At 39.1% G+C, this 72,089-nt stretch overlaps 5 protein-coding genes across 5 annotated transcripts; 2 read left to right on the forward strand and 3 right to left on the reverse strand.

Moving 5' to 3' along the window:
* Positions 1-27,146: 27,146 nt before the first annotated feature.
* Positions 27,147-28,244, reverse strand: LOC149716525 (uncharacterized). The gene has a single exon (XM_089844888.1). It carries the CDS (start codon positions 28,242-28,244, stop codon positions 27,147-27,149), a length of 1,098 nt encoding a protein of 365 aa, XP_089701014.1.
* Positions 28,245-28,287: 43 nt separating this feature from the next.
* On the reverse strand, positions 28,288-32,417 carry LOC149716526 (uncharacterized). Its single transcript, XM_089844890.1, has 2 exons — positions 28,362-32,417; positions 28,288-28,314 (listed from the first exon to the last, which is right to left on the reverse strand). Exons 1-2 carry the CDS (start codon positions 32,415-32,417, stop codon positions 28,288-28,290), a joined length of 4,083 nt encoding a protein of 1,360 aa, XP_089701016.1.
* Positions 32,418-32,862: 445 nt separating this feature from the next.
* LOC149716527 (uncharacterized) lies at positions 32,863-33,820 on the forward strand. Its single transcript, XM_089844891.1, has 2 exons — positions 32,863-33,220; positions 33,300-33,820. The coding sequence occupies exons 1-2, from the start codon at positions 32,863-32,865 to the stop codon at positions 33,818-33,820; spliced, it is 879 nt and encodes a 292-aa protein (XP_089701017.1).
* Positions 33,821-42,597: 8,777 nt separating this feature from the next.
* Positions 42,598-47,684, forward strand: LOC149716528 (uncharacterized). Its single transcript, XM_089849316.1, has 4 exons — positions 42,598-44,583; positions 44,767-46,463; positions 46,533-46,822; positions 46,915-47,684. The coding sequence occupies exons 1-4, from the start codon at positions 42,889-42,891 to the stop codon at positions 47,376-47,378; spliced, it is 4,146 nt and encodes a 1,381-aa protein (XP_089705442.1). The 5' UTR covers positions 42,598-42,888; the 3' UTR covers positions 47,379-47,684.
* Positions 47,685-47,946: 262 nt separating this feature from the next.
* LOC149716529 (uncharacterized protein F54H12.2-like) lies at positions 47,947-49,704 on the reverse strand. Its single transcript, XM_089843948.1, has 2 exons — positions 48,212-49,704; positions 47,947-48,125 (listed from the first exon to the last, which is right to left on the reverse strand). Exon 1 carries the CDS (start codon positions 49,616-49,618, stop codon positions 48,314-48,316), a length of 1,305 nt encoding a protein of 434 aa, XP_089700074.1. The 5' UTR covers positions 49,619-49,704; the 3' UTR covers positions 47,947-48,125; positions 48,212-48,313.
* Between the last annotated feature and the right edge of the window lie 22,385 nt (positions 49,705-72,089).

Consider the following 72,089-nt stretch of genomic DNA (forward strand, 5'->3'; position numbering starts at 1 on the left):
GGCGGAAGTTCTTTTGGTACGTTTATAATTAAACATTGTACCATGGCAAGTCTAAAAAAAGTTTCGATAAAAGATTTATCACGAGTGTGCTCCATTGGAAAGAGGTAATCAATCGTTTTTGGAAGACACTTTATAATTAATATTTCATTATATTACTGTGGAAAAAACAAAAACTAACCTTAGCATGACGCTCCAAGTTGGTAGCCGAGGTATGACAAGTACTTATTACTTGGGAACCAAGATTACATCGTGCCCTCACTTTCTTCGACCTCGAACCGTTCTCCAAAGGTATATGACCAATGTATTTAAAATGTTCTTGTATATTGCAAGAACCATAGTCGCCGTTAATAAATGTTAGGGAAAATGTCCCCTCAACAATTAAATCACGAGTCAGGGGCTGGGTTCCGAGTGAAGCCATTCGAAAGTAATTGGACGCGCAATCAAAAATTGAAAATTACCACGAAACACGAATAAAAATAAAATGCACACAAAATCAACAAAAATACGAAAAATACAAAAAAAAAATTAGAAAGTTCAAACTTTAAGTGAGCACCAAATGAAAAAATTCCAAAAAACCGCACGAAATGAAAATATCCAATTAATAAAACAAAACTGCGCACAAAATGATTAAAATCAACAAAAATCCGAGTGAAGCCATTTGAAAATTAATTTTAAAAAATATGACTCGTTATAAGAACAAAATTCGTGTGTGACGGTATAACGACAAAGAGAGAATAAACTCAGTTTGAAAATAATTTGAAAATGCTTTGGTTTTCCTCTTTTTACCTACGTGATGATATCGGCGCTATGTGTGTGGGTTAGTGGGTGTGTATGTGCGAGCAACTGGTATTCAGTCACCTCTTATACTACCACCCAAACACACTCAGCTAGTACGCAATTATCTTCGTTACTTGTTTTCCTATGAATAATAATAATACACGGAAGGGGTTTTTTCAACACAGAAATGGTTAGACAAAAACGTATCGGAAGAATTCCCCAAAGGTTTACCGGGATTTTAGTTTATGTTCCTTCGTATAAAATTTTCCAATATAAGCTTACAATTGTTAAAGAATAAGATAATAATTTACGGGCCATCTAGAAGTTAGGTATAATTTGTTATCTTTATATATATCTTAAGCTTATTTTAATTTCAAATCTAAAAGTGTTTAATATCTATTTATTTGCTGGTAAAATTTTTTTTATAATTAATTTAGAATTAATCTTTAAACTTGTAATTATTTAAGATGCATTAACTAGGAAATATCAATGTTAACATTTAAAATTTGAGACGAAAAAACGCGGCATACATCGAACGAAATTAAGTCTCAAGGTCAACGCTGCCACGCTACGATTGAAGACTTCCAAGTTTAGAGATTGGGTTTAAAGGTTACTTTGAATCGAGGGGCTACTCATTAAATCCGCTTTCGGGTGAAGCCTAGTTCTGCAGCCATCATTTTTCAGCCAACAGGATCCTAAGCGAGGCCAGGAGATAGCTTCTCAGGAAGCATAGATAACACAATTTAACCGAATAAATAATCACTCCGCACAAAAGGGAAATGTCAGAATAATTAGAACTGCACACAAAAAAATCGACAATTTCTGGGCCCCAGCCGAATTTCGAAAATATTCATAGAAATTATAGAAATTTTTTTCATGAAAATATAGGACGGTTTCCCAGAATTACAGGATTATATAGGACACTAAAATATTAATTTAAATTTTTTTAAAGAACCAGTACTGCAAACAGAGGCCGAGTAATTAAGCAAAATGTTCAAATATATACCCTCCATCCCCATTTTATGATATTTTTTAGACCCGAGTCCTGGTTTAACCGATTGGTTGGTTAAAGTTCGCCCAAATTTCAAAATGATAGGATTTTATAGGACAGTTTTAAAAATATAGGATTTTATAGGAATTATAGGACTTGTGAGGGCCTTGCTGTTTCAATCTCACCACAAAATGAAAATATCCGTCTAATTAAAACTGCGCACAGAATCAATATATTCGATTAACAATCACAACCAAATAAAAATCCCAGTAATTATGGCCGCAACACAAGATGTTCGAATAAAATCGAATCCGAGTAAAAATTAGGTAATGTCCGATCGAATGAAGCAGGATAAAAACAAGAAATGACTCAAATGAGGGAATAAGTATTGTTGTAAGCCTGACGCCTAACGCGTTTCCCCAAAAACTCTAGTATCGTATTCAGATACTATCAGGAGAGCCAAGCCCATGTCGAGAGGTAACTAACCCCGAAAAGATTTCCATAAAGAAGTCGCCTAGTGACCTGGCGACCAAAATCCTACTTCTCCCATTTATACCTAAAAGAAGGGAAACCACCGAAAACGCTTGGCGACGTATCAAATTGAATAGCTACTAAAAAGAACTTTCTTCAGAACGCTTCCAAACTCTAAACCATAGATAATAATCTATAGATTATTATCTATGTCTAAACCGCGCGCTCCAATAGCTCTAGCCTCCCCACCTTTTAGTATTTTCAGGGATAGATTTAATTTTAAAAGTAGGAATGGAGAACGGTTAGTATTCACTTCAGTCCGACTCATAGCCCAGTATAGAGCCCCTCCCTCCAACATGTAACAAACGTTGCTGACGGGGACGGCGAAAAATACGTAATTCCTTTTTACCTCTGTCGCTATAACCCGCCGTCCGGGACTTTGACGTGCGCACAATTTACTCTGTTCTCCATTTCTACTTCTGAAATTAAATTTATACCTGGTATTTTACTCGCTTAGAAGTTCTGGTATTTTACTCGCTTAGAAGTTCTGGTATTTTACTCGCTTAGAAGTTCTGGTATTTTACTCGCTTAGAAGTTCTGGTATTTTACTCGCTTAGAAGTTCTGGTATTTTACTCGCTTAGAAGTTCTGGTATTTTACTCGCTTAGAAGTTCTGGTATTTTACTCGCTTAGAAGTTCTGGTATTTTACTCGCTTAGAAGTTCTGGTATTTTACTCGCCTAGAAGTTCTCCACTTTAAATAAAGTTTTTTAATGTTATCATTGGAGATAATAATTATTTTAGTAAGCTAGTTATACCCAACACAATCGCGATTTGCTTCAGTCCGGATCACGATGGCCACAGCTCTCCCACAAAGAACCTTCCTCTAAAACGACCACTAGGATTAACTTTAATTAACACCCAACTAACCCATTAGTTGAAATTGACCCTACACCTCCGTTTTAGAATTAAAGATGAAACTTTACTGAGCGAGCTCCGCGATAATTTGATCTGAGCAAATGAGATATCACTAATACTGCATTTAAAGCGTCATTCAGCTAGGATTATAAATAATTACATTGTAATCTCAAAAATATATGGAAAAAATTTCGAAAGGGCCCCCAAAAGCAACGGGCCCGCCCGCAGTTGAGGGCTCTACTCCCCTGTAATTACGCCAATGCGCCTTTCCCTATTCATCGTGAATCCATGTAACTCAAAAAATCGCACGAAGAGGTTTTCATCTTTCTATTTAGGTAATTTTCTTACTCTCAATGTTCTTTAAAATAGAAAGTATTCCATAAAGTTTTAGACACTTTTCTATAAAATTTTCATAAACGTGTAAGCCTTCGACCGGATATGATCTGATTTTTAGTTGGTTTGGACTTCTTTTCGGACATCAACATCTCTTGAGTGTGCGGCCATAATTTCTCGGTTTTTATTTAGTTTGAAGCGATAGTTAATCGGATATATTGAATCTGTGCCCAGTTTTAATTCGTTGGATATTTTCATTTTGTGGTGAAGTTTAAATAGTCAAATTTTTATTTTGTGTGGAGTGACATTTTACCTTAAACCTTTGGCTTGGTAAGTCTCACTTCTATTTAATTTAGATATTTTATAATGTGTATGTTTGAAATTAGAAATGTCTTCTAATTCATCGTTGGAAGAGTCAGTGGGAGTTTCACAATCGTGTCCATCAACCCCAACACTTCTTCATCAATAGAAGAAACAACTTCAGACCTGGCCTCAAAGGATTGCAATTTGCAAACAAAAATTGTAAGGAGCTTTGCCGAGAAATTTAGCGAACGAGGCATCGGTATTAGAAATATTCAAGACCACTATGAGTACTTGGGTCACGAATTCACAATTACTGGAGTTAAATCCAAGTATATATCTGTGAAATGTAAGATTTGCCAAAAAATAACTAGAACACAGCAACGTTCAGCTGCAAATTTGGAGCGTCACATCAAAGTATATTAAAATGTTAAAATTTTATGTCTATTCTTTTGTAATCGTTTGAACTTTTCTGATAGAGCGCTCACGGTGACCATGTTCTTCACCGCTAAAAAAGGTGTGTTGTGGTTTTGCAAGAGGCCGAAAGATGATATATATAATATATATGGGTGTTTCTACTTGAAAAGGTTGCCAAGGTGGGTGGGAAATCCGATGAACAACGAACTTTTGAAATAGCACTCATTAACATGTTGGCTAGTATTCCAAGCATAGCGAATATACAGTAAAGCAGACGACATTTACATCCAATAAAGATACGTCTTGGACACATTTAATTAGTAAATGGGAAAAAACAGGAAATGAAATGTATAGATTTTGGAGAGATATAACCTTTATGTGTTTGAAAAGGCCCAATTGTCTACGCCTCAACTGTTAACCCTATATTCTTATAGCTACATTCACAACTGGTTAGCCGTATAAACACTACTGTCTCGTTTCACCTCAACGATTTTCTTAGTTTGCCAACATGAGTGTTAACGTTAAATATCACCAAAGCTGACTTGTGGTTGGACGCACTGAAAGTCAATACGCACCATAATAAGAATGAAAACTTCTAAGCTATAACCCGATAACGATTAGCCCTTTCACTGATCTAATTGCCACCATGATGCATTCCGTAGCTAATACCCGTTTACCATTAGGCTTTTCTCTGGTCTAAATGCCAATATGATCTTTTCTTCTATTATTATATCTAAACCTGATTGTGTGTAAATAACTTTCGGTTCGCTCTGAACCGTTAATGTCCCATCATTACAGACACGAAAATAAAAACCCACAATTTAGTTCACCTCAAGTCTCAATTATTTACTCTTTGGTTCACTAAGCCTATTGCGGATAATACTTGATTTACCCGATTGAGTCCAGGCCTAAGCTTCCTTCTTGAAATCTTTAGAGCAAGGATTATTCTATATACAGATGTAGTATAGCTTAAGGAATATATAAACAGCAATTTCAATTAATAATATTATAAAATATCCTTGGAATATCAAAATGAAACAGAGCTTTAAAGCTAGAAAAGTACTAAATGCATCGTAGTTACGAAACATATTTCCACATATTCACTTTATATTATGGAAAAAGTGAATATTAAGGTTCTGTAGGATTTCTTTACACATTAAAGCAAAGCGAACTGGTAAAGCAGCGCGCTAGTGTAACAACGGACGGACACACACAGACAAAAACATAGACTGCTTTTTAACTCTTTCCGTATTAATTTTGAATTGAGAAACAAGATTATCTTAAATATTAAAATAAATATATAATTAATATTTGATATTTTCTTTGTTAGTTGTTCGCCTTATTGAGCTTTACATCGTTTTAAAAAAGAACAATTAAACATTCTTGAAAGACTTGACTAATATTGACGTTTGAAATGAAGCATACGCCTGTTGCTTCGCCTTACTCAAATAGGTAGTATATAAAGGATTCGAATCGCAGCTGTAGATAAGAACATCGCAATTGCGTGAACCTTTGGAGGAAGACCCCGCCATTGGAAGGCTAGACGCTTCTCGTAACCCTAGCCGATCGCCGCGTACAAATATAAGTACCCTGGTAATGGTAAAACAGTCAACGTGGTCGTCCCCTAGCAAAAACGTTGAACTGACCGGTCCCAGGTGCCTATAAAGGCTTAAAATAGTGTAAACATATTCTTTACACTCATTTGCAAGTTTAGAATCATGTTGATTTTTAATAGAAAACCCCATATTGATGTTTTTACGTTGGTACGCCAAGATAACAAATGATATATTTTGATCGGTTATAATTACTAAACCTCTGATCTAAACTTACAGCTCACAACAATAATGGCCACTGAAACATTTTTGAAGGCAATTTTAGCGTGAGTCAAACCGTTTAATGAGCAACACTTTTCTAAAATTAAAATTCATAACTCAAAATTAAACCCAGTAATATAATAAACCAAACTAATATATAAATACAATTTTATTTATTTACTAAATATGGGCGAAGTTCTAATATGGCTTTTTTGTGAGTAAATTCTGACTTTTGACGTGTCAAGCACCAGCGAATGAATGTACCCGATTCCCAAATTTCTGAACCTTGGCCTCTCGGCATGAGAAGGGGTTAAAACCGATTCACCAAATAAAATATTAATTATTCTTCCTCAGTTGCTCGAGTTAACCACATGACGTCAATATGTTTATATCCTTTACACCTAGAGTAGGTTTTGAACACGTTTAAACCCTGGCGTTTCGGTTTATGCCCACTTTACGATAAGTTTAGATTTTAAACGTGTTTTTAAAGGCTTTCAATGCGCTGTTGTGTTTAGTTTTTATATGTTTAGCTATTACACCCATTGGAACTAGTTGGTGTTTAGTTTTCACACGTCAAGTCTAGGGGTTTAGATTTTCAACATGTTTAAATCAAATGGATGTGCTCAAAACCTAAACGTTGTTTTTTCTGTGTAGATACCAGAAATTTGGGTAAATTCCAAGTCAAACAATTTGTTCCAAGGGACCGAAATAGACCCGTTGATGTAAATAAAGATGTTAATAAAGCATCAATCGAAACGAAAGCTTATACGATACCTCACGGAACGTATGAAAGTATAGATACCGTACTCGAAGCAATGAAAATGGTTTTACCCGAATCGAAACGAAAATATTTCGATTTTGTGTATAATAAAACAGGAACAGTAACAAAAAAATGCGGGGTTGGAATTGTTGAAGAGAATACCCCATGGCATAAAATTACCGTAAATGAGGCTAAATATATGGATTATTTTTCAATTACATTTCCAAAAGATAATCCCGGATTAGGTTACATGTTAGGATTTGATAAGAGTCAAGTAGACACTCCGTTGAGGAACAATACGGAAAGTAAACATCTCGGAGATATAAATAGAGGTGTACAAACCTTATTCATTTATATGAGTCTCATATACCCCTAGGTAATAGGTGACTCTTAGGGTGGGCTTTTACGTACAATTCCAAGACCTGAAAACAGTCGAGATAATAAAATTCACGTGTTAACATTCAATCCAATTAATTATTATCCAGTACGTACACCCAATTTTAATTTAGTTGAGATAGATATAATGACAGATTCGGGAACGAAAATTCCATTTAAACTCGGAAAAACCGTTACGACTTTACATTTTAGAAGGATCCGTAATCACTGATAATGTCTGTACGGAATAGATATTATCATTATTATTTACAACAATCGGGCAAGGGCTATTGTTGGGCCAGTATTTCAAAGAGGAAATGGGTTAGGATCTATATTTAAGTGTTTAGTTCGCTTCATAACACCCATACTCAAACCAGCAGCAAAAGCTGTTGGACGAGAAGCGATAGGTGTCGGAAGTAGATGGTTCGGCGACATATCAACGGTAGCAGATCCTAAAAGCTCTTTCAAAAAGAATATTAAAATTGCGGGGTCTAATTTATTACATAAAGCGGGTGATAAAATAGGGGAAGCGCAATTTCGGAGTGGAAGACGTAAAAGAAGAAGAAGAACCAGTAAGCTAGGAAAGAGAAAAGTGAAAAGAATAAGGAAGAAGACTGATTTTTTAGCTTAAAGAAGAACCCTGAATATCAAAGGGGGGTATAAAAGTAGGGAATTTACACGAGTAATAATTAGTTTACGCTTAAACAGTGACAAATAAAGGTATTCAAAAATGGAAGGAATGATGTCAGAATTAGATTTTTTCGCTAAACCCGTCTCTAATTTGAATATTGTGGCCAGTAACGACATACAACTACAAACTGTTAATGCTATAACGGATGGTGGTCCATTGGAATTTTTTATTCCCGGAACACCTGATAGTTATATAGACACATCAAAAATTAAACTGTACGTTAAGGCTCAAATATTAGGATTTAACACAACTGATAATAAATGGGTAGAAATCGCGGGAAACGATAAACTCGGACCGGTTAATTTAACCTTATGGAGTTTATTTGATCAAATAGAAGTTATGTTTAAAGATACCCAGGTTCAAGTCGTGAATAGTTTAGCCCCATATATCGCTTATTTCGAAACAATGTTAAATTATGGGAAAGAAGCTAAAGACACGCAATTGGCATTAGAAATGTTTTACAAAGATACAAAACTATCAAATACCGATTCACACCATGCCGAGAATAACGGAATGAAATCTAGAAGAACTAGAACCGGAGCATCTAAAATATTTGAAATGATAGGGAGATTACACCTTGATGATGTAAGATGAACAAGTTCTTATTGAACAACGTTGATATAAAGTTTAAATTTATTAGATCAGCGGATACTTTTCCAATAATTTTCCAACCTCCTCCTCCTGCTGCTGCTCCGGCCCAAGGGAATGCTCTTCCTCCTGATCCAATTAGTAATTATAAAATCGTTATTAAATCAGCTTCTTTATTTGTACGGAAAAAATAAAACCAAACTCTGAAATTATGGTAGCGCATGCTATGGTTTTGGTAAAAACACCGTGTGTGTATCCCATTAATCAAACTGTGGCAAAGTATTTTAGTATCGAAACCGGGAACAGTGACACGATTAAAGAAAACTTATTTTTGGGTAGAATTCCTAATCGAATGATTATCGGATTCGTTAAAACATCAGCCTTTAATGGGCATTTATCTCAAAATCCATTTTATTTCGAACACCTAGATTTAAACTTTTTATCAGTTACAGTAGGGAATAAAAATTATCCAGATCAACCTTTCACACCGGATTATACTCTCGATCATTACTGTAGGGAATACGCTACCTTATTTACGGCTCTAGATATGTATGGGAAAAATAAAGGAAACTACATTAGTCTTTTTGATTATCCTAGAGGTAACACTCTATACGCTGTTGACTTTACTCCGGAAGAGCAGGCTAGTGCCGAGCATTGTTCTTTAGAAAAACACGGTAGTTTAAGGTTAACTATACGTTTTAAAAGACCTCTCACTTTTGCGGTAACAGCCATAGTATACGCCGAGTTTGAAAACGAGTTATTAATAACGAGGGATCGTAACGTTTTGTACAAACTAGAGTGAGAGTATGGACGAGTACGTTTATTTTCCAACTCGAAAAGATAATAATCTTCTCGTGACAGTTAGAAATAACAAAAGACACGTAACTATCGTTGGTAATTGTTGGGATTTTAAGGAAATTAGAAAAGTGTTGAAAGAAATATAAAATTAAACGTCTCCAACGAATTAGCGTCAAATGATCGCGTGAAAATCATGAAACAACAACAGTACAATCTCTCCGATAAACAAACTATCGAGATAGCCGAAGCTGGCGATGATCTAATTATTTCCATTTCCGATAATGCGAGAACGGAGTATATGGTTACAATTAGTAACAAAGTATATCAAAACTTATGGTTGCTGGTGGATTATATAAACTTGTTTTTCCAAGACGTCTTACCCCGCTTCCACAGTACCCTACCGGAAAATTTTCAAGTTGAAGGTTACGTATCTGGAACCGGAACAAAGTATATCGACATTCGACAATACGTATGCGAAAATTCGAATATTCATCGCTACGATTTACTGTGGATGGCTACGTGTAAAGGATTTTGTTTAAATAAAACCACGTGGAACCGATTGAAACAAATAAAACCGGAATTGGACCGGCAATTGGAAATAAAAGCCAATACCAAGGAATTATTCAGAACAATGATTTTGCGAGACATTACCGAAAATTTACTGGAAAACACCAACTGCTGCGGTAATCTTAATTGCCAAGGCGAAATCGAGCACCACGTATCCTGCACCTCAAATTCGAATACTGACTTGAATATCCTACAAGCGATATCGATGTTAAATAAGACGAACCTGAAGAATGAGTTTGAAAAACGATTTGGAGAGAAGAACGAAAATTTGGAACAATTATTTCTTATTATTACCGACAATGTAACGGAATTGAAAAGAGATGTTTTTTACAATTACGTTTGATAAATAAAAAGCTTATTCACAGATGGTTTTTTTCTTTATTAACCAATTACCTTCAAAGATGGTTAGTAAACGAATAGCGCGTAAAATCGAAAATATATATTACGATCCGCAACATCCCGGTAGTTTAGGTTCGGTGAGAAAATTACAAAAAGCTCTACCAAATGTATCAAAGGAAGATATCGAGCAATGGTATACGAAACATGAACCCAGAAGAAAAATATATCCTAGAAATCAAACGTACGTCACTAGTATGAAAGAGGTTTTCCAATGCGATTTAATCGATTTACCCCAATTATCCAAATACAATAACAAATATCGTTATATTCTAACCGTCATTGACGTCTTGTCGAGATACGCGTGGGCTTTACCGTTAAAAACAAAGGGGGCGAAAGAAATTATAAAAGCTCTCGGTACAATCTTTAAGCAACGTACACCTTCGAGGTTAAATTCCGACGAAGGAAGCGAGTTTAAAAACAAAATGTGCAAGCCTATCTTAAAAGTAAGGATATCCATTGGTACGCTAGTTATGGTAATTTAAAATGCGCCATGATAGAAAGATGGAATAGAACATTGAAAACGCGAATGTTTCGATTAATGACGAGAAATAAGAATTATAATTACACGAAACATTTACAAAAAATTGTAAATGGATATAACGCCACTGTTCATTCAACAATCGGTATAGCTCCGAAAAACGTAATTATAAATAACGAACATTTAATATGGAAATGATTATACTACAAGAAGAAACGTACAAGCAACAAGCCAAAATTACGAAAGGGTGATTTGGTGAGAATTACGTCCGACAAAGGCGCCTTTGGTAAAGGATACACTGGATATTGGACGAATGAAATTTTTGTCGTACATAAAGTACTACTACGTACTCCAACTGCTTACATAATAAAAGACGAAAACGACGAAATAATAAATAGATCATTCTACGAGCCGGAATTACAAAAAGTTGTTAAATGAACACGGAAGAATTAAACCTTTTTTTAAGCACAGATCCTCGAACGAGACCCTACTTCATAGGAGTGTTCCCGAAAGATATTTTACCCGACCCACCAGAACGGAAACCCTATTGTTTCGTAGTCAATTCGGAACCATCCTCAAACGAAGGATTGCATTGGTTAGGAGTCTATATCGATACTAACGATAACGGTTATTTCTTTTGCTCGTACGGTAAAGACCCTAGTTATTACGGTTTTAATCTATCAAGCTACGCTTCCAATTGGTATTACAATAATTGTCAAATACAACCGAATAGTTCATTTACATGCGGGGGACACGTTATTTTTGTTTTAACAAGTTTGTGTTACGGATATTCCTATAATGAAATAATACGAGAATTGTACGACGTGAAAGATAAACCTTACAACGACGTTATTATTATGTTAAATATGTGTTTACATTTATTGAATAAAGAGAAAAAATTAAATAAAATATTTTTTATTTTAAAAAATTTGGTACATTTTCATTTAGACCATTTTATCGGTGTTTTGACTTTTCGCAATTTCATTCCAGTAAGGAGACGTCTCGGGCGATAAGGATGACCGTCACCATCATCACCATCATCACCCTCCTCCGCTTCCGGTACACCTCTGGTATATCGTCGATGTCTCTTCGTTTTCGGAGTCGACGTGAGTTTAGGCCGTGGGAATGACTTCCTAATCGTCGAGGGCACCCTCGAGGGTGACCTCGGCGTTGACCTTGAGAGGGCCAGGGGGTCCCTTGAGGTGATTGTTGTTGCGAAGGAGGCTGTTGCAATACTGAAAACGGATTAGGTGTTACAAATTGCGGTGGTTGAACGGGTTGTTGTTGTTGTTGAACTTGGAAAACTGGTGGAATATTTGCAACGTTGACGTTAGGAGGTTCTATCAGGCTCTTCATAGTCAAATACTTTTGTAGAGTTATATTTGTACGCGGCGATCGGCTAGGGTTACGAGAAGCGTCTAGCCTTCCAATGGCGGGGTCTTCCTCCAAAGGTTCACGCAATTGCGATGTTCTTATCTACAGCTGCGATTCGAATCCTTTATATACTACCTATTTGAGTAAGGCGAAGCAACAGGCGTATGCTTCATTTCAAACGTCAATATTAGTCTTTCAAGAATGTTTAATTGTTCTTTTTTAAAACGATGTAAAGCTCAATAAGGCGAACAACTAACAAAGAAAATATCAAATATTAATTATATATTTATTTTAATATTTAAGATAATCTTGTTTCTCAATTCAAAATTAATACGGAAAGAGTTAAAAAGCAGTCTATGTTTTTGTCTGTGTGTGTCCGTCCGTTGTTACACTAGCGCGCTGCTTTACCAGTTCGCTTTGCTTTAATGTGTAAAGAAATCCTACAGAACCTTAATATTTACTTTTTCCATGTGGAAATATGTTTCGTAACTACGATGCATTTAGTACTTTTCTAGCTTTAAAGCTCTGTTTCATTTTGATATTCCAAGGATATTTTATAATATTATTAATTGAAATTGCTGTTTATATATTCCTTAAGCTATACTACATCTGTATATAGAATAATCCTTGCTCTAAAGATTTCAAGAAGGAAGCTTAGGCCTGGACTCAATCGGGTAAATCAAGTATTATCCGCAATAGGCTTAGTGAACCAAAGAGTAAATAATTGAGACTTGAGGTGAACTAAATTGTGGGTTTTTATTTTCGTGTCTGTAATGATGGGACATTAACGGTTCAGAGCGAACCGAAAGTTATTTACACACAATCAGGTTTAGATATAATAATAGAAGAAAAGATCATATTGGCATTTAGACCAGAGAAAAGCCTAATGGTAAACGGGTATTAGCTACGGAATGCATCATGGTGGCAATTAGATCAGTGAAAGGGCTAATCGTTATCGGGTTATAGCTTAGAAGTTTTCATTCTTATTATGGTGCGTATTGACTTTCAGTGCGTCCAACCACAAGTCAGCTTTGGTGATATTTAACGTTAACACTCATGTTGGCAAACTAAGAAAATCGTTGAGGTGAAACGAGACAGTAGTGTTTATACGGCTAACCAGTTGTGAATGTAGCTATAAGAATATAGGGTTAACAGTTGAGGCGTAGACAATTGGGCCTTTTCAAACACATAAAGGTTATATCTCTCCAAAATCTATACATTTCATTTCCTGTTTTTTCCCATTTACTAATTAAATGTGTCCAAGACGTATCTTTATTGGATGTAAATTTCGTCTGCTTTACTGTATATTCGCTATGCTTGGAATACTAGCCAACATGTTAATGAGTGCTATTTCAAAAGTTCGTTGTTCATCGGATTTCCCACCCACCTTGGCAACCTTTTCAAGTAGAAACACCCATATATATTATATATATCATCTTTCGGCCTCTTGCAAAACCACAACACACCTTTTTTAGCGGTGAAGAACATGGTCACCGTGAGCGCTCTATCAGAAAAGTTCAAACGATTACAAAAGAATAGACATAAAATTTTAACATTTTAATATACTTTGATGTGACGCTCCAAATTTGCAGCTGAACGTTGCTGTGTTCTAGTTATTTTTTGGCAAATCTTACATTTCACAGATATATACTTGGATTTAACTCCAGTAATTGTGAATTCGTGACCCAAGTACTCATAGTGGTCTTGAATATTTCTAATACCGATGCCTCGTTCGCTAAATTTCTCGGCAAAGCTCCTTACAATTTTTGTTTGCAAATTGCAATCCTTTGAGGCCAGGTCTGAAGTTGTTTCTTCTATTGATGAAGAAGTGTTGGGGTTGATGGACACGATTGTGAAACTCCCACTGACTCTTCCAACGATGAATTAGAAGACATTTCTAATTTCAAACATACACATTATAAAATTATCTAAATTAAATAGAAGTGAGACTTACCAAGCCAAAGGTTTAAGGTAAAATGTCACTCCACACAAAATAAAAATTTGACTATTTAAACTTCACCACAAAATGAAAATATCCAACGAATTAAAACTGGGCACAGATTCAATATATCCGATTAACTATCGCTTCAAACTAAATAAAAACCGAGAAATTATGGCCGCACACTCAAGAGATGTTGATGTCCGAAAAGAAGTCCAAACCAACTAAAAATCAGATCATATCCGGTCGAAGGCTTACACGTTTATGAAAATTTTATAGAAAAGTGTCTAAAACTTTATGGAATACTTTCTATTTTAAAGAACATTGAGAGTAAGAAAATTACCTAAATAGAAAGATGAAAACCTCTTCGTGCGATTTTTTGAGTTACATGGATTCACGATGAATAGGGAAAGGCGCATTGGCGTAATTACAGGGGAGTAGAGCCCTCAACTGCGGGCGGGCCCGTTGCTTTTGGGGGCCCTTTCGAAATTTTTTCCATATATTTTTGAGATTACAATGTAATTATTTATAATCCTAGCTGAATGACGCTTTAAATGCAGTATTAGTGATATCTCATTTGCTCAGATCAAATTATCGCGGAGCTCGCTCAGTAAAGTTTCATCTTTAATTCTAAAACGGAGGTGTAGGGTCAATTTCAACTAATGGGTTAGTTGGGTGTTAATTAAAGTTAATCCAAGTGGTCGTTTTAGAGGAAGGTTCTTTGTGGGAGAGCTGTGGCCATCGTGATCCGGACTGAAGCAAATCGCGATTGTGTTGGGTATAACTAGCTTACTAAAATAATTATTATCTCCAATGATAACATTAAAAAACTTTATTTAAAGTGGAGAACTTCTAGGCGAGTAAAATACCAGAACTTCTAAGCGAGTAAAATACCAGAACTTCTAAGCGAGTAAAATACCAGAACTTCTAAGCGAGTAAAATACCAGAACTTCTAAGCGAGTAAAATACCAGAACTTCTAAGCGAGTAAAATACCAGAACTTCTAAGCGAGTAAAATACCAGAACTTCTAAGCGAGTAAAATACCAGAACTTCTAAGCGAGTAAAATACCAGAACTTCTAAGCGAGTAAAATACCAGGTATAAATTTAATTTCAGAAGTAGAAATGGAGAACAGAGTAAATTGTGCGCACGTCAAAGTCCCGGACGGCGGGTTATAGCGACAGAGGTAAAAAGGAATTACGTATTTTTCGCCGTCCCCGTCAGCAACGTTTGTTACATGTTGGAGGGAGGGGCTCTATACTGGGCTATGAGTCGGACTGAAGTGAATACTAACCGTTCTCCATTCCTACTTTTAAAATTAAATCTATCCCTGAAAATACTAAAAGGTGGGGAGGCTAGAGCTATTGGAGCGCGCGGTTTAGACATAGATAATAATCTATAGATTATTATCTATGGTTTAGAGTTTGGAAGCGTTCTGAAGAAAGTTCTTTTTAGTAGCTATTCAATTTGATACGTCGCCAAGCGTTTTCGGTGGTTTCCCTTCTTTTAGGTATAAATGGGAGAAGTAGGATTTTGGTCGCCAGGTCACTAGGCGACTTCTTTATGGAAATCTTTTCGGGGTTAGTTACCTCTCGACATGGGCTTGGCTCTCCTGATAGTATCTGAATACGATACTAGAGTTTTTGGGGAAACGCGTTAGGCGTCAGGCTTACAACAATACTTATTCCCTCATTTGAGTCATTTCTTGTTTTTATCCTGCTTCATTCGATCGGACATTACCTAATTTTTACTCGGATTCGATTTTATTCGAACATCTTGTGTTGCGGCCATAATTACTGGGATTTTTATTTGGTTGTGATTGTTAATCGAATATATTGATTCTGTGCGCAGTTTTAATTAGACGGATATTTTCATTTTGTGGTGAGATTGAAACAGCAAGGCCCTCACAAGTCCTATAATTCCTATAAAATCCTATATTTTTAAAACTGTCCTATAAAATCCTATCATTTTGAAATTTGGGCGAACTTTAACCAACCAATCGGTTAAACCAGGACTCGGGTCTAAAAAATATCATAAAATGGGGATGGAGGGTATATATTTGAACATTTTGCTTAATTACTCGGCCTCTGTTTGCAGTACTGGTTCTTTAAAAAAATTTAAATTAATATTTTAGTGTCCTATATAATCCTGTAATTCTGGGAAACCGTCCTATATTTTCATGAAAAAAATTTCTATAATTTCTATGAATATTTTCGAAATTCGGCTGGGGCCCTGAAATTGTCGATTTTTTTGTGTGCAGTTCTAATTATTCTGACATTTCCCTTTTGTGCGGAGTGATTATTTATTCGGTTAAATTGTGTTATCTATGCTTCCTGAGAAGCTATCTCCTGGCCTCGCTTAGGATCCTGTTGGCTGAAAAATGATGGCTGCAGAACTAGGCTTCACCCGAAAGCGGATTTAATGAGTAGCCCCTCGATTCAAAGTAACCTTTAAACCCAATCTCTAAACTTGGAAGTCTTCAATCGTAGCGTGGCAGCGTTGACCTTGAGACTTAATTTCGTTCGATGTATGCCGCGTTTTTTCGTCTCAAATTTTAAATGTTAACATTGATATTTCCTAGTTAATGCATCTTAAATAATTACAAGTTTAAAGATTAATTCTAAATTAATTATAAAAAAAATTTTACCAGCAAATAAATAGATATTAAACACTTTTAGATTTGAAATTAAAATAAGCTTAAGATATATATAAAGATAACAAATTATACCTAACTTCTAGATGGCCCGTAAATTATTATCTTATTCTTTAACAATTGTAAGCTTATATTGGAAAATTTTATACGAAGGAACATAAACTAAAATCCCGGTAAACCTTTGGGGAATTCTTCCGATACGTTTTTGTCTAACCATTTCTGTGTTGAAAAAACCCCTTCCGTGTATTATTATTATTCATAGGAAAACAAGTAACGAAGATAATTGCGTACTAGCTGAGTGTGTTTGGGTGGTAGTATAAGAGGTGACTGAATACCAGTTGCTCGCACATACACACCCACTAACCCACACACATAGCGCCGATATCATCACGTAGGTAAAAAGAGGAAAACCAAAGCATTTTCAAATTATTTTCAAACTGAGTTTATTCTCTCTTTGTCGTTATACCGTCACACACGAATTTTGTTCTTATAACGAGTCATATTTTTTAAAATTAATTTTCAAATGGCTTCACTCGGATTTTTGTTGATTTTAATCATTTTGTGCGCAGTTTTGTTTTATTAATTGGATATTTTCATTTCGTGCGGTTTTTTGGAATTTTTTCATTTGGTGCTCACTTAAAGTTTGAACTTTATAATTTTTTTTTTGTATTTTTCGTATTTTTGTTGATTTTGTGTGCATTTTATTTTTATTCGTGTTTCGTGGTAATTTTCAATTTTTGATTGCGCGTCCAATTACTTTCGAATGGCTTCACTCGGAACCCAGCCCCTGACTCGTGATTTAATTGTTGAGGGGACATTTTCCCTAACATTTATTAACGGCGACTATGGTTCTTGCAATATACAAGAACATTTTAAATACATTGGTCATATACCTTTGGAGAACGGTTCGAGGTCGAAGAAAGTGAGGGCACGATGTAATCTTGGTTCCCAAGTAATAAGTACTTGTCATACCTCGGCTACCAACTTGGAGCGTCATGCTAAGGTTAGTTTTTGTTTTTTCCACAGTAATATAATGAAATATTAATTATAAAGTGTCTTCCAAAAACGATTGATTACCTCTTTCCAATGGAGCACACTCGTGATAAATCTTTTATCGAAACTTTTTTTAGACTTGCCATGGTACAATGTTTAATTATAAACGTACCAAAAGAACTTCCGCCCAAGAAAAGAAGGAAAAAGTTACAAACATGGGCGAATCCCCAATGAAACGTTCGTCAAGAACAAATAGAAAGTATCGCATGGGCAAATCCCCAATGAAACGTTCGTCAAGAACAAATAGAAAGTATCGCAAAGCGGTGGTAAAAGTGATTGCAACCGACCACGCTACATTTTTAACTGTCGAAAAGGTTAGTTTTTGTATTTTGCACAGTAATATAATGAAATATTACTGATAAAGTGTCTTCCAAAAACGATTGATTACCTCTTTCCAATGGAGCACACTCGTGATAAATCTTTTATCGAAACTTTTTTTAGACTCGCCATGGTACAATGTTTAATTATAAACGTACCATAAGAACTTCCGCCCAAGAAAAGAAGGAAAAAGTTACAAACATGGGCGAACCCCAAATGAAACGTTCGTCAAGAACAAATTGAAAGTATCGCAAAGGGGTTGTAAAAATGATTGCAAACGACAACGCACCATTTTTAAATGTCGAAAAAGGTGGCTTCAGGGAAGTTTGCGCAACGCTGAGCCCAAAGCATTTCGACATTTCGCGAAGGACATTGGCTCGAGATTTAGACAGGGAGTCCTCGCGTCTGAGACCATTTTCAAATGTAACTTCTTGATTTATGCAAAGTCTCGGGCTTTTCCGAGAAAATGCAATGGAATTTGTAATCACGTGTTATTATTAGTAGAAATTGTTAGGAAGCATCGGTGAAAAACAAATTCACCAAACTCTCGATATCTGCAGTAGTAGGGCTCGGGAATCGGTTCTCGGTGTTAGATGCCAATTCATTGACGAGAGGTGGATGTTCAGAAACGTCTTGGTTGGGTTTTCCCATTTTCCTGGTCAGCATGACGGAGAGGCCATTCGCGAGAAGCTAAATGAAATTATGGAACAGGCGGGAATAGATAGCGTGAAGGTAAGAAATCATTCTCGAAAATTTTACTTCGTTTTATTTTTTGAATCTTTAGATTTACTCCGTCTGTGCTGACAACGCCGGAAACATAACTCGGGTCTTAAATATGGATGCCATATTTGACGATAATTGGCCAAATGACCTGAGTACGGTCTATGCCGAAGATGTGCCTTCGGAAAGCGAAGGCGAGCTTCCTCAACTTCGCGAAGGTCATTATCTTATTATTTCGTATTATAAGTTTGAAAATAAACTGGTGAAATTATAGACTGGAACCAAATGGAGGCAATATTCTTGGATGGAATTCGGAGGAACTAGGCTGACTCCGAGGAGCTGCATGGAGACATTGAGGAAACCAGTACCGTAATGGCCTCATTTAGAAAGAGATGCGTTGCGCATAGCCTCCAGCTGGTGGTGAACGGAGGCATAAAAAAGTGCCCAAGAACTGAAAAAATTCTTAAAAAGATAAACAAATGGATATCGTTCCTTCGTCTATCTCCCAAATGGACAAGCGTTATGAAATATTATTCTCCTGGTCGCAAAGATCTGGTTCAAGCTGATGGAATTAGATGGGATTAGATTTTTATGGTGACCGAACGCCTAACTCAGGTTTTAACCCAATGGGTTTAATACGCTTGTTTGTAGGCCCTACGAAACTTTGCCGACTTTTGATTCGTTTTAATATTTAAATACAGCCTGGAATGATTGAGGCACTAGCAAAAACAATTGAATTAGCGAAGGCGGACAAAAGAACCGGCGCAAGTTTGAAAAAGGTTAAAACGCCTCGAGAAAATGATGTCCACATTTTAAAAGAACTGCTCGAAATCTTGCGCCCCTTCAAAATATCGTCGGAAATGTTCCAACAACAAGCTCCAGTAGCCTCTAAAATGATTCCGACCCTTATGCGGATATTCGAGGAGTTAAGAGGGACCAGAAGCCCATATCTTTCTAAGTTAAGATGTTCCTTAATGGAGCTTATGGCGGAGCTGTTCAAGGAAGAATTAAACGATGAGGATTACGTCATCGCATCTCTTTTGGATCCCACAATCAAGGCTGCTTTATTCGATGGTAAAGAACTTCTTTACATATACTACAAGCACCAAAGCGATCCGGCGGTGCTGTATACTTTTGTAACTTTTCGTCCCGCTTTCATATGATATGACGGCATAAAAACTCAACGACCATTAAAGCAAGTCTCGGCTCCAGCGATGCCCCTTAGATATCTTCCCTGCTTATCAGAAATTTTTTTCTCTGTACAGACGCGAACCTTACGGTTAATGTATGAACTACACCTATCAAAGTCTAATGTTTTAAGTTGAGAAATGAACATTATTATAGTGCTAAACGTTTAAAGAACTATTTTAGAATGATATAAATAATATTTTTTATATTATCATTAAATGAATTTTGTGCAATTTGGAACATATAGATGGCGCTCTAAAAGTAATATTTACTATTGACCTTGAGAAGATACAGGGGTCTTGGGGGTTTTTTTGTTGTGATGAAGGAGGCCTGAATTTACCAAATTTGGGAGAGGAAATTCCTCAAAAACGTCCCGGTATACAATGCAGTAAAAGATATACATTTTGGAAATATTATATCCGAAGGGATGGGCAAAACCTTTTCATGATAATATTTTAGTCGACTTTAGTATGAATTATTAAAATAAACCAAGATTAATTATAATTTTAACGATTTTATATTTTAAACAATTTAATCAACAAGCATTTATGTAAAATCGCTAGCATTATTACATAGTAGTGACTTACACCTCGGAAATAATCCTTTTTCTAAATATCTGTTTTTAATTTCGACAAATCGAGCTTACCCCGCCCTACTGATATTTGTCTGAATGGGCATTTTTGATGTCAGACGGTCGAAACACCAAACGATCGCTTTAGAGCTTTGTCTCTGCCTGTATTTAGACTTCTGTCAGTTTCGGTGAATACCGGCCGAGATAAGTAAATTTTTGAAATTGATTACCAGTAAAATAATTTATTTCAACGGAAAACGGTAATGGAACGTTGATTTTTCTTAGGCATGCATTCAAGTTTCAATTAAAAAGAAAAATAAATATCTGATCCTTCAGACAAGTGACACCCTCAGTCGAATCGATACTTTTTACCTCTCCGAGTGACGATGACGTCACGGAGAGGTATTACACTGGACAAGTGGGTGTGTCTGTCTGTGTGTCTGTCTGTCACACCCCACGTGACCGCGTTCGCAGTTTACAAATGGGAGCAAACAAATACCCGATTTCCGGAACGCGTTCGCGGTTCACGGAAATTTGGCCATTCATCTGCCAACACCAGTCTTTACTAACTGGCTTCTAAGGACCACAATCTGCTAGTCTTTGCCCATCCCACATGGACACTAGCCTGTACTTGCTGGTTCGTAAGCACCACCATCTTCTGTTCTTCGTCAATCCCACATTGACACCAGCTTCTATGCACCACCATCTTCAGGTCTTTGTCCATTCCGGCTTCTTCTCCATCGTTATCGTTTGGTTTTAAGATATACGCGGCGATCGGCTAGGGTTACGAGAAACGTCTAGCCTCCCAATGGCAGGGCTTCCACCATCGGTTCACGCGAATGCGTTTTTATCTATTATTACAATGGAAACGAATCGTATATATACCCCAAAATTTGAAGAAAGCGGGCAAGAGGGGTACCCTTCACTTAAAACGTCAATATTAGCAAAGTTTCGAAAGATAATAGGAACAACTTTATTTTAAACGATTTATCCATTTTTAAAGTTATTTACTGGCGATTAAAATAATTAATATCATTTATATTTAATTAATGTTTTAAGATAAACTTATTTCTCTGTAATGACACAAGTGAGAGTTTATATTGAACGAGTAATGAAGATTGCATCCGAATCGAAACACTACACGCATATCAAAGTTAATATAAAGCGAGTAGGATGATAAGATCTCTTACAAAGCGATAACATTTCCTTTTTGCAGAATATTAAATGGAAATATTTTAAATATTTTTTTGCATTACGATTCTTTAAGTACTTGTGTAGCTATTAAGCTCTGTTTCATCTTAATATTCCAAGAACATCTTTTGATATTAACATTTCAAATTTGGTGTTTACTTTTTAATTCAGCTTTACTACATTTACATATAGCGTAAACGCATTTTTTATATTCATTAGATAATATGGATGGTAATTCTTCATCTATCCACGAGTGTTGAAACGATTGGGTCTGTGAAATAAGATACCCTAGACGTAAACTAGTAATGACCTTGTTTCGCGTCCTCTTATAGGAGGTGTTAACGGTTCAGAGTGAGCCGAAAGTTAAATACACCCTTCAGTGATATATTTTAGGTGCTCATTAGAACTATTGAGGATACAAAGGAAATTGTTAAACGCTTAAGCCTTTGCTAAAGACCTTAGCAATATTTCGCCAATTTGAACTATGTATTTCCGGGTTTTCTCATTGGCTGGTGGACCTGTGTTTAGAAAGTAAACTCGTCTCGGCTCGGAGAGGTTCATATTGGTTTCCCAACTTGTTAGGTCTTGATTCTAATCAAGACATTTTTGATTAATATCTGTTCCTTCAGTCTTCATTTTAATTAAGAATGTAAAGAAACTGTTTTACATTTTCAAACTCTGCACTAAGCAGAAACATATATAAAGGGGAGCATAACTTAGCTCAATCAGACATTTATTTGTAATAATACTTCAAAAAAACGTAAATCAATAAAAGTTTGTATTCTTATTGTAATTAACATAATACAATTTTTACCAATCATTTATTGAAACGCGAGACGCCCCCCTAAAAATTCCAGAAATAGGACCAAATTGACAATTTTACAAAATTTTTAAAAATGCTGATTTATGTCCGTTTAACATTTAGCTCAAAATTGTCATAAGCCCAATATGAAATTCGGATATCCTCAAAACTTCATAAAAACGATCCGAGATTGTCAATTTCAAATTTTTTGTTGCATAAACTAACGTCAGTTTGATATTAAGCTTAAAACCTTAAACAAAATATAGTCAGGGCTACCCTAAAAGTTCACAAAGATGATTCAAGATTGTTAATACGCCTAAAAAGTGCCATCTTCAAAATATGTAGCCGGGGAAAAGAGAGCGTGATAGAGTGGGCTATGCTAGTGGTTGGAAGTCGCGGGGGTTGGGACAGGGATAAGGGAGTTGAGATGGATTGGAAATGATGATGGGCGACCTGCGGCACCGTATCTCTCCCCTTATACCTCGCGCACGCCCCTACCCTTCACTAGGCGATTGCTAAGTGCTGCCACGGAGCGCCATTTTATTTGTATGAGAACTAGCTTCTATATTGAAGATAGAGGGAGCGCCCTTTACAATTTCGTCCAGTACGACCCTACCTAACCGCTGAGAACGCTGAGAGGACTATGTTGCCGTAGGTGGGGGTACACAGGCAACGCTAAAGGTATGGGGGTTTCTACTCCATTCCTCTCTCCTTCAAGGTTGGGACTCCAGGCATAGGGAACTCCATCACGCACTCGACAACGCAAAGCAACTCGCGCCAGCGTGGGAAATAAGGCGGTGACACAGGGCAAATGACCTGTTTAAAAATTGTCTGGTCCAGTTCAAAAATTAAATCGGAGGGGGGGTCAGTGGTCCACGAGACTACTAAGAAAGTTCAAGGGTTATCAGACTCCACACATTAAAATTCCAATATTTTAATTATTCACTTCTTTAGTTTAGCAGACGACGTGCTCTGGTCAATGGTCACGGACCAGTTTATTTATTCCAAGTCAGGAAAGTCGCTGGCCTAATGTCCAGTTTAAAAAATGCTTATTTGGTCACGGACCAGAAACCTCACGTAAACGCGACGCGAATGACGAAAACTACGTATTTTCCTCCTTTTACGTCCCCCTTGTATTTTGAAAGTGGGACTGGTACTATGGCGCGCGAATACTTAGTCATCTTATACCTTCTCCCTAGTAAACTAGATATCGCTTCTTTTGTAAAACTTTATATAACTAAAACCATGAGTTTATAACATATGTTCCATAACATGCTTCATACAACTTTTGGAAAACAAATTTCCCTGAAATTTCCAGGCTTTTCCCCATATACTTCCCTGAGTTTTCCAGGTTTTTCCCGTATATGGAGTATCCTATGGAGCAAATGTTAACGAAGGAGGGAAGAAACAAATAGGACTATTACATAATCAAAGGATATCCCCGTATCTCTAATATAACCAGAGTTACGAGCTTCCAAAGTTTAGTGTAATGTTAATCCTATGGAGGAGGCAAAGTACCTACAAGCACCCGGGGAAGTACCTACAAGCACCCGGGGAAGTACCTACAAGCACCCGGGGAAGTACCTACAAGCACCCGGGGCAAGTACCTACAAGCACCCGGGGCAAGTACCTACAAGCACCCGGGGCAAGTACCTACAAGCACCCGGGGCAAGTACCTACAAGCACCCGGGGCAAGTACCTACAAGCACCCGGGAGCCCCCCGGGGCAAGTACCTGCAAGCACCCAGAGGCATCCGTGGCAAGTACCTACAAGCACCCACAAGTACCTACAAGTACCCACAAGTACCTTCAAGCACCCACAAGTACCCACAAGTACCTACAAACTCATACAAGTACCCGGGGCAAGTACCCACAAGCACCAACAAGTACCCGGGGAAAGTACCCACAAATACCTTCAAACACCCACAAGTACCCACAAGCACCCACAAGTACCCACAAGTACCTACAAACTCATAAAAGTACCTACAAGCACCAACAAGCACCCACAAGTACCCACAAGAACCCACATGTACCTACAAGCACCCACAAGTAGCTACAAGAACCCACATGTACCTACAAGAACCCACATGTACCTACAAGAACCCACATGTACCTACAAGCACCCACAAGTACCTACAAGCACCCACAAGTACCTACAAGCACCCACAAGTACCTACAAGCACCCACAAGAACCCACAAGTACCCACAAGAACCCACAAGTAACTACAAGAACCCACAATTACCTACAAGCACCGACAAGTACCCACAAGAACCCACAAGCACCCACAAGTACCCACAAATACCTTCAAATACCTTCAAGTACCTACAAGCATCCACAAGCACCCACAAGCACCCACAACCACCTAAAAGTATCCACAAGCAACTAAAAGCACCCAAAAGTACCTACAAGCACCCACAAGCAACTAAAAGCACCCACAAGTACCCACAAGAACCCACATGTACCTACAAGCACCCACAAGTACCTACAAGCACCCACAAGTACCTACAAGCACCGACAAGTACCCACAAGAATCCACAAGCACCCACAAGTACCCACAAGTACCCACAAATACCTTCAAATACCTTCTAGTACCTACAAGCACCCACAACCACCCACAACCACCCACAACCACCTAAAAGTATCCACAAGCAACTAAAAGCACCCAAAAGTACCTACAAGCACCCGGTCTAAGCACCCAGGAGCACCCGGGGCAAGTACCTGCAAGCACCTGGGGCAAGCACCCAGAGGCATCCGTGGCAAGTACCCACAAGCACCCACAAGTACCCAGGGCAAGTACCCACAAGTACCTTCAAGCACCCACAAGTACACGGGGCAAGTACCCACAAGTACCTTCAAGCACCCACAAGTACCCGGTGCAAGTACCCACAAGTACCTTCAAGCACCCACAAGTACCCACAAGCACCCACAAGTACATACAAACTCATACAAGTACCTACAAGCACCCACAAGTACCCACAAGTACCTACAAGTACCTAAAAGTACCCACAAGTACCTACAAGCACCCACAAGTACCTACAAGCACCCACAAGAACCCACAAGTACCTACAAGAACCCACAAGTACCTACAAGCACCCACAAGCACCCACAACCACCTAAAAGTATCCACATGCAACTAAAAGCACCCAAAAGTACCTACAAGCACCCACAAGCAACTGAAAGCACCCACAAGTACCCACAAGAACCCAAAAGTACCTACAAGCACCCACAAGTACCTACAAGCACCCGGTCTAAGCACCCAGAAGCACCCTGGGCAAGTACCTGCAAGCACCCGGGGCAAGCACCCAGAGGCATCCGTGGCAAGTACCCACAAGCACCCACAAGTACCCGGGGCAAGTACCCACAAGTACCCACAAGCACCCACAAGTACATACAAACTCATACAAGTACCTACAAGCACCCACAATTACCCACAAGTACCTACAAGTACCCACAAGTACCTACAAGTACCCACAAGTACCTACAAGTACCCACAAGTACCCACAAGCACCCACAAGTACCCACAAGTACCTACAAGTACCCACAAGTACCTACAAGTACCTACAAGCACCCGAGAGCACCTACAAGTATCCACAAGCACCTACAAGTATCCACAAGCAACTACAAGCACCCACAAGTACCCACAAGCAACTACAAGCACCCACAAGTACCCACAAGAACCCACAAGTACCTACAAGACCCACAAGTACCTACAAGCACCCAGAAGTTCCTACAAGCACCGACAATTACCCACTAGTACAGTCGCCGCAGTTAAAAACTTTCTATCTCGCGACGTCTTGTTTCAATCATAAGCCGCAAATTATTGATCTGGGGCGCGTTCAGTAACGCTCAACGGAGACTAAACGCGTTGAGCTCCGTTGATCAACGTGACGTCATGTGATGTATTAGGCTACTGAACGGTTTTTTTGCAAAGTTTGCGTTGTGTCGTCTGCTTAGTACTTACTGTTCAGTCTGATCATGGAAATGGATATGAGAGGGCCTTCCAACCGAAATAAGAGAAAACTCTTATTTATACTAATGAATGAACTTTGTGATGACGAATTGGAAATCCTGCCAACAAAAGTATTATATTTAAAATGCATTGCGCCGAAAGTTTTGGTGACATTCTTGATCCTTCATCCATTTAAGAAGCAAAAATGTGGTGCAGTAAGAATTGAGGGTTACGTTGAAACTAATGTTCCAAACTATACATTTTGTGATTTTAAAAGCCATTTTCGTATGAGCCGACACGCAGTTGAGGTAAATTTTTCTTTCACCATTTGGATTAATTAACTAAAGGTTATTATTTCCAGGAATTGATCAAGGTAGTTGGGAATGCTGTTACGTATTTCGCGAACTCAGTAATACACGGTAAATAAATTAAAAACTTTATTTATTTAGGTCAGGACATGACTATCGTTTCTATCAATTAAACTGTACAAGGTAAAATGAAACAACTGCAGCTCTCTACAACTCTGTAACTACTCTATTGCCACTAATCTTATCACAGCTAGTCTTTTGCTTATATACTAAATTCTATAGATAATACTGACAAAAAATATCATTTTTTGATCTAAGATTTAAGGTTAAAACATTTAATTTATGTAGTCCGTTTTTTTAACTCTGATCCGCAACATCCTCGCCGCCGATGACTTGTCATCACTAATTACTGAGAGACCTCTAGGTTGTAGATCATTTGAACAGCTCTTCTTAGGACGGTGCCATCTGGTAATCGGATTGAGCAGGATCTTATTAGGTTGTCTCGCCCTGGATATGTCTCTACTATTCTGCCCATGCGCCATGATTGTCTCGGAAGGTTCTGGTCCCCGATCAGAACGACGTCATCTGGTTTAAAGGCTGTTACTTTGGAGACCGGAGAACTTGAGTGTGCCGAGCGTAGTTCCCTTAAATAATTGTTGGTCCATCTTTTCCAAAACTGGTTGAGTAGAGTCTGTCTGTATTTCAGCCTTCTTGTTATCTGGTCTCTATTTGTAGTAACGGGATCGACTTGAAAATTTCGGTCTGGTAAGGAGGTAAGACGTCGGCCCAACAGGAATTGCGCTGGTGAAAGTGCCTCAGGTTCACCGGCTTCGGTAAAGACGTGCGTCAATGGTCGGGAATTAATTACCGCTTCGATCTCGGTCATCGTGGTGCATAACTCTTCATAATTTAAGGAGATCCTTCCTAGTGTTCTTCTGAGGCAGGTTTTGACAGTACGGACGCGTCTCTCCCAAAACCCGCCCCACCATGCAGCACGCTCGACTATGTAGACCCATCGAATGCCTCGTTCACCGACATACTCCTGGACTTTGGTCTCCTTCACCGCTCGGTACAGCTGTTTTATATCCTTGTCGGAACGTTTAAAGGTTCTTGCATTATCAGAGTAGATGGTGCTACATACGCCACGACGAGAAAGGAAACGCCGGAAGGCCAGAAGGAATTTCTCTGCGCTCAGGTCGGTGACTATTTCCAGGTGTACTGCCCTCGTGACCCCACAAGTGAACAGGGCAATGTAGACTTTAGGCTGATTTGTTTCTCGAATGTACAGTGGGCCAGCAAAGTCGACGCCAGTTATGTTGAAGGGAGGTGACTCAGTTATGCGATCTGATGGCAATGGCGCCATGACCTGGACGCCTGGTTTCGCTTGAAATCGCTTGCAGAGACGGCATCTCTCTACAAGTCTCTTGACTAGTTGACGACCTTTAATTACCCAGTATTCTTCTCTTAGCTGAGTGATCGTGCTGTTTAATCCACCATGCATCATCTTCCAATGACAATCGATGACTAATAGTTCTGAGAGTCGTTGTTTACTGGATAGTACGCAAGGGTGCTTGCTGCGATAGTCCAAGTTTGAGAATTGAAGTCTGCCGCCCATTCGGACAATTCCCTCATCAAGAAATGGATTGAATGGTGCCAATTTTGATGAGCTGGGTAGAGGACATCCTCTTCTTAGGAGTGATAATTCTTCCGAGAATGATTCTTCTTGGGCTTGTTTCACCCATCGTAATTTGGCTCTATGAATTTCATCTGACGTCAGCGGGCCTTTGTCTCTCTCCATCTTCGGACTTCTGGAATTCTTGATGTATCGTAATACCCAGGCTGTGATACGGAATACTCTACTGGCCGAGTGGAATTTTTGAAGGTCGAGCAGTGGTTCGGCAATTCTGATAATGCAGGCAAGTTGAGCAGCTGCACGTTTCTCGTTCAGGATCTCAGCTTGTTGTTCAGCCATCGGAAACTTATTCTTGGGCCAAAGCTCATCCTTCTTCGTCAACCACGTTGGACCGTGCCACCAAATACGATTTTCAACTAGTTCCTGCGCCTTGCAGCCTCTGGATGGCAAGTCTGCGGGATTATCCTTACTAGAGCAATGTGCCCATCGAAGCGGATCAGTCAGGCTCTGGATCTCTGATATGCGGCTCCCAACGAAAGGTTTCCAGTCTTTCGAACTGCCTCGAATCCAATGCAGCACGATCTCGGAATCCGACCAACAGCGATAATTTGAGATTTTGTTTTCCAATGCTGCCAAGGTATATTTAAGTAATCTCGCTCCGATTAACGCCGCCATCAACTCCAGTCTGGGTAGTGTCAATTTCTTCAACGGGGCCACTCTCGTTTTGGATGCGATTAGAGCTACTCGAATTTCTCCAGAGTGATTTTCATAACGCAGGTAGGTCACTGCTCCATATGCCTTGGTACTAGCGTCGCAAAATAAGTGGATCTCTTGTGCAACAGGTTCTTCTTCCTCAGGGTGATAATAGAATCTTGGAATCGTGATCTTCGGTACCATAGTTAATTCAAGGCACCATTGGTCCCATTCGTCTTGTAGTTCTTTGGGGAGCTGCTCGTCCCATCCAATACCGAGGACCCATAGCTTCTGAAATAGGCATTTTACGTTTATCAGGAACGGAGAGATGAATCCAATTGGGTCGAAGACTCGGGCGGCCGCTTGGAGGACACCTCTCTTAGTATCTTTCCGGTCTAGTAGGAGATCCAGCAAGGTGGAGACATCAAAGGTGAATGTATCGTTACAAGGGCTCCATGTTACCCCCAGTACTTTAAGGGTCTGCGAATCGTTTCCATGTGGGCTGTCGTCTTCTTCTAGTTGCCATTGTCGAGTTAGTTCTTTGGAATTCGTAACCCATTTCCTCAGGTTTATGCTCGCTGCCTTCATGATAATTTGGGAGTCTTGACGGATACGATTAGCTTCAGAAGTCGTTTTAGCTCCGGTAAGTAAATCATCCACGTATAGATTTTTATTTAGAATGTCGCAGGTCTCTGGATATTGTTCTTGGAGCGTCTTGAAATGATATTTTAGTGTCGCCGTAAGTAGAAATGGGCTCGTTGTTACACCGAATAATACGCGGGCCATGCGAAGGTGAATGAATTCCACAGGCTTGTCAACCTCGGGCAATCTTCTGATCCATAAGAAACGAACATAGTTTCTGTCTTCGGGTGCCAAGGATATTTGCAGAAAGGCTTTTTCCACATCTGCCATCAATGCTACTCGGTGTCTTCGAAATTGTATCAATATCACCAGAAGATCTGGGTTAAGGTTGGGTCCGGACTCAAGACATGCGTTTAGGGATGAGGTACTCTTCTCATGTGACGAGGCATCAAAGACAATTCGGAGCTTGGTCGTTAGCTTGTCCTCTCTTGTGACTCCAAAATGTGGAAAGTAATAGGTCTCCTCGTTACTCTTCTCCTCCATTGGTACCGGCTCAGCAATCCCTTGCCTCAGATATTCGTCGATTATGTCAGCGTATTGTTGGTACAGCGTTCTGTCTTTCCAGAAACGACATATCAAACTCTTCATCCTTCGGGTGGCGTTTGAAAGATTGTTCTTGATCTCTTGGTGATTACTCCTCCATGGCAACTGAACCTCGTAGCGGTCATTCTTGAATTGGATAGTGGAGCTATGTCTATCAATCATATCCTGGTCTGATATGCACAAGGATTTCTCTTCTTGAATTCCCAAGCTCTCCAGCTCCCAAAACTTAGGTAACCACGCTGATAGACTCTGATCTTCTACAATGGATACCATGACGGCTGAAGATCGGACTGCCAAGTTAATCGATACAGGAACAGGACCCTGGATCGACCATCCAAAGAGGCTCTCCACGGCTGCCAACGAACCACCCAGTCTCATTGTATTTCCTTGTACCACAGACCAATAGTGGTCGGCTCCAATAAGAATTCCAAGCTCCGACGGCGCCGCTACACCTTTGACAGTTGGGCGATCCGTTAAGGTAATTCCCTTGTTCTTCATTTCCTGAATGATTCTATCGCCAGGTACGCTCACTAGAGCTCCGCAAATGGTGGGGATCTCAAGGACTTCTAGTTGAACGCTTTTCTCAGGCTCAATAATACTCCGAAGGGTGACTTTGACTCTCCTTTGTTCTCGCAGGACTCCTTCTTTAGATCCAAATGAATTTACTACGACAGAGTGTTTCGCAATGACTGGCAGCTGAAGGCTTCTCGATATATCTTCTCTGATAAATGACTGTTGGGCTCCATTGTCCAAAAGGCATCTGGCTAAAACTTGGTTATCTTGGTCTTCCACGTACAGAAGAACAGTTTGGAGTAATACTAGCTCGTATGCTGAAGAAACAGGTGGTAGAACCGTAGTCATACTCGTCAATGCTTTAGGTGTCGTTGACTCGGTTGTCTTCTCTTTGGTGTTCCGTTGCTCTTCTTGCTCGTTTCTGCAGATAGAGGTGTGATGTCTCTTTTCACACACAGTGCATCTTGAACTTGATCTGCATCGACGTGCTCGATGTCCAACTTTCAGGCAGATGAAGCACCGATTCTGAGTTTTGATAGCATCCAGCCTCTGCTCCATTGTAGATGCCTCGCATTTCTCTGGTGTATGTCCTGCTTCCTTGCAATAAAGGCAAAGGTAGGCCACTGCTGTACTCAGTGCGGCTGTTGTGTGAGGCCTTCTAGTAAACTTTGAATCATTATTAGCTAAGTTTATCTTGCTTCGGAATGGTTGGATCTCTGGACGTCTATCATCTCCGTGGTCTTCAGGCTTGCATAGTGCGGCTCGTTCTCGACTCTCCACCTCCATTCTCAGATGCTCTAGCAGATCCGATATATACCATTCATCGTCATTCTCTAACTTCTTGCTGAACTCCAGGTATATGTCTGATGGTAATACGTTCATTAGTATGGAATATAGCATACTACTATAACTGTCCAGTGGAATTCCTAAGGAATCCAAACTCTTTATCTGGGTGTCGCAATTGTCGTATAGCTCTCGAAGACCTTGTACATCAGATGACCTTTTGATTGGTGCAAGACTCGTGAGTTTGTGCATATGGCTCTGCATAGCTACTGTCTTCCTTCCGAAACGGTTCGTCAACGTATTGATAGCCTTTTGATAATTCTCGTTGGTTAGGACAAACCCTCCAACCGCCTTCGCGGCTGCTCCTTGCAGATAAGACCGTAAGTAGTTGAACTTGTCTATATCAGCTAACTTGGCGTTGTCATGAATCGTACTCTTAAATTGGCCCCAGAAGCTCTGCCATTGTGTTGCTTCTCCAGAGAATGGCTGTATAGTTAAACGAGGCAATTTAACTTCTATGTTAGCTCCCCTTTGCTCTGTGATGCTGCAGTTTCTTGCTTCTGCTACCACTGAATTGGCTCTCCCATTGATTTTTTTCATGGCTCGGGTTTTCGCGGCGATGATGGTCTCGTTAATTTCTTCCGAACTATTGGCCTCTTCCTCGATCTCGTCTCCATTATCTTCGGGAATTAGGTTCATTATACTCTCGTTCAGCTCATTCAGGGTGGTAGACTTGGCATCTAATTGAGTAATTAACTGCTCTACGGTCTCGTTGTCAACTTCATCTTCGTCTAGAAGCTCGTACAGTTTATTTAAGATCCTCGTTGTTCTCGCTCGAATAGTTCCTCTTGATCTTTTCAACTTATCCATTACCTCTTCGTTTTCAATTAAAAAACTCAAACCGTAAATACTCAAACTCAATCGCGGACTACAGAAAACGCAACTAATTTCACTCAATTAACTCTGTCTCCCGGGTTTCGGCACCAAGAAATGTTACGTATTTCGCGAACTCAGTAATACACGGTAAATAAATTAAAAACTTTATTTATTTAGGTCAGGACATGACTATCGTTTCTATCAATTAAACTGTACAAGGTAAAATGAAACAACTGCAGCTCTCTACAACTCTGTAACTACTCTATTGCCACTAATCTTATCACAGCTAGTCTTTTGCTTATATACTAAATTTAAGTTTAATTTAAGTCTATTTCTATAGATAATACTGACAAAAAATATCATTTTTTGATCTAAGATTTAAGGTTAAAACATTTAATTTATGTAGTCCGTTTTTTAACTCTGATCCGCAACAAATGCTATGGCGACTTTAAAAGCATTTATTGTTATTTCTATCGAGAAAAGGGTATTGGTATCCCTGTGGCTGCTGGCAACTCCCGACTCTTATCGAAGTGTGGGAGATCGTTTTGACCTTTCCAAAAGAAACGCCCATTTTGTGTTCATTGAATTTATCCAAGTGATATCCGAAGCAAGGAACACGTATGTCGTCTGGCCTTCAAATGCAAGCATGAGAAAAACCATTGAATATTCAGAGGTTAAGCACGGATTTCCAGGTGTAGTTGGTGCTGTCGATGGTTGCCATATTGACATTAAGGAGCCAGTTTTGGATAAAGCTTCGTATTACAATAGAAAGAAGCGAACATCAATATTACTGCAAGGTATAACATTTTCCTTTATATTTTTTAATTAATAAGTTCCTTTAAGCTTTCCATTTAATATATCGGTTTTATTAAACAGGTATATGCAATGAAGAACTATACTTCATTGACTTGTGTATTGGATATCCTGGATCTGTTCATGACGCACGGGTATGGAAGAACAGTCCAATTTTCAAAGAGCTAAAGCGAGTATTAAAAAACACTATGGGTGGCCACTTATTAGGGGATTCAGCATACCCACTTGATCTATTTCTAATGGTTCCTTATAAAAACAATGGACATTTAACTGCGCAACAACTTCATTACAACGAAAGGCATAACTCAGCCAGGCAAATAATTGAAAGAGCTTTTGGTCACCTTAAGGGGAGATTTCGACGTTTAAAAGCTTTGGACATGTCTTTAATTTCCAAAATTTCCGAATTTATTATGTGCTGTTGCGTATTAAATAACTTTCTATTGATACACGATGGGGATGCTGATATTGAAGAATTTATTGAAGGACCCAATAATAATACTGCTGAAATTTTCCAAGAACCTGATCCAAGAGAGGTCCTAACAGTAGCTAAAAACAAGCGTGACCAAATAGCTCGAAGATTATAATTAAATACTCAGTAAGTGTACATAACACTTATGCAGGCTTAAAAAAATTTTAAAACTAGTTTTATGTGTAAAGGGCATAAACTTTATTATGTCAAATAAATTCACATTTTGTCAAATAAATTTACATTTTGTCAAATAAATTTACATTTTGTCAAATAAATTTACATTTTGTCAAATAAATTTACATTTTGTCAAATAAATTTACATTTTGTCAAATAAATTTACATTTTGTCAAATAAATTTACATTTTGTCAAATAAATTTACATTTTGTCAAATAAATTTACATTTTGTCAAATAAATTTACATTTTGTCAAATAAATTTACATTTTGTCAAATAAATTTACATTTTGTCAAATAAATTTACATTTTGTCAAATAAATTTACATTTTGTCAAATAAATTTACATTTTGTCAAATAAATTTACATTTTGTCAAATAAATTTACATTTTGTCAAATAAATTTACATTTTGATTTTGTTTTTGTGCAGTTTCTTCTGATACTCTATTTTGTTCAGTCCAACTAATGAACCAATTTGGAGCATCAGAATCTCTTGTTTTCGTTTTCTTCTTTTTCTGTACAACAACACATTCAGTTATTTCACTTTCTAACAAATTGGAAGTTGAAGATGATGCTGATGAGCTTTGAGCTGCGTTTAATGAGGAATTTGATGTGGCCGAAGAGACGCTTGATTGGCCAAAAATTTCTTCGGATTCATCCAGGGTTGATATGTCTGAAAATAAGAGATTGATACATAAGTATATTACTAGAATAAAATGAGCATATTATTAGAATTTACTCGAATGAAGTAATTTAACTGGTTCGATAGAGGGATCTGATGATAAAACCTCGTCCATTTCGCTGTAAAATTCCCAAGATATTTTTCCCCTTCCTGTTTTCCCACTCTTATCTTTATTTTCTTGTAGCTAATCAAACAATATTTAATGAGAATAATGAGCTATTTATAATTCTAAGTTCGTTACCTTAACTTTAAATTCCGCCATTTAATATCACAGTCATCGGCACTTGGCAAATTCGTTACTAATTTTACCCCATACGTCTTTTTTTCTTCTACTGGCTTCAAATTCTTCCTTGTAGTTTTGGAAAAGCTCAATAAGAAATAGCACACACTTCTTTGGCCATTTTTGATGATTAATATTAGCCTCATAACTTTCCTTAGCTAATTCACTATGTTGTTCTTTTTCAATTTCCTTTTCTGACTGCTCATTTAAATTTTTCTCAGCTATAATTCCAAGCTTAATAGCCTCATTTAAGCAGGACATGGCAAAAGTTGGGTCTGAAAATGGATAGCACATACAAAACTGACCAGTAACTTAGCCAAGGCTTAAGTTTTAAAACCCAATAACCTTTTAAGCTCCATAGATATAATCGAAAAAATTTCATAAAATACTTACCAGACATTATTCTTTCACATTCATTCTCTGCAACACCGATTTTACATACATTTCCGAAGCTATCTGTTAAGTTAACTACACGAAATCCCTCCGGGAGATAACTTGCTGCCATCGCTGATACGTCACTAATTGCGTTGCTCAACGAAGTAATCGGCCTTTATAGCCGATGACTTCGATGCCTGTTCGCTTACAATCGTGACGTCAAACCGGAAGGTCCGAAAATCGTTCAGTGGCGAATGCGAATTCAACGCAGCCTCCGTTGAGCGTTACTGAACGCGCCCCTGATATAATGGGTATAAAAAAACGTATCTTATATTGTTGTTTCAATAAATTTTTTACTAAGCTTTTCTTTCACTCTTCACTTTCCATTTCCAACTGCTAAATAGGGGGTTTTGAATGATTGGGATGATTTTAAAAAGAAGGTGAACAGTTGAGCATAGCTCGTCCGAATTACCGAATGATATTCCAGTAAAGGGAGAGTGATGTTAATTGCAATTTTCTGAATACACGTCTCCCACGGAATCAATGCCTTGAGCCATATTCTTATGGATAGAGATACCCTTTAATGTTGCACAAAGTTATAATCAACAATTGTGGAATGACACTTCAAATCTTCCTCCGGTGAAGATATGGCCACGGGTGCGACATTGTGTTCCACTATGGTTCGCAAATGCCAGGGGTGGAGAAAGATTTCTATCTAGATTAGTGGGCGATTCTTGATGTCAGATTCAACATATGTCTGCACGAACGTTTGGTTGAAAACAGCGCATTTCGGAGAGAACCATCTAGAAATTCAATGGCCAACCAATTCCCTCAATATATCACCCATTGAAAACCGCTTGGTGGAGGAAATAAAGGTTCACTGAAAAGGAGAATACCCACATTCAAAGTAAAGCATGGGTCACAAAGTGGTGCCTACATTTGAGAAAGTGGTTGTGTTCATTGTATTCAACTAATTGAGATTCGCCATAGTCAAGATGACAAACCTTTCTCAAGAAACACTTTATTTACAATGCGAAATTAGTATTACACTAAAGTTCCACTAGTCTTAGCAGTGTATACGATGGCAAATGATGGACTTTTTGACAATCAATGGAATCTGCTGAGCTGCACGAAGGACGCAATTAATGCAGAGTGTGTATATATTTTATTGAGAACAACCCAACCAACATAACAAGTTAAATAAAGAATAAAGACGCTTTGCTAATTACTATCCAACATTTATTCTTAATTATGAACATGGTTAGGATAAAAACATTTATTCGTTTTCATTTTTATTTCATTATGAGATTAATATTTGATCATATTACCGTTGGCGTTTACAACCTGTTGCATTCTCTGCGGCATTGATGAAAACAGATTGCTTATATAATTGGGCCGCTCACCAACCTCTTCCCATGCGGCCTGGATGATGGTGAATAATTCGTCCTTATCATTGGGAATTATATTGTTCTGGGATACAATCCTTTTCATAATCGCCCAGACGTTTTCGATTGGAGATAGGTCGGGTGAATTTCTTGGCCAGTTCATTAGATCTATTTCCGGATGATTCTCATTCAAATACGCCATGGTTGCACGTGACTTGTGTGTACTCGAATTATCTTGTGGAAATATAAATTTACCGTCCGGATAATGATTGTCTACGACATGAGGGAAAAACGTATGTTCCAATATATATTTATCGGAATTATATATATATTTAGCTGTTCAAAGCTAACCGTGAGGTCACGGCTACACGGCTAGCCGCTTATGGTGAAAATGGGCGATTGACAGACAAACCAAGACCTGGAACTTCACGTGTTACCACTGCAGAAGAAGACGACGTTATTGCTGCTCTTGTTGTGAATAATCCTACCACCACTGTTCGATCTGTAAAATCCATCATGGAATTGGAAGCGTCGGAAACAACGATTAGAAACCGATTACGTGACGTTGGGCTACACAGTCGTATCGCCGCGGATAAGCCATATCTCAAACCAGAGCACGAACAAGAACGCCTAGCATTTGCGCGCGCTCACCTTCACTGGAGGAACGAATGGAATGAAGTTGTCATCAGCGACGAATCAACATTTTGTTCATCTACGGACCATCACGTAAGAGTGTGGAGAGAGCCGATATAATGCGGCTAACATTCATTCAATCCAGAATAGCGGACGGTTTTCTGTGCCAGTGTGGGGTTATATTTCAAAACATGGAATTGGCACCTTAGCGCGAATAGAAGGGCACCTTACCCTCACGAAATAGCCAATAAACTCGTCGATGGATTCATTTTGTTTTTGTCTTCTATTATGTAAAGCTATTCGGGCCTTAGCTCCCTCATCCTTAATCCTATAATGACGTTTTGGTCGTCCCTTAAATTCTGCCCAATGTACTCCTTGGGGAAGGGAACGATACCAATATATAGAGCATTGTCTCTTAACAGGAGGGGCATGAAGAGCATTTGATCATCCTCACTGATTTTATGGAAGCTTACGTATTCCTCGAATTTTCTTATGAATTCAGGAACGCTTTCATTTTTTCTACCATAGAATGCTAACCTTTCAGGGGTTCTAAGCCTTTCACATTGCCCTGGTTAGATACCGCTAGGTTCGAAAACGATTGCAAGACTGACGCTAGGAAGGCTGCCTGTGGGCACCTCCAGTATTTGGACTACTCTGTGGTTGAGGGTTTGATGTCCCGTGGGGTTGACTAGCACCTTGTTTACTTTGAGGTCGAAAACTAGGTGGGGACTGAGAAATTCCCTGTGGAGTCTGTCCTATAGGGTTCTGGGTTTGTCCAGGGTTTACTGAACTGGGTCTATTTGGCCTACTAGGGGCACTGGTATATCCGACCGAGCTTCTACGTGGAATAGCCCCACTGGGGGAGGTAATTTGCATTGGCATTGTCGGAAAGTTCGCAGTTGATGTGGTCTTAGGTTCAACTTGCTTTGGGGGACCCCAACTATTCATAAATTGCTTGGCCCTTGCATATGAGTTTACTTCAGCCTCTGCCTTTTGTTTGGATGGACAGGGTCTAGGTATCTCATTTAATTTGACTAAATCGGGGGTACTTCGCTCTTGTCTGTTTCTAATTAGGCTATTCCCCTGGAGGTTTAAACTTTGGCTCATGCTGTTAAAGAGGGCTAAATTATTCTCATGTCTAATTCTTTCTTCCTCTCTTGAATTATTAATACTATAATTTGGGGAGACCTGTTCTACCCTTACGTCCCTTGTATGTAAATACGGCGTCAAATCGAGATTATCATCCCACGGGGATCTTGGGTTTTGGGCATATGCCATATTTAAATCACTTAATCGAGGCGGGCGTATAATATCCGCGGCCACGAGGTAAGGCTTAGCTAACGGTAACGTTGATCCTGAGGATTCCGAAATATTTCCCGAAGCTGAGGAGGATTCTGTATCGTGTCTTTCACGGTATAAATTTGAATTTGGGCACGATTCGAGAGGGTTCATTTAATTTTTAAATAATTTAATTCAAAATTATCTATCCTCTAACAAGCGTTTAATTCCAATTTAATCCGATTATTCCAAATAATTTAATCTGATGATATCAGTTGTAGATTTAATAAAATATATGATTCAACCCGCTTGAAATAAAAATCGAAAAATTCTGCCTCGAATGTTTGAGAAGGAAGGGACCCAATACGGCGGCGTTCTGTCTAAACTTGAACTAACCCGTAACTAAGTACGCGAATCGGGCCCGACCACCCAGACGGAAAAAAGGGACCGAGGCTTAGAAAGACGGGCACGGTACCATTTGTAACAGTTCCCAATCGGAAAGTACAGACTGTTAAAAAAGTCTTTGCGCGTTGCAGTTTTCGCACATATTTTACTATATTTCAAAAACTATTCAAGCTAGCGCTCTGGAATAAAGTGCGTTATAAAAGTTTTGCATTTCTCTTTCATATTTTACCCGTTTCACAGTTGTCCTTTGCATACTTATACCGGAAACCGGAAATGTCAAAATTATCAACTTTGAAAATATTGGATTCTCGAGGATATAAATGCGATTTTCGGATTCCTTGGGGTCGATTCATATTTGAAAAGTTTTCACCAAATTCAATTCGGATGAATAGGTCACGAGTAATCAGCCTTTATTCAAAATCTGGCAACTTGGATTTAAATGGCGATAATTCATAATCGAGTATCGAATCTTTGTCGTAATAATGCTTGTTAGATGTTATGGCACTTTATGCATATATAAATGATTGGTCTTGTGGCGCGATACTTTGAAACAATTCAGACGCTCATTAAAGGGATGGTGAAGTGGAAAATTAAGATTTTTTTTTATTCTTCTATAAGACCAATCTGCATACAGTGCATAGTGAATTATCCAGGAAATAACACCGAACGATTTTTATACGTCAATTAGTTTGAAATTTCATGGATAATTTTAAATAAGGATCTCCGACCAATCGCGTCCTTTTATAAACAATTTTCTCGTGGCACGTTCCGTGTTGAATCAATTTATCGCGAGATTTGAAAAAAATTGCGCGATGTGACAATTGTGGCGCGAGACATGGAGCGTGCCACGAGAATTTTGTTAACAAAAAGGCACGGCGTTACGCGATTGGTCGGAGGTCCTTATTTAAAATTATTCTTAAAATCTTAGCCTAATTTGAATATTAAAATCAATGGGAGGTATTTCCTAAATTTTTCATTATGCAGACTGGTCTTATAAGAACCGATAAAAAATCACTTTAATTTCCACTTCCCTCTCCCTTTAAGAGAAAACTCGCGTCTTTTGAAGAGGATAAGCGGTTTGAAAATATTGTTATTTGGGCCATGATATCATAATATTTAGAACTCATATTAATTACGTCTAGGTCTTCAGCCCGACTCATTGCAGCCTTGTGAAAATCTCACTCATGAAGGCATATGCGCTTCACGAGATCCCTTCAAATAGACATATTCGACTATTCCATTTAAGAAACAACTTCAGAGGAGATGGCTTCTATGCTAGGAAGGTTCGCTACGCGATTGAGCTTCGCTAAACGGAGCCTGGGGCTGCCTATAGCCTCATGCGTATAGAGCAAATGTCAGGCCATTGAAAAATTTTATTTTAGAGGTAGGAATAGGGAACAGAGTAATCTTGGCGCGCGTCAAAGTCCCGGACCCCTTCCTCGGGACGGTGGGATATGAAAGAAGAGGCGGGTCATAGCGACAGAGGTAAAAAATAATTACGTATTTTTGCCGCCCCAGTCAGTAACGTCATAAAAACCTAGTTTAAGCGAGCCAATCTGAAATTTTAAACTTTTTATTACGTTTTGGAAGGAGGGGCTCTATACTGGGCTATGAGTCGGACTGAATTAAACACTAACCGTTCTCTATTCCTACTTCTAAAATTAAATATATCTCTGGTGAGGCTTAATAATAAAGCCGACCACAACCAAAGCATGGGCAAAGGCATATTTCACAACTGACGTTCAAAGCTACCGATGGAAAAGCCTAAAAATTAAATGAAAAAAAAAAATTAATGCCGGTAAGAATGATCACATCTGAAAATAACAGCTGATAGCTAAAACGAACCCGAACGGTAAAAAATTGAAGTTAGTCTCTGCGCTGCTGGTCTGCTACTCCTTTTGTTTATTTTCTATGGCAAAAACACTATTTTTGGGCATCGAGGGGTAGTGAAAAAAAAAACATCAATGCAGTTACTTGCTCGATTATTTATATAAATATAATACTTCGGGCGTGATAAATGCAGTTAGGGAATTTTGTGTTTTAAGACTTTTATTATGAGGGAAAGAAGACATGCCTTTTATTGAAGAATTTTTCGAAAACTTTTATTATCTTTGTTAATAATTAGTTAAAAGCTGACAAATATTAATAAAATTTGGAGGAAAATTTTCAAATAACAATACTTCCTACGAGTTTCAAATTACAAGACTTCCTTCGAGTTTTAAATTAAAGATAGTTCGTTTGCTTTATTAACTAGGCTTTATGTCTGTCTTTAAGAATAAGATTAAGAATGATTTTGAAGGGAGGGTGAAGTGAAAAAATGTGTTTTTATCGATTCTTCTACTAATTATGGGACTATTCTGCATAGTGAAACATCCAGGAAATATCTCAGAATGATTTTAAAATTCAAATTCGGTTTAGGTTTTATGGATAATTTAAAGTAATAACCTCCGACCGATCGCGTAACGCCCTGCCTTCCTATTGACAAAATTCTCCATGCCCAATGGAATTTATCGCGAGATTTAATAAAAGTTTCTCACGATGTGACAGTCGTTGTGCGTGATATAGAGCGGGCAACGGAAATTTTGTTAGCAGGAAGGCAGGGCGTTAAGCGATTGGTCAGACTTGCTTACTTCAAATTATCTATAAAATCTGAGCCTAATTTGAATTTTAAAATCATTCGGAGACTTTATTTCCAGGAAGTTTCACTATGCAAAATGGACTTATAATTAGAAGAAGAATCGATAAAAAATCACTTTATTTTCCTCTTCATCCTCCCTTTAAAGGCTAGGGGAGGTCCAATAAAAAATCAAGCAATAATTAAAACTGAAAGTGACGGCCTTGTTTGTAAAAAATAGTTCAATAAAGCACACGAACAAGTAGATAGTAAATATTGCTTTGGGGCCACTGGCGTCAACCAGTGCCAGCATCGTGCCAGATGGCACCAATAAATATGGCGTCAATGGACGCCCACAGAATTTTTCTTCTTATGGCGCCAGTGAATCAAACATTTTTCACCCAATCTTGTTGTCAGTGAAACGTTCATGATGTGTTGGCGTCAGTGAATCAATCATGGCGTCAATGTTAGGCTTAGGCGTCAACAGTGGTAAATAACCTTTGTCACACGCGTCATGTTCGCTATAAGAATGTGATAAGAAATGTAAATAAAAAGGTCGGTGAACGCGAATAGAGAAACTCGGACGGTAAATAAACGGTCTATGTCAATAATTAGAAATCATGATAAGCGCTAGTAGGAAAGCGGTTAGTGTCAACATGGGATGATAGTTGGGGTTACAATGTTTGCTTATGATAGGAAACTTGTAAATAAACAAACTAGATTGAAACTTGGCATGAATTTCGAAACATGGCGTGGTTTTCGAGGTCGGTGAACGTGAATAGAGAAACTCGGACGGTAAATAAACGGTCTATGTCAATAATTAGAAATCACGATAAGCGCTTGTAGGAAACTCTGGCACCGAGTGTCGACATGGAATCATAGTCGAGGTTGCAATGTTTGTTTATGCTGGGAAACTTGTAAGTAAACAAACTAGATTGAAACTTGGCGTGAATTTCGAAACATGGCACGGTTTTCGACTTGACGCCAACGGAAAAACCCATATGATAGTTCGGGCAAAGATTAAATGGACGACGCCAAAAGTATAAAAGCCCGGCACGCGCCCAAACTCAGTCACTTTTGTTCCTGACTTCAGACGAGTTCCAGCCTGCTCCCTAGTTGCTTTATAGTATTTTTCAATACTTGGTAACATTTGCTGTTGGAAGTTATTTTGCAGAGGGTAAGAAAAAAGTTTACGGGCTAGTACCGAAATTACTTGTGATTTTTACAAGTACTTACGATTTTTACAAGTACTTGCGTATTTTTTACAAGTACTTGCGTATTTTTTACAAGTACTTGCGTATTTTTACAAGTACTTGCGATTTTTCTGAGATTGTCTTTATCTCATTCATTCTTTGAGAATGTTTAAGTGCAATATTTGTGAGTGTTCCTACCAAGGGAACCGGGAACTTTTGAGACATAAAAGGGAGAAACACGAGGATGTTAAATACCCATGCTCGCAATGTCCGGCCGTTTATACCAGACTTGCGAATTTAACGTTACACGCGGCTGCCCGACACTCTAACTTTAAGGTTCCACACCCCCTCATGAACAATGCGGGTCCATCAACTTCTACCTTTGTCCCATTCTTGGGTCCATCAACCTCTACCTTTGTTCCTCCTGTTATCCCATTCTCGGGCCCCTCAACCTCCACCTTTATCCCTCCTGAGACGCAGAGGCCGAAACGGTCCACGTCCGACCCATACACTCCTGAGACGAAGCGGCCGAAACGGTCCACGTCCATCCCTATTCCTTCCCTAGATGAACTGTCCGACGATGAGAATCGTGCCCTGGACGCGTTCATGAACCGAGAGGAGGGTTCCATCAATGGATCTCTACTGGGAACTCCTCCACCTACCGTTTGCGAAAATCTGGATGAACTGTCCGACGATGGAAATCGTGCCCTGAACGAGTTCATGGACCAGGAGGATGACTTCCCAGCCCTTTCCAGCCAGGAGAACCGCGACATCCATCGCTTTATGGATCAGCAGGAGGATGGTGGCGGTCAAGAGCAGGAGGAGGAACCCATCGTTGCGTCACCGGAAGTTCCCCTTCACGACGAGCTAGAGGAACTGGAAGTACTCGGTAGGGCTATTTTTTGCGCACGTTTCACACCCGTAGCGACCGAGACAGACGTAGAGTTGTACGTGGGTAGACATAGGGTAGCGATTGAAAATTACTTACGCAATAAACTGGCTAGGGATAGAGGGATTAAGTGGTATTTAACTGTCAGGGCTCGCTACACCCGTCAGTTAGCCGACACTGACGAGGAAGTAGAAAATTTAATTTATCATAGAACCCAAAACCTTGCTATTTTGAACCCCGACGTTATCCCCGCACAGATAGACTTTAGTATTAGGACCCTGAAACGTTTAATGGAGGAGTTCGAGGCGAGTGGTAGCGGTTGGGTTCTAGATAAAATTCTCTTCCTGCAAATTAATATCATAGCGTACCTCCCGCTTCACGGGGGTACGTACTTTGAAACCCCGAAAAATCTCCTAGCTAAAAACGCCCTTTTAAATGTGCAAAATACAGACAATAAGTGTTTCTTATGGTCAATTTTGGCACATTTACACCCTGTTAACCATGGAAACCACCCCAATCGTGTAACAAAGTACCTAGAGTATAGTAATGAATTGGACATGGCCGGTATTACGTTCCCCGTGGAATTAAATACCGGTAAATTAGCGAATTTCGAACGGGTGAATAACCTTTCGATTAATGTATTCGGATACGAGAAAGAGGTCTTCCCCCTTTACGTGAGTTCCAACAGGGTTGAGGAACCACGTCAAGTAGATTTATTGCTACTAACCGAGGGGGAGAAGAAGCATTTCTGCCTAATCCGAAGCATTAGTCGACTTTTAGCAAAGTCATTCACCGCATGCACAAACACGAACTATTACTGTCGTTATTGCCTGCATCGATTCTCCGGTGTAAACTCGGAGAAGAACTACAGGGAACACATCAAGGAGTGTAGCATACACGGACCCCAGAAGATCGAGATGCCGGTAAAGGAGCCTATTCTGGAATTCAAAAACGTCGCATGGCAGCAGAAGGTAAACTAAAACTTTTGTTATTTATCCGGGTATTTTGAATAGCGCGCCAAAAATAGTTTACTAAGGCCGTCGTCAGACGGCGCCTATAGCAAGATAAATAAAGCAGACGATAAGATGCATGGGAGGGAGAGAGAATGTTTTGTTTACATATTATCTAATATAGTTTTATTTCTATTTTCACAGGTTAAATACGTCATCTATGCCGATTTCGAGTCTATCCTCCGTAAAGTTCACCGATGTGATCCCGATGCCGGCCTCTCTTCAACCACGAAAACTTCGCAGCATATCTCCTGTGGGTTTAGTTATGTCATTGTTAGTCACGAAGGTACAGTCTCAAAACCAGTTACTTATCGAGGGATAGATGCCACGGAAAAGTTTTTAGAAAACCTTCTGCGTGAAGACGCAATTATTCAGCGTAAGATTAAAGATAACGCCCCCATGAATCTATCAGACTTAGAAAAGGCGCAATTCGCCTCGGCCCAATCCTGTTACTTATGTAACCGGCCTTTCACTGTAAATGACTGTAAAGTTCGTGACCATGACCACACTAACGGAGCCTACAGGGGAGCTGCTCATAATTCGTGTAACCTGAAACTGAGGACCCGGAATTTCGTTCCGGTCTTCATGCATAACTTATCTCGTTACGATGCTCACCTTATTATGGACAAAATTGGATTGCTCAAAGATCACGAGATTAAGTGTATCCCCACGAATTCCGAAACATACATTTCGTTTTCTCTGGGTAATTTACGATTCTTAGACTCAATTAGGTTCATGCCGGCATCGCTAGAGACACTCGTATCGAATTTGGCTCGCGGAGGAGCCGATAAGTTCAAGTGTTTAAACTCTGCCTTCAGCGCTGATGAGGTACCGCATCTGCTGAGGAAACAGGTTTACCCCTATGACTACTTCGACTGCGAGACGAAATTCGACGAGACCGAGTTGCCTCCCAAGGATGCCTTCTTCAATTCCTTAACTGACGAAGAGGTTAGTGAGGCAGATTATTCTCAAGCTCAAAAGGTTTGGGAAAAATTCCAACTCACTAACCTCGGTGAGTACCATGATTTATACGTTCAGACCGACGTTCTGCTCCTAGCGGATGTTTTTGAAAGTTTCAGGGCTATGTGTCTAGAATATTACAAGTTAGATTGCGCGCACGCATATACAGGTCCTGGTTTCGCTTGGCAAAGCGCACTTCACATGACCCAAGTGAAATTGGAACTACTCCAGGATCCTGATATGCATCTCTTTATTGAGAAGGGTATAAGAGGGGGTGTTTCTCTAATTACACATAGACTAGCCATAGCCAATAATAAGGATCTCCCTGAAACATTCAACCCGGCAGAACGTAGCTCTTACATTACCTACCTAGACTGTAATAACCTTTACGGTACCGTCATGTGTCATCACCTGCCGATGAGAGGATTTCGATGGATTCAACCATGTCAAGATTTCACTCGTGAAATTATCTTGAATCACCCAGACGATGATCCCCAGGGTTTTATCCTGGAGGTGGATCTTGAGTACCCGGAAAGTTTGCACGAAGAACATAATTGTCTACCGTTAGCACCCGAACGTAGAGTTATTAACGTGGATGAGCTTTCACCGTATTCGATTGAACAGTTGAACAAACTGAAAATTAACGTACATGATAGCCTCCCAAAGTTAGTTCCCTCGCTCTACAATAGGGAGAAATATGTTCTCCACTACCGGAATCTCAAGTTTTACATCGCTAAGGGGATGAAATTGGGGAAAATCCATCGAATACTCACATTCGAGCAGGGTGCGTGGTTAAAACCATTTATCGAGTTCAACACGGAGAAAAGGAAGCAGGCAGTGAACGACTTTGAGAAAGATTTTTTCAAGTTGGCCAACAATAGGTACGCATCTACGCTACGCTAAGTTATTATTTAACACGTAAATTAATCAAAATTTTTATCTATTAACAGTGTTTTCGGGAAGACGATGGAAAACCTCCGCAACAGGATCAACTTTGATCTTGTCCAGACCCGGGAGATGGCAGTTAAGAAGGCCAGTTCGCCGACATTCCAGAGGTTCACCATCTTCAGGAACGAACTGGTTGGGATCCATCGTCTAAAGAAATCACTCAAGTTGGACCGACCCATTTACACCGGTTTCGCCATCTTGGACCTCTCAAAGTTGGTCATGTACGACTTCCATTACAACACTATGAAGGCGAAATACGGCGACGACCTCAAACTTCTTTTTACCGACACAGGTACGATTTTTTTTTTAAAACGTTTACTAGATTTAAATCCTTTTTTCCACTTTCAATTTTAACTAATTAAATGTTTTTACGTATAATTACAGACAGCCTGACCTATCAGATTTTCACCGACGATTTGCCCCGGGACTTTGCCCAAATGAAGGAGATGTTCGACTTTTCCGCCTACCCCAAGGAACATCCTCTCTTCAGCGAGGAAAACAAGAAGGCCCTCGGAAAGTTCAAGGACGAACTCAACGGTGTCCAGATTCAAGAGTTCTGCGGCTTGCGGCCGAAAATGTACAGCATCCTGTCGGCAAAAGGTGAAAAGAAGACGGCGAAGGGAATCTGTCGTCGTGTTGTCAAAAAGAAGATACGTCACGCTCAATACAAGGAATGCCTGCTTCAACGTAAACTCACCACTGAGGAGATGAAGAGGATAGTCAGTGTTAAACACGAACTATTTTCCATCACTCAGAAGAAACTCGCTCTTAACCCATGCGATGATAAGAGATTCATCATCGATGGAGTGTCAACATACGCTCATGGTCATTTTAAAATTAAGGAATAATTTCTGTAACCCTATTCCCTCCTGGGGCGAAGTGGCCGAACCGGTCCACGCCCTCCTCCCATACCCTTTTGGTGCGAAGTGGCCGAATCGGTCCACGCCCAACCCTTTTCCTTACCCTTTTCCTTTAAAATTTCATAGTTTAATGTATAATTTATAAGTTTAATTTAATGTATAGTTTATAAGTTTAATTTAATGTATATATATTTTCAATGTTTAATTGTATAGTTTTAAGTTGTTTTTTCTCGAATGAGTTTTACTCCGTGATTCTACGGTTTCTCATTCTAAATAAAATTTTTTAAATGCAAATTTTCTCTCTCTTATTTCATACAACTTAGGCAAACATTTTTTTTTTTCAGGTTAAGGGGAGGGGCTCGACCGCGTGGGCCAGCCGCGTGCGCGTATTTGAATTTCCCGCGTGTAGGAATAAGTTCGCGCGCGATTTAAAGAAAAACACATAAATTCAATCAAAAAAACTTTATTAAAAATCTCTTATACATAAATTCCGATATCATTTTATCGTTCAAATTCTTATCTTTTACAAATTTTAAGCAAATATCATACATTTTAATACCTCTACATCTATGCAGAGAAAAATATACGCAAAATCCGCCACATGTCTGACTGGAATTTCCTTGAAGTTGTTTAGAATTAAAAGTTACGGTAACGCTGTTTCTTTCTACAAAATCGTTGAATTGAAACATGTCCGGCGGGTTTCCGAAACTATCGAAGAACTCGGTATTTTTGTTACTAGAAAAGTAAATAACAGTCCAATGCTGACCTTCAGTTTCTGAAGAGCCAGTATTTACAATATACAGTGAAGGGAAAAACTTTACTTTCTCGGGTAGCAGGTCAGCTGCAAAAACACCTCGAAACAGATCTTTGGTGAATTTATCTCTTTGCATAATTTTAGTTAATTGCGTAGTGTTCATAATCTTTTAGTTGTAATCGTATATGACAGTTCTATTCTTATCAATCTCAACCAAATTCTGAAACTCAGAGTAATATAAAACTGTGATAGTCTTGGGCAAGTCCTTGGCGAATTTTAATTCCAATCGCAAGTTACCATTCCTTATCAATTGAAATTGAGAAGTTGAACTACTGAGGTCGGCACTTAAATCAAAAGCAAATATGCAATTCCCATTGGGGAATTCCTCCCGTGAAATGTAGTTTCCCTCGTCCAATAACCATTGAGAGGTTTGAGTAAAAAGATTAGTATAAGATCTCATATATTGACCACCAGAAAAGTTTGGGGTAAGAGGTTTATGTGGAACGCTAGCTCCGTCAAGGTACAAGGCGATATGATTTAAATCATAAGGTTGAAAATTGAAGGGTGACTTTCCGTAATCACCCAAATATGCATTTTGATCTACAAGAGCGAAAAGAACTTTTTTGGGTAGTTGACCCATGAATAAATTATCTCTAACACATATTTTTGTACCACTGTTAATTGAGAATGAGTTACATTCCGTGCGAATAATCGGGTATTTCATAGTTGCCATATCCAGACATTTAGCGTGAGCGATTAACACTTCCGATGGTAATTTTACTTTACGGACGTACAGGGATGCTAACTCGTAAACTACTTTCCATTTAACTGCACCGGCCGCCTGCACGCAAAATTCGTTTGGACTTTTAACAAACTTGAATTGGAGATCCGTTAAATTTGGGAAGTATCGAGGTTGTTGACAAAGATCCAAGTGTACAGTGCCTACCATATCTATTGTTCCTTTTCTAGCAAAGGCCGCTCGTGTTTTAAACCCATCGTTCTCGTCCAAATCGTCAAATTTTCCGGCCGTGTCTTTGTAAAACATGGAACTAGTAAGAAAACTAGTTTTGGCCGGTCCTCCGAATGTCACCGCCGTTTGAAACATGGCCTTGTAAGGGTAGTTTTGCGGTGAAGGTGTAACTGATCTCTCTTGCGCCGAAAGGTGTACTTCGCTGAAAAGGCTATGCAGGAAATTATTTACCGGTCCAACTTTATCAGCAGCGGCCGGAATTGTTTTTCCATCGGCCGGGTTGACAATCCTGACTTGGAGATGTAGTAAAGTCTTGGACAAATCCAAATACGCGTCGGAACTACCAGCTACGGTAAACGTGATTGTCGAATTTTCGTTAATGTTAGAGATGGGGCTGTATTCAACCCATTCTCCACTCAGAATACTGGTATTGGTAAGGGGTACGTCGAAAAGTTCAACTTCGCTACTGATTGACCCATGCGAACCGGGATGGACATGTGTCATTATATTTTTTAGGTGAAAATATCTGGACGTTTAAAGGATGTTGCTTTCCTCTTTCTCGCCACGACTGAACTGACGAGTGACCTAGACCTACGTCTCCTTTTATTACCATTCCCCGTCATTTTTCGGATTTCTTCCGCAGCACTAAGGGCTACGTCCTTAGCCGCGGCTTTTCCATGAGATTTTACAGATGCTTTTAAAGGAATCCCGCTAACTACGTCCGTCACGACCTTCGCACCTGTGTTCAAAAACTTTTTACCGAGGTAACTGGCACCCCTTTTGAGTAGAGGTATTGCCCGGCGGAAGGCCGATGAAATGAAGTTTCCCAATCCGTACCCGTGTTGCACCGGAAGTCCCCTGTATACCGCTAAAGAATTACCAATTTGAGAATGAAAGTGTTTATAATAATCAAATTTTCCACCATGTCCGATCTGGTTTAGAAAGTGTTGATCGTAGTCCGATTGGTTAAAGGACATATTCGATTTGACGACGTTCTTCATCTAAAACTTCAAGTGTAAATGACACGAGGACCTGTTTTACCTTCTAATTTATAATGGTGACCACATTCTACGGGGTCTAAAGTGTAGAGTAACGTGAACTCTTCCTCTCACGAAATCTATGGGGGTACCAAGCTCACTCATTATGTTAATTTCAATTGACTGGAAAGTATTGCAGGCGAGGGGGAGGTAGTGCGGTCTAGGGAAATCTTTGTCTACCGTTTCTCCGTCATTACCCTGCACGCTAACGATTCTTAGTAGAGGTATGTGCACATCTCCCACGGGTCTAGACTCGACCACGTCGCTATAAACAAAGAGTGAATGAAGTCCCGCGTCGAGGTCAAAGGGGTACGTGGCTATGGTAGACTGGGAAAAAGTCGTTGATTCCGTGGAATCTTTCGAAAATCCGAGAATAACAGCTAACTCCCCCGGTATAGTTAACAAATAATCCTCTTTGAGAGAAATTTGTACTCGTCGTATGCGTTTTATATAACTAAAGGAATACTTGAGCTGGGCGGGAATTGAAGGTTCACGCGTAATAACGCCCGCCACGTCATCCTCGACGTAGTTAAGTTGCTCGATAAGATCCTGGATATTACCATAATATCCGGAGGGTAACTCTATGATTGTAGAATATACTACTCTACCATTACTCACGAGTATAAGCGAGCATGTCTTACTCAAATTATCCCAAGTGTGCGGGTAGCTAATTTCCGCTAAGCCTACTTCGTAAAATCCCTGTAATTTTACGGGTTCGGGGAGGTACGTCCTGAATTTACTTCTCGTATTGTCGGGGAAATACCTCATCGACGAGTCGGAAGGTAAAGTGATGTAAAAGCTCATACTATATCTATTTCCTGAACCCAACTGTCAAAAGACGGAGAGTATCCTTTCCAACGTACTAGCTTCTCTAGCGTTCAGTCGGGTCTGCGACGTTTCCTCAAGATCTTTTCTATTTTAAACACGCTAGAATTTAGGTCTTTACCCACTTTCTGTAATTGTTCCTTGTAAAAAATACCAGTAATTGGTTCCGAATTCAAATCCCGGATCTTATACACCGGCGGACTACGAGGTAATCTCTCCACCACTTTGAAAAGTTCCTCCGACCACGTGGGCAAGTAACCCTTCTCGAAAATATTCTTATGTTTGCTTATCCGGACTACGTCACCAATATCGAAAGGATACTTTAATGGTGGGGTGAAGTCTATATCGCCGTAAAGGTTTTCCCATACCCGTCTCGATGTTTCGGGTGTGACTTCGACAGGTTTACACTTTATGGATCGATGATAATTGTTATTATAAGCTTGAACCATGTCCTTAAGAGCGTCAATGTACTTATAGGTATTGTTTTCCGTGAAATACCGATACATGCGACTTTTTAGAGTTCTGTTGAACCTTTCAACTATCGTAGCTTTCTGTTCGGAATCCGGGGCAAAGAACTCAATTCCCCTTCTTTTCAACTCTCTCTGAACATCCCTGCATATGAACTCATTACCGTGGTCACTTTGCACTCGCTTCGGCGAGCGACCAGACTCGAGAATAGCGTTAAAAGCCTTATGGATGGTTGGTCCTTTCTTGTCCTTGGTAGCCACCACAAAGGCGTATTTACTGAAAACGTCAATGCAGCACAGGAGGTATCTGAACCCTTTATTGTGACGCGTTAGGTTCTTCAAATCGGCTAAATCAATCTGCCACTGCTCATCGATCCCATAAACTATTGTCCTATTTCTCTTAAAGTTTTTTCTAGCATTCCTGTGTAATGTATACGTATCTTGGGTTTTTAAAAATGTCTCCACGTCTTTTACCGTAACCTTTAACCCAGCCTCTTTAGCCGCTCGGTATAATCCAAGAACACTTCCATATGAACCCGGGTCAGAAACATTAGAATAAATCTCTTTTAGTCTATCCATTAAGGGTGCAGTTGGTTACACTATGATAGTGCCTGAAGAGAAAATCGCTAACCTCTATAATTAGGAATATGGCAATTACTAAAACCACAGTTAAAATTTTAGGAGATTTAAAAAATGTGTCTACTAGGTTGGCTAACACCGCAAAAGTGCCCACCTGATTATCACAACCTTCCATATCGGAATACTTAAAATGAATGAAACGTGGAATGTAAATGATTCGTATTTTATTAAAAACAAGTGCTACAAGTTTATCCAATTTCCGAAACCTTGACCAGTCTGAGCGGGGAAATAATAATCCTCCTTCTCCACTTCTTCTTTCTCCGCTTTTTCTTTCTTCGCTTCACTTTTTTCCTTCTTCGCTTCACTTTTTTCAGGCGGGGGTAGGTCTGTTTTTCTAATTTTAATTAATGTTCTTGGCACATTAACCGTATACAAAAGTTGGTAAAACTGTGGGGCGCCAATGACAGACGACCGTTTTTTAGAACTCGTCGCAGTATAAGCTAATAAATCAATTATATTTGAACCGATGATTTTACGGTTCTCATATATTAACTCTCCGGCGTGCGTCCATCTTATTTTTGATATATGGTCAATCCATTTGTACAAGTTCAAATAATCAGCTGCGCTATAGGACGGAACCGAAGAGACGATTTCAGGACTCCAATTCCGGTTTTTCGCTGGTTTTACTTTCGCCCTTTTCACCGTTTTACTAATCTCCCTCGAAAGTACGTGGTTATATCTTAATAATTTATCGGTATCGTTTAATTTGGCATCGTTTATGATGGATTTCAACTTATCCTCCTTATTCAACTCCATTGAAGTGTCGACTTTTAAACCGCTATTTGAATTTAACCTATTATACGTTTCTTCGGAAATTAATAACATTTTTCGCGCCATTTTTACTTTATAGCTCGACTTATAGCCGCACCTGCTACTGAACTAATGATAGATAGTAACGGTCCGAGAAGTAAAGGGATGAAACCTCCGTTTTGAATTAATAGTTTCCTTTTCTTTGAAGGGCGGATGTTAGACGTAACTTTTCTTATAACGTGTCGATGTTTCTTCAACCGCTCCTTCTCCTCCACTGAAAGAGGGACATTGCCCCGTAGGATATTTATACAACACTCGACAATAGATTTAATCGCTTCTTTATTGGCAAATTTAATTGCGGCATTTCTTTGACATGAGTTACAATTTGCAATATATTTTAAAAAATTTAAATTATCGTCGACTCGTTTTGACGGAGCCATTCCGCTAGTTTGGACGCCTTCACCAGGGTACAGTTGTTGATGTCCCTATGAAAAGTGCAAGCTCTGGGGGTATCGCACTCGATACTTGATAATCTCGGGCAACCGTAGTCTTCGGCGTTGATAACTTCGCAGCCCAAGAACTTTGATAGGGTTTCGGCCTTCCCCGCTCCTTTCGTCACGTATGACGATGCTCTTGCTCGGATGTAGTCGGCAGCCTCCTGCGTCGTCTCGTATGGGTAATCGCCCTCCTCGAATGCCAGATCGCAAGTGTTCCGTGAGAGCCACCTGCACTGCCTTTTATCCTTGACGGATAACTCGGAGAACTTGCATGGGGATTGGAAGATCCAGACTTCGTGGACGCCGGTCTCCTTCAAGTACATCGTCAGCTCCTTGATTACCCATCGTCCCTTAATCCGGAAAAAATTCGCTTCAAGGATGGCCGTCATTTCGGTATGAACAGTGCTGCTTGTTGACCTGGAAGTATACCTGTTCTTAGACGGTGTTTATCTAGGGTGTTAGCCTTAAGGTCTACAAATAGATAACCGTAAGGTTCCAACGTCGCCTGTCTAAAGGAGTCTACCACGTATTTACTATTTCCCGGTGAAATTTGTTTCGCAAGGTGGATAATGGCGGACTGATCACGCGGTGTTTTAAATATAACTAAGTAATGGGCATTTAAGTTTAAGGTACGAATTTCCTTCCCGGGATAATAAAGATTCTGCATTAAAATTAAAACTGAGGTATTCCTATGGTGCGAACCCCTAATGAAAAGATTCGTCACGTCCTTATTATTCGCTATTTCACATAGTAAGTCGTCTAATATAACGAAGTTCCTCACACTAGCATCTAGGGTGCTAACATCTAATAAGCCCTCGTGAAATTCTACACTCGGAGTATGGGATAGTATAGCACCGTATAGTTTCGACTGATACTCTGTGTAACACCAAATTATTCTTTCGGGGGTGGGTGAAATACATATATCCCTATGCTTAATTAATTCTCCTACGAAAACACTTTTCCCACAGCCGGTGACTCCGGCCACTAGTCCGGTAAAGGGGTGTTGCATACTTAAATCCATATCGATAAATGCGGGAATTAACTACCGTAAACTTATATTTAAAAGAAATTTATACTTACATTTTTCGGAGCTGAATCGGTACTTCAAGGATGGATGTAGAATGTCTTATCTTTAAGCCGTCCACGTCTTTTATACTTTAATGTCACGTGACCATCTGACCATGTAAACATGGCGCACTTTTAGACCAATCACATTCTTATAGCGAACATGACGCGTGTGACAAAGGTTATTTACCACTGTTGACGCCTAAGCCTAACATTGACGCCATGATTGATTCACTGACGCCAACACATCATGAACGTTTCACTGACAACAAGATTGGGTGAAAAATGTTTGATTCACTGGCGCCATAAGAAGAAAAATTCTGTGGGCGTCCATTGACGCCATATTTATTGGTGCCATCTGGCACGATGCTGGCACTGGTTGACGCCAGTGGCCCCAAAGCAATATTTACTATCTACTCGAACATTCTTCAATTTGAAACTCGAAGGAAGTCTTGTTATTTGAAAATTTTCGTCCAAATAATTTTATAGATATTTTTCAACTTTTAAAGATATTAAAAGTTATTCGAAATATCTTTAAACAGGCTTGTTTTCTTTCCTTCACAATAAATTTTTTAAAACACAAAATGCCCTAATATCCCAATACCTACCTAAGTTAGAGTTTTTGCCATAGAAAATAAACAAAAGGAGTAGCAGACCAGCAGCGCAGAGACTAACTTCAAGTTTTTATCGTTCGGGTTCGTTTTAGCTGTTAGCTGTTATTTTCAGATGTGATCATTCTTACCGGCATTAATTTTTTTTTCATTTAATTTTTAGGCTTTTCCATCGGTAGCTTTGAACGTCAGTTGTGAGATATGCCTTTGCCCATGCTTTGGTTGTGGTCAGCTTTATTATTAAGCCTCACCAGAGATATATTTAATTTTAGAAGTAGGAATAGAGAACGGTTAGTGTTTAATTCAGTCCGACTCATAGCCCAGTATAGAGCCCCTCCTTCCAAAACGTAATAAAAAGTTTAAAATTTCAGATTGGCTCACTTAAACTAGGTTTTTATGACGTTACTGACTGGGGCGGCAAAAATACGTAATTATTTTTTACCTCTGTTGCTATGACCCGCCTCTTCTTTCATATCCCACCGTCCCGAGAAAGGGGTCCGGGACTTTGACGCGCGCCAAGATTACTCTGTTCCCTATTCCTACCTCTAAAATAAAATTTTTCAATGGCCTGACATTTGCTCTATACGCATGAGGCTATAGGCAACCCCAGGCTCCGTTTAGCGAAGCTCAATCGCGTAGCGAACCTTCCTAGCATAGAAGCCATCTCCTCTGAAGTTGTTTCTTAAATGGAATAGTCGAATATGTCTATTTGAAGGGATCTCGTGAAGCGCATATGCCTTCATGAGTGAGATTTTCACAAGGCTGCAATGAGTCGGGCTGAAGACCTAGACGTAATTAATATGAGTTCTAAATATTATGATATCATGGCCCAAATAACAATATTTTCAAACCGCTTATCCTCTTCAAAAGACGCGAGTTTTCTCTTAAAGGGAGGGGGAAGTGGAAATTAAAGTGATTTTTTATCGGTTCTTATAAGACCAGTCTGCATAATGAAAAATTTAGGAAATACCTCCCATTGATTTTAATATTCAAATTAGGCTAAGATTTTAAGAATAATTTTAAATAAGGACCTCCGACCAATCGCGTAACGCCGTGCCTTTTTGTTAACAAAATTATCGTGGCACGCTCCATGTCTCGCGCCACAATTGTCACATCGCGCAATTTTTTTCAAATCTCGCGATAAATTGATTCAACACGGAACGTGCCACGAGAAAATTGTTTATAAAAGGACGCGACTGGTCGGAGATCCTTATTTAAAATTATCCATGAAATTTCAAACTAATTGACGTATAAAAATCGTTCGGTGTTATTTCCTGGATAATTCACTATGCACTGTATGCAGATTGGTCTTATAGAAGAATAAAAAAAAAAATCTTAATTTTCCACTTCACCATCCCTTTAATGAGCGTCTGAATTGTTTCAAAGTATCGCGCCTCAAGACCAATCATTTATATATGCATAAAGTGCCATAACATCTAACAAGCATTATTACGACAAAGATTCGATACTCGATTATGAATTATCGCCATTTAAATCGAAGTTGCCAGATTTTGAATAAAGGCTGATTACTCGTGACCTATTCATCCGAATTGAATTTGGTGAAAACTTTTCAAATATGAATCGACCCCAAGGAATCCGAAAATCGCATTTATATCCTCGAGAATCCAATATTTTCAAAGTTGATAATTTTGACATTTCCGGTTTCCGGTATAAATATGCAAAGGACAACTGTGAAACGGGTAAAATATGAAAGAGAAATGCAAAACTTTTATAACGCACTTTATTCCAGAGCGCTAGCTTGAATAGTTTTTGAAATACAGTAAAATATGTGCGAAAACTGCAACGAGCAAAGACTTTTTTAACAGTCTGTACTATCGGGCCGGCCGTTTGAGGGGTTGTTACAAGTCCCTTAGGTTCAATAGTGAGGGGAGTTATTGTAGGCCTAACTTGAAGCCGTCACTATCGTCCCGTAAGGGAAATTAATCCAAAGAAAAATAAACATACCTTTTGTGATCTTTGAATAATTTATTAGATTTGACGTATTTTTAACTCTCAAAATTTTAACCGGATCCAAATTTGGAATCGCGACAATTCACGGAGTACAAAAATTGTTCTTTACTTTCCGAAATAAGAACACGTTCTTTAGACCGAATACTGACCGTGCCTGGTCAAGTGGGAAACAAAAAGCGAACTGAATTTTGAGTAACAACCGGCGTTGCTTATCGCCTTGGTTTGTTTTTGGGACTGGGGTTATGGATAAGAAAAGAGGAGGAGCTTAGATGGCGGCGGGCTGAACATAGTCCTAAAGTTGGACGAGGCTGCTCAGCCCTCCGTCAACGTCTGCAACGGCTTCAGGGGTGAGGCCACTGCAACCCTCTAGGCCTTTTGTCAGTTGTCTTCGGCATAGAATTCTTTTTCTTTATCTTTTTGGGCCGCTTCGCTTGCTGATTATTATCCTATTTTATATTAAAATACTTTTTACTATTGACACTGGTGAGGTCTCAAAACCCAAAATGACGATGGTAATATATTTTCCATCTGCCATGGAGGAATAATAAAATGGAGAATCATAGAGGTCAGACTTCTCTGGCCACCCAACCCAACAGATCCTTCACGCATTTGAGGGCTGGCATCCAAAGTTTGCCTTTTGTTCTCTATTTTATTTTCCTCAATGGCTGTTGCATATATAAGTTGGTCCTGCTTTATTTGAAAAAAAATTGTACTTACTGAATCATCGTCCCTTTCTGGGGTTTCTCTGGAATTTCTTAGGTCTTCACACTCTGGTGGCGGTTCCCTTGGTTGCCTTTGTTTTTTTATGATGCCTTCCTCTTCACTGTCTGAAGCTATCTCCCTAAGTTCACGGCTCTTCTTTTTTCCCACATTAACACACCCTATTACTTTACCGTTAACAACTCCGCACGTACAATTGCTATTGCAAATTTTGCCCGCTTTTACGCAAGGACATAAGCCCCTGCGACTAACGCGTTTATTGCAATTGTTTTTACAATTGCACGACATAGTTGTAGCCATCCGGCTAGATTCCGCCATTGCAATTGGCAACATAAGAAATAAATTGTTTAAAAATATTTTTGGGAAGGGTTACGACTAAACTTTACGGTATGGTAAGGGAAAATGAAATGGAAATATTGAAACGAAGAACTGTGCAAACCACTTCAATGTGATTCAGAGGAAAATACGCTGGGGGGTTAATCCTTTGCCTTTCATCTCCCTTTTTGGCCCCTGCAACGGATCACCCCCTTTGTATGTTCCAATATTGAAGCTGTTCTACCCCCTCCCCCCTTTTTACTAAAATGGTCTATTGAAAGATCTATAAGGTTCGTCATACTGTCAAGTGAAATGGTCCTTTCTTATGGAAATCTCATATAGCAAACCTATTCTAGGAGAGCGGTCGCTCTCTTAGATAAGACTTGATACTGCCTGTAATGCTAAAGGAGGATTCTTTGATTGGCCGTAACCTTTTTCGTATTGTGTTTGCTACATTGAAATTTTGCCAGTGAACTAAAATTGGGGCCCTAATTTTGTGGTTAAAATTTCAAACAGATCCAACTAATAGTTAATTCTATAAAGAAAAAAGTTGTTAAGGGTGGTTTTAGAATCCATAAAATTAATCCGACATTTGGTGAAAGATACCATATTGTTCCATAGAGATAACATGGGATTTTTTTTTGAAAAATGACCTTAATTGGGATCGTGTATAAAGAAAACTATTCATTCGTTACGTTTGGGAACCATCTTAAATGAAAGATAACAGTCCAGAGATGTGCCTTTTCTTAGTTTCATTAAGATAAATTAAGTTTAAGTATGAATTTGTATCATTATTAACACATACTTTGACTTACGTTGTTTTGGGTATTGGAATTATGGCGTTTTACCACTGTTAGAGACATGCATTTTAGCCCTAATTTTTTATATTGGACTTACGGCGTTTTTGTCGTGATTCATGAAGTTAGAGGGATATTAAGCAAGAAAAACATGGTGTTTGAGCTCTTGTAGGTGCTTGCCCGGGTTCTTGTGGGTGCTTTGCCCGGGTTCTTCTGGGTGCTTGTGGGTTCTTGTGGATACTTGTGGGTTCTTGTGGGTACTTGTAGGTACTTGTGGGTTCATGTGGGTGCTTGTGCGTGCTTGTAGGTTTTTGTGGGTGCTTGTAGGTACTTGTGGGTTCTTGTGGGTGCTTGTAGGTACTTGTGGGTTCTTGTGGGTACTTGTGGGTACTTGTAGGTACTTGTGGGTTCATGTGGGTGCTTGTGCGTGCTTGTAGGTTTTTGTGGGTGCTTGTAGGTACTTGTAGGTGCTTGTGGGTGCTTGTAGGTACTTGTGGGTTCCTGTGGGTACTTGTGGGTGCTTGTAGGTACTTGTGGGTCCTTGTGGGTGCTTGTAGGTGCTTGTGGATACTTGTAGGTGTTTGTGGGTGCTTGTAGGTACTTGTGGGTACTTGTAGGTACTTGTGGGTACACCCCCCAATACCGGAAGATAAATTACTCCTCATAATAAAACAAAATTTAAGGATGGAATATAAAGGGTTACTTATGGTTCTCCAGGCGCAAACGCTGTCAGACTTGCACGATGTATGCCTAAAGATAGACCAAACTTTTGAGCTAGACCAACCTCTCTCATCCCAAGACAACCAAAGTCCTATCGCGCAACAAAATATGGATGTGAGAGAGCCACCCATAAAACAGGCCCTGCGGTATATAGCACCCAAACCTAAAGTAAATTCTCAACAAGTAGTTCCTCAGTCTTCGGGTGTACAACCAATAGCTTCCCCTATAACTGATTATTCCCAGAAGGGAACGAATCAAGGGTACATCCCGAACATGGGAACTCATACTAACATGGACAGACTGTTAAAGAAGTCTTTGCGCGTTGCGTTTTTCGCACATATTTTACTATAATTCAAAATCTATTCAAGCTAGCGCTCTGGAATAAAGTGCGTTATAAAAGTTTTGCACTCCTCTTTCATATTTTACCCGTTCCACAGTTGTCCTTTGCATACTTATACCGGAAACCGGAAACGTCAAAATTATCAACTTTGAAAATATTGATTTTTCGAGGATATAAATGCGATTTTCGGATTCCTTGGGGTCGATTCATATTTGAAAAGTGTTCACCAAATTCAATTCGGATGAATAGGTCACGAGTAATCAGCCTTTATTCAAAATCTGGCAACTTCGATTTAATTGGCGATAATTCATCATCGAGTATCGAATCTTTGTCGTAATAATGCTTGTTAGATGTTATGGCACCTTATGCGTAAATATATGATTGGTCTTGTGGCGCAATACTTTGAAACAAATCAGACGTTCATTAAAGGGATGGTGAAGTGGAAAATAAAGTAATTTTTTATTGATTCTTCTATAAGACCGATCTGCATAGTGAAACCTCCAGGAAATAACACCAAACGATTTTTAAACTACGATTCGTTTGAAATTTCATGGATAATTTTAAATAGGGATCTCCGACCAATCGCGTAGCGCCCCGCCTTTTTGTCAACAATTTTCACTTGGAACGCTCCGTGTTGAATCAATTTATGGCGAGATTTGAAAAAAATTGCACGATGTGACAATTGTGGCGCGAGACATGGAACGTGCCACGAGAATTTTGTTAACAAAAAGGCACGGCGTTACGCGATTGGTCGGAGGTCCTTTTTTAAAATTATTCTTAAAATTTTAGCCTAAATTTTACATTATACAGACTGGTCTTATAATTAGTAGAAGAATCGATAAATAAAATCACTTAATTTTCCACTTCACCCTCTCTTGAAGAGAAAACTCGCGTCTTTTGAAGAGGAGAAGCGGTTTGAAAATATTGTTATTTGGGCCATGATATCATAATATTTAGAACTCATATTAATTACGTCTGGGTCTTCAGCCCAGTCAAAATCTCATTCATGATGGCATATGCGCTGCACGAGATCCCTTCAAATGGACAAATTCGACTATTCCATACATGAAACAACTTCAGAGAAGAGGGCTTCTATGCTAGGAATGTTCGCTACGCGATTGAGCTTCTTTAAACGGAGCCTGAGGCTGGCTATAGCCTCCCGCGTTTATCGCAAAAGTGAGGCCAGGGATAGATTTAATTTTAGAAGTGGGAATAGAGAATAGAGTAATCTAAGAGCGCGTCAAATTACCGGACCTCCTTCCACGGAAAGGAGGGGTATGAAAGAAGAGGCGTGTCAAAGCGACAAAGGTAAAAAGGAATAACGTATTTTTGGCCGATCCCGTCAGCAACGTCATAAAAACCTAGTTTAAGTGAGCCAATCTGAAATTTTAAACTTTTTATTACCTGTTGGAGGGAGGGGCTCTATACTGGGCTCTGAGTCGGACTGAATTAAACGCTAACCGTTCTCTATTCCTACCTCTAAAATTAAATCTATCTCTGTTGAGGCTTAATAATAAAGCCGACTCTACCAAAAATGGGCAAAGGCGTATTTCACAACTGACGTTCAAAGCTACCGATGGCAAAACCTAAAAATTAAATGAAAATAAAATGAATGCCGGTAACAATGATCATAACTGAAAATAACAGCTAACAGCTAAAACGAACCCGAACGGTAAACACTTGAAGTTGGTCTCTCTGCGCTGCTGGTCTGCTACTCCTTTCGTTTATTTTCTATGGGAAAAATACTAACTTTGGGAGGTATTGGGATATTAGGCCATTTTGTGTTTTAAGACTTTTATTGTGTAGGAAAGAAAACTAGCCTTTTTAAAGAAATTTTGGAAAACTATTAATATCGTTATTGATAACTAGTTAAAAGTTGAAAAATATTTATAAAATTTGGACGAAAATTTTCAAATAACAAGACTTCCTTCGAGTTTCAAATTGAAGAATGCTCGTGTGCTTTATTGAACTATTTTATACAAACAAGACAGTCACTTACAGCTTGAATTATGCTTGATATTTTATTGGACATCCCCTAGCCCTTAAAGGGAGGATGAAGAGGACAATAAAGTGATTTTTTATCTATTCTTCTTCTAATTATAAGACCATTTTGCATAGTGAAACATCCAGGAAATACCGTCTGCGTTCTTGAACTATTTATTACAAACAAGACTGTCACTTTCAGTTTCAATTGTAGCTTAATATTTTACTTAACCTCCCTTAGCACTTAAACACATTTTTAATCTTTTATTAAATGACAGACATGAACGCTAAATCGGGTTCAAGTCGGGCGAGAGAGCGGGCCAATCCAAAGCGTCAATTCCTTCGTTCTCCAGAAATCTTGCAACGAGTCTGGACGTATGGGCTGGGCAATTGTCCTGCTGAGCCTGAAACCATACACTAAAACAATGTTTTAAGTTAGTTATTAATATTAATATCGGTCACGACGTGGGGTGGTTACTCATACGGAGAAAAAAATACCAGTGAACAGGGCGGATCTCTATTTTTAATATTACAATGCTTTACCTCCTAATTTCATTCGAGTTTATGTCTGTCTTTTAGAATACGATTAAGAATGTGTTTAATGGGAGGGTGAAATGAAAAATCAAATAATTTTTTATCGATTCTTCTACTAATTATAAGACCGTTCTGCACAGTGAAACATCCATGAAATATATCCGAATGATTCAAATTAGGTTCAGATTTTACGGAAAATTTGAAATAATTACCTCCGACCCATCGCGTAACGCCCTGCCTTCCTATTGACAAAATTTTCGTGGCACGCTCCACGCCGAATGAAATTTATCGCGAGATTTAATAAAAGTTGCTTGCGATGTGACTATCGTGGCGCGAGAGCGGGCAACGGACATTTTGTTAACAAGAAGGCAGGGCGTTAAGCTATTAGTCAGTGGTGCTTATTTCAAATTATCTTTAAAATCTGAACTTAATTTCAATTTTAAAATCATTCGGAGACTGTATTTCCTGGATGTTTCACTGTGCATATAATGGTCTTATAATAAGAAAAATCGATCAAAAAATCACTCTATTTTCCTCTTCATCCTTCCTTTAACGGCTAGGGGATGTCCGATAAAAGCAACAATTGAAACTGAAAGTGACTGTCTTTTTGGTAAAAATTTGTTCAATAAAGCACACGAACATTCTTCGATTTGAAACTCAAAGGAAGTCCTGTTATTTAAAAATTTTCGTCCAATTTTTATAAATGAATTTCAACTTTTAACTAAATATTAAAAATTATCCAAAGTTTCTTTAAACAGGGTCGTTTTCTTTCCTACACAATAAAAGTCTTAAAACACAAATGGCCTAATATCCCCAATACCTCCCAAAGTTAGTATTTTTTCCAAAGAAAATAAACGAAAGGAGTAGCAGACCAGCAGCGCAGAGAGACCAACTTCAAGTTCGGGTTCGTTTTAGCTGTTAGCTGTTATTTTCGGCTGTGATCATTCTTACCGGCATTCATTTTTTCCAATTAATTTTTAGGCTTTTCTATTTGAACGTCATTGTGAAATACGCCTTTGCCCATTCTTTGGTTGCGGTCGGCTTTATTATTAAGCCTCAACAGAGATAGACTTAATTTTAGAGATAGGAATAGAGAACGGTTAGCGTTTAATTCAGTCCGACTCATAGCCCAGTATAGAGCCCCTCCCTCCAACACGTAATAAAAAGTTTAAAACTTCAGATTGGCGCACTTAAACTAGGTTTTTATGACGTTGCTTACTGGGACGGCGAAAAATACGTAATTCCTTTTTACCTTTGTCGCTATGACCAGCCTCTTCTTTCATATCCCACCGTCCCGAGGAAGGGGGTCCGGGACTTTGACTTGCGCCCACATTACTATGTTCCCTATTCCTGTTTCTAAAATAAAGATCTTTCAATGGCCTCACATTTGCGCTAAACGCGGGAGGCTATGGGCAACCCCAGGCTCCGTTTAGCGAAGCTCAATCGCGTAGCGGATGTTCCTAGCATAGAACCCATCTCCTCTGAAGTTGTTCCATGTATGGAACAGTCGAAATTTTCTGATTGAACGCATCTCGTGCAGCGCATACGCCCCATGATTGAGATTTTCACTAGGCTGCAATGAGTCGGGCTGAAGACCCAGACGTAATTAATATGAGTTCTAAATATTATGATATCATGGCCCAAATAACAACATTTTCAAACCGCTTCTCCTCTTCAAACGACGCAAGTTTTCTCTTGAAGGGAGCGGGAAGTGGAAATTAAAGTGTTTTATTTATCGATTCTTCTACTAATTATAAGACCAGTCTGTATAATGAAAAATTTAGGCTAAAATTTTAAGAATAATTTTAAAAAAGGACCTCCGACCAATCGCGTAACGCCGTGCCTTTTTGTTAACAAAATTTTCGTGGCACGCTCCATGTCTCGCGCCACAATTGTCACATCGTGCATTTTTTTTTCAAATCTCGCGATAAATTGATTCAACACGGAGCGTAACAAGAGAAAATTGTTGATAAAAAGGCGGGGCGCAACGCGATTGGTCGGAGATCCCTATTTAAAATTATCCATGAAATTTCAAACTAATTGTCGTTTAAAAATCGTTCGGCGTTATTTCCTGGAGGTCTCACTATGCAGATTGGTCTCATAGAAGAATCAATAAAAATTACTTTATTTTCCACTTCACCATCCCTTTAATGAACGTCTGATTTGTTTCAAAGTATTGCGCCACAAAGACCAATCATATATATACGCATAAGGTGCCATAACATCTAACAAGCATTTTTACGACAAAGATTCGATACTCGATGATGAATTATCGCAAATTAAATCGAAGTTGCCAGATTTTGAATAAAGGCTAATTACTCGTGACCTATTCATCCGAATTGAATTTGGTGAACACTTTTCAAATATGAATCGACCCCAAGGAATCCGAAAATCGCATTTATATCCTCGAAAAATCAATATTTTGAAAGTTGATAATTTTGACGTTTCCGGTTTCCGGTATAAGTATGCAAAGGACAACTGTGGAACGGGTAAAATATGAAAGAGGAGTGCAAAACTTTTATAACGCACTTTATTCCAGAGCGCTAGTTTGAATAGATTTTGAATTATAGTAAAATATGTGCGAAAAACGCAACGCGCAAAGACTTATTTAACAGTCTGGACATTCCGTATGGGAACAATAACAACCCCGATCAGGAAGGATATTACAATCCTACCCCCATCCAAAATGATCCTCAAACCTATCGAGCTCCTTTCCCGAGGCCCAGTTCCCAACCAAGGCAACCCCACCTTGCACCAAGAAGACGAAGCCTCCCCAGAGACGAATACCCTCGTCAAACTTGAGTCTTTGAGAGAGGAAATCCTGACGTTGCACCCAGAGAAAACCAGCCTCAACAACAAGAGCTACAGCTCGTTCCAAGACGTCCACATAATCAAGCCAGGAGAGTCAGAATCCTCCGAGAGTCCAGGACGACCGACCAGTCACCTGCTTCAACTGCGGTGGCTTGCGTCACTATGCCAGCGAATGTCCATCCCCAAGGGTAGAAAGACAAAGAGGTCCGTTTCCGGGAAACGCCAACCCGGGAGGGAATCCCCGAGGACGTCTCCCTCCCGCAACACAATAGTCCCGAGAGAAGAAAATCGAATCGTGGCACGATCCTCTTTACGACTAGCCACAATAAGAAGAAGAAGAGGACTCCCCAAAAGAAAACCACATCTAATAAACTTTCAATTTGAACACTCAATCATACAAACTAGAATCGATAATGGGGCAGAAGTTTCCATGATTAGTTTAGACCAATGGCGGGCCTTACAGAGATTTCGACGGGATATCACATTTGAACCGAACTCAGAAAAATCAGAATGTATCGTAATGGGAAATGGACAATACTCTTTCATTGAAGGCTCTACCGTATTTGAATTTGAAATTAAATTTGAACAAGATATAACGAGGAGGAGATTTAGTCAAGAGTTCCACATCGTCCCTTCACTTCTCTGCGATGCAATCTTAGGCCAAGATTTTCTAGAAGACTGGAAAACCATGATCGATTTTGGAAATTTAACTTGTAATATTGATGGACTATTATTAAAACTCGTAGAAGTCTCAGAGGATAAGCTTCCTCCCTCACCTCAAATGGTTTCTAACGTCAACGAAGCAGTTGAATCAACCTCTCTCTCATATAAGCAGAAGAGAGAGTTGAAAGAACTCCTTTTCCGATTTCCGGAACTCTTTACTGATAAGTTTGGAAGAACCAGCTTAGTGGTCCATGAAATCCACACAGGAAATGCTAAGCCGATACACAAAAGCCATATCGAGTTAGTGATGCCAAGAAAAAAATTATCGAACAAAGCATCTATGACATGCTCAAGGATGGAATAATCAAGCCATCTACGTCACCATGGGCCTCGCCAGTAGTGATCCTAGAGCAACACGACGGATCCGGCACAGGCAAGAAGAAGTACCGTTTCTGTATTGATGTCCGAGAACTAAATTCAATCACCCAAAGGATCCATATCCGATTCCAAGAATCAACGGAACTCTCAGTAAATTGGGAAAACCCAAATACATCGCCGCATTGGATTTGAAATCTGGATACTGGCAAGTTGAAATGGAACCAGAAAGTGCGCCAAAGACAGCTTTCATAACGCACGCGGGAAATACGAATTTAACGTGTTACCGTTTGGACTTTGCAACGCGCCAAGTACCTTCCAACGCCTAATGGACGAAGTCTTCAGAGATGGAGGAAAATTCGCTATCGTCGTGTACCTTGACGATATTCTTATTGCCTCCGAGACATGGAAAGAGCAGAAGAACGCTCTGGAGTACGTAATGAATAAACTAAAAAACGCTGGCTTAACTCTTCAGTTGAAGAAATGCCGCTTCGCCCAATCGGAAGCAGTCGTCCTCGGACATGTAATCAATGAAACCGGAATTTACATAGATCCTTCCAAGGTTGACGCAATCAAGAAATATCCTCAGCCAAAGACGCTAAAACAACTCCAACGATTCCTTGGAATAGCCGGATGGCATCATAGATTTATACCTCATAACTCAAAGATAGCCACTCCACTCAATCAATTAAAGAAGAAAGGAGTCAAGTTTGCATGGGGTCCTGACCAAGAGGAATCTTTCCAGAAGATAAAAGACGCCATTTGCAGCTCACCACCATTGGCAGCGTATAAACCGGATGCGCCAAGCATTTTGACAACAGATGCGTCAGATGCCGGCTTGGGTGCAATGCTATCTCAGATTCAAGACGGAATCGAAGTCCCAATCGCATACGCTAGTAGAAATCTTCGAAACGCTGAAGTATAGTACAGTACTTCGAAAAGAAATGTCTAGCGATATATTGGGCCATTGGACATTTCCGCCCGTACCTGGAAAGTAAACCTTTTACAGTCGTAACCGACCATAAAGCTTTACAGTGGCTATTTGGACTCAAAGAACCAAACTCAAAACTCGTCAGATGGGCGATGTATCTACAGACGTTCGATTTCAAGGTTCAACATAAGAAAGGAGTCGACAACGTCGTGGCCGACGCCCTTTTGCGAGATCCAATAGGACTGTTCGCCATGTCTGTAGCCTCCACCATGGAAGTGGAAAATCAAGACACACCATCTGAAGAGTCGAACGCACCATCAGATCATTCACACGTCGCGTATATTTTACCACCAAATCCACACGCCAATTTTCATATCTTTGATCGCGATGATATCATTACCGCTCAAGGGGAAGATCCTGTTATTCGCGAAATCATTGAACAATTGAGACAAGATAACCTTCCGGACAATACAGAGTACGAGATGGTAAACAATCTCATATACCGAAAAGCGTCAGGAGTTTGTCCAGCGCGAATCTACCTACCTCAATATCTCAGAAGAGAAGCTATGAGGCTCTTGCATGATCATCCTCTCTCTGCCCATAGAGGTGGCCCGATCTCGACAAGGACGTCAGACAATATGTCAAGGAATGCGTCCTATGCCAACAATACAAGATCAGTAACCGTAGGACACCTGGTCTTATGATATCTACAGTTCCGACTGGACCCTTCGTCAAAATAGGAGTTGATATCATGGGACCCTTTCCAATCAGTAGGAGAGGATACAAATTCCTCCTCGTCTTCAGGGATTACATGACAAAATTCGTCGAACTAATCCCTTTAAAAAGAACAACAGACGACGCATACGCCCTCGCACTGAAGAACTTCGTGTGTCGATGGGGAGCACCGAAGCAAATACTAAGCGACAGAGGGACTCAGTTCGTGTCCTCCCTATGGCACAATACGGGCAAATTACACAACATTGGACCCATTCACACTTCACCTTATCACCCTCAGTCGAACATCACTGAGTGGGTAAACCGAGTCCTCGGACTAACCATCTCCATATATGTAGAGAACAATCACAGAACGTGGGACGAAATCCTGAACGCTCTTGCGTTCGCGATAAACTCAGCTCCCCACGAAACGACTAAAAGATCTCCTTTCTACTTAAACATGGGACGAGAACCGATACTCCCATGGGACATCGACATAGGGATGCCCATCGAGGAATTTGAAGATCGTTCGGAGACCTTGAAGATCTTGAAGGACCAGTGGAAATTAACCAAGACCTTCCCGAAACTGGCTCAGGCCAAACAGAAAATATACTATGATCTCACGAGAGAAGACCTAGAGTTCGACATTGGGACGATCGTTTGGAAATTGACTCATCCCCTATCCAACGCTAACTAACCTGGGTCGAATGGCCAAGCTATGTCCAAAGTGGACGGGTCCCTACAAGATCATAGAGAAGAGAAGTCCACTAGCTTACGTCCTAGAAGACATGATCTCGGGACAAAAGACCGGCCCAATCAACATGTCGCAACTCAAGTTGTACCAAACCCCTGACGTTCCAATAGAGGAAAACGAAGAGGCGCTTTCTCCCGGAGAAGAACAATCGGAACCAGAAGAAGCCCACCCAGAGGAAATCGTTCAGGAAAGGGAAAACACCATCCCTTTTGAAAAAACGCGCATCTGACTATTGAACAACCCAAAAGGTCCAAGTAAATTACAAGACAACTTACTATGCTACTTGTTTCACGCATCTGACTATTGAACAACCCAAAAGGTCCAAGTAAATTACAAGACAACTTACTATGCTACTTGTTTCACGCATCTGAGTATTGATGCCATTTATACCAGGAGGCCAGGGTACTTGGAGTAAAATAAGCACCACCAAATAGGCTCGCATCGAGGTACAAATAGTTTCAATACTACTAGTCTTGAAATGGTTGTATAATAATAAAATATTTGTTAAACTCAATGTATTATTTTTTAATATTTACCTTAGACTAGTAACCCCTATTTTGCGAAGTCTGTCATCAGTAGAGCTCTTTAAATTTAGTAGATATATAACTTTATCGACGACAGTTACGATTTCATCCATGTATATTTTCACTGAAATCATTTCTTAAAAATATACCAACCACAATAAAAAAATACATTAACCAACCTTTCTATATGAATCGCTAAATTTCAAATTACACCAACGTAGCCAAAGATATATTTTGCGTGAACCAACCGTCAAAACAACTAGCCAAGTTTTCCGCTTGATTCTGGAAGCCTCGTTACATTAGGATAAGTTAAACGAGAGAAAAGAACTAAATTGCTACATACAGATGCCGCACTAGTAATAAATAGGATTTCCCGTAGGACTAGGGTAAGTAACTCGTTGGTAAAGTAACTAAACTGCGGCTTTCCTTCAGAAACAAAAGAAAAGGAAGTTGAAATTTCTTACGTGTTTAGCAGCTTCATTGAGGAGACTGAAGCACATTGAATTTGTCACTACTAGTAACTTAACTAGTTCTTTCTTCTAGACATCGAACATAATATCATAAATGTTGAAATTACAAATAAGATGAGAAATAAAATTAAAGTTACCAAACTTTCTTAAGATATGAATGGCTTGATTTCAAGTAACGCAAATGTTCGTCCAGGAATAATTTGCGATAACCTCCCGTCAGAACTACTACACAAGGAATGACCAATAATATACCGCCGCTCAGTTTTCCGTAGCTCGTAGATCGCTTGATTCTGGAAGCCTCGTTACATTAGGATAAGTTAAACGAGAGTAAAGAACTAAATTCCTACATACAGATGCCGCACTAGTAAAAAATAGGATTTCCCGTAGGACTAGGGTAAGTAACTCGTTGGTAAAGTAACTAAACTGCGGCTTCCCTTTAGAAACAAAAGAAAAGGAAGTTGAAATTTCTTACGTGTTTCGCAGCTTCTTTGAGGAGACTGAAGCACATTAAATTTGTCGATAGTTTACAATATAAGCTTCTAGGAACTTAACTAGTTCTTTCTTCTAGAAATCGAACATATTATCATAAATGTTGAGATTACAATTACGATGAGAAATAAAATTAAAATTACCGAACTTTCTTAAGATATGAACGGCTTAATTTCGAATAACGCAAATGTTGGCACAGGAATATTTTGCGATAACCTCCCGTCAGAACTACTAGGCTTACTAGCCAAGGAATAACCAATAGTATATTTAGAGATTCGAATGGAGAATAAATCTACACCGCCGCTGAGTTCGACGTAGCTTGTAGCTCGCTTGATTCTGTAAGACAAATTACATTGGGAAAACTTAATCGAGAGTAAAGAACTATATTTCTACTTACATATAGATTGCAAAATAAAACCAGAATTTAATTAATATTATTTTGATAAAAGTATCGCACTTTACGGTTATTTACTTATAGACTTGGAATTATTATAATTTGATTACTAAACTAAGACAAGAGACAACGCAAATTGTACATTGAATACTTCAGGGTTACGGGTGCTCAATTTGATCAATAATGAATTTGAAACATATAAAATTTTGTTTTTAACCATGGAAATGTAACAAATTAGCGCAAATAATTAATAAGCATTTATTCCAAATTATTATTTAACATTTTTATAGGTTTAAATGGGAAAAAATAAATAAATCCAATTCGCCGATACATTTTTTGTACTTTGAGAACTTCTCCAGAAATGGGTTTGTATCCATGGAAATGGTGTTAATTAGTGTCTAAAATTATATAAGAATTATATCTAAAGGGAAAAAGGCAAAAATCGAATTGAGCGAAACATTTATTTTTTACAAACTGCAATTTGTTGGCTAAGCCTATCGAAGCAAATGGAAGATACTAAAAATCAATGTACAGTATGCGGGAAAGAGCATTAAAATTTGCATTGGGAAAATCAAGTATCAAATATAAGTAGCAAATAGGATTTATTTTTTCTAATAAAACACAATAATAACAATTTAACTGTAACTTTTTTACATTAAATTTATGTTAATCTTCCGTAACAATTCGACCTATTTCTGGAAGTTCATTAAAATTTTATTTATAAATGTTTTACGAACATTCCTTAAACACTTAAGAAATAAGGTTTTATTTCGGTCATCATCGCTCTATGTGTTAAATTTAGAATGCGATAGCCAAAATTTTAAATTTAGGGAAACTATGACCAGGGTGAATTAATTAATTATTCATTAGACATGAATTATTATGACATTATCTAAGAAGAAAAATACTATAAACAACAAATTTATATCATAACTCATTAATTTTTAATTTTCTTTGGAATTAACTTTGACACATCATTCTCGTGCGCGTATTTCAACATCATTTAACGCTATATAAGCTCGAAAATATTTTAACAGTCTCGCGGTTTCTACAAATATGATTTTAATATTGAGTGGTTTAAGAGTCAAATAGGTCGATTGTTGATTCTTGAATTAAATGGATTGCCATATTATTGTTAAAATTGCTAAGCGAGGGTAATTTTAGTAAAATATTATGCAAATGAACATTAGCAATATTTTCTCTAGGACAACATTGGTGTATCGCTCTTAATAAAATCTCGCAGTTAAATATCTGGGATGAAAAATCGAAATTTCTATCAATGAAATGAAGAGCTTTTAACCACATTGATATTACCACCTTCGATGTATTAGGTAAGGAAATTCTAATTGGCGTGACAACCCAGGCTCCATCTTCACAGATGGGAAAAAATATAGAAAATTTTTCTCGAATCAAATCCTTGTCCAGGGTCACGCCCATTTCTCTTATAAAATATTGCATTTCGTTTTGATCCATGTAAGATATGATCAATCGACGGATAAATATTAGATTCTCTATGCCTTTAAAAAGGTAGTTATCCATTTCGAAAAACATTTTTACGAAAGCTACCGAAGAGATAATA

This window comes from Phalangium opilio, unplaced genomic scaffold, assembly GCF_054372755.1.
Source record: "Phalangium opilio isolate 3A_F unplaced genomic scaffold, DU_Popi_V2 ptg000009l_1, whole genome shotgun sequence".
In the NCBI taxonomy this organism is placed as follows: domain Eukaryota; kingdom Metazoa; phylum Arthropoda; class Arachnida; order Opiliones; family Phalangiidae; genus Phalangium; species Phalangium opilio.

What these genes read in the sequence shown, in the direction of transcription:
- LOC149716529 (XM_089843948.1), bottom strand. Translation starts at nt 49,618, where the DNA reads ATGACACATGTCCATCCCGGTTCGCATGGGTCAATCAGTAGCGAAGTT.
- LOC149716525 (XM_089844888.1), bottom strand. Translation starts at nt 28,244, where the DNA reads ATGATGCATGGTGGATTAAACAGCACGATCACTCAGCTAAGAGAAGAA.
- LOC149716526 (XM_089844890.1), bottom strand. Translation starts at nt 32,417, where the DNA reads ATGGATAAGTTGAAAAGATCAAGAGGAACTATTCGAGCGAGAACAACG. An exon ending in CATTTCTTGATGAGGGAATT is followed by an intron (nt 28,315 to 28,361) that starts GTCCGAATGGGC and finishes GGACTATCGCAG; the next exon opens with CAAGCACCCTTGCGTACTAT.
- LOC149716527 (XM_089844891.1), top strand. Translation starts at nt 32,863, where the DNA reads ATGGCGACTTTAAAAGCATTTATTGTTATTTCTATCGAGAAAAGGGTA. An exon ending in AACATCAATATTACTGCAAG is followed by an intron (nt 33,221 to 33,299) that starts GTATAACATTTT and finishes TTTATTAAACAG; the next exon opens with GTATATGCAATGAAGAACTA.
- LOC149716528 (XM_089849316.1), top strand. Translation starts at nt 42,889, where the DNA reads ATGTTTAAGTGCAATATTTGTGAGTGTTCCTACCAAGGGAACCGGGAA. An exon ending in TTCAAGTTGGCCAACAATAG is followed by an intron (nt 46,464 to 46,532) that starts GTACGCATCTAC and finishes ATCTATTAACAG; the next exon opens with TGTTTTCGGGAAGACGATGG. An exon ending in ACTTCTTTTTACCGACACAG is followed by an intron (nt 46,823 to 46,914) that starts GTACGATTTTTT and finishes GTATAATTACAG; the next exon opens with ACAGCCTGACCTATCAGATT.